We start from the raw sequence: 72,089 nt of genomic DNA on the forward strand, positions 1-72,089 counted from the left end.
AGGGGATGGGCAGCTTAAGGATGGTGTGCCTGCTTCAGAAAGGACAGATGCTGAAGGAAGGGAAAGAGGTAAAGTGGGGAAGGGGGATTGAAAACAAGATACATCATGTTTGCAAAGTGTAAAGAAGGCCAGCTTTTGAGATTGTAAATGCCTGTGAGATGACATTTATATTGCCAAATTCCTCCCGGTTACATTTAATCATTCCCTTCTCTGTGGTCCTGTCTCATTTTATGGCAGGTTCTATTCTGGTACTGATCACTGTCTATTTCATGATGTGATTATTTGTGAATATCCCTGTGTGCCCCTTTAGAATAGGAATTCCCGGAGAAAATAGTCACAGCCTTACTCAGCTGCGTAGCCCTTCCAGTGCCTGACCCTCTGTGCACTTAGCGGGCAATATTGTGGCATGGCTATAAATACAGGCTTTGGGTCAGTAAGGCTGTCTCTTGGCTTCAGTGATTGTGTGACCTTGGGTAAGTTACTTAACCTGAGCCTCGGTGACCTCATATGTGAGATGGGTGGAAATAATAGCTCCTGCCTTACCTCTTTGCAAGGATGAGAGCTGATCAGAGCGCTCGGTGCTTGGCATGTGATAACTGCTGAGATCTGGATTAGCCTCAAGAAATGCTTGTTGGGATTCTTCACAAGGAGTGGGTAGATGGATCCTGGACCACTGTTGGCACTGCACCAACTGCCAGCTGATAGTACTTTAGTTCGTTCATTCTCCAGCCTCATAGGAGTGAGACTAAACTTCCTAATTCTAGTAAAGTGGTTTAGGCAAATTTTGCAAACTTAATAGTATGTAGTTTTGCTGTTATGCTCCATATGCTTGAATTCATTCACCTGTCCCTCAATACAGGCTAACAGGTCAGGTTTCACCAGTGTATCACCTTGGCTGCTCTCTGGGGACGGGCAGGCAATCATCCTGAGTCATCCAGGAGCACAGGTTCCTTTCCAGGGTGCAAGTGGGGATCGCTATGTAGTTTGCCCCAGAGAAAATGGTGGACTTGTTATTGGTCATTATAATCACGATTGCTGTTATGGATCATTTCTTCACCAAATGTATACTTGTCTACTGTCTGCTAGGTGTTAGGGGTAGAGGGTTGAAACAGACAGTCCTGTTATGGACAAATGCACAGTGTAGTATAGGAGGCCAGGGAGTACAAGTTAGTGTTGTGAGTGTGGGGGAAGCACACAGGGTGTAATGGCAGATGGAGGTGGGACGACATTCTTTTCCTTGGGAATTTTCAGAAAGCTTCCTGGAGACCAAGCTCCCTGATTTGAGTTTTGAAAGAGAAGCCAAGTCATCAGACAAAACCAAGAAAGAGGGTTCAACCCCGAGACCCTAGCAGGTGCAAAGGCAAGGAGGTGGGTGTTAAGTTTACCCTTGGTCAGGAGGGCAGCACAATGAGCCAATAACAGCACTTACTGTGTGCTGGGCTCTGTGCTCACTATATAACTCATTTAAATGCTAAAACAAAGCTCATTATTTTAACAGCTAAAATGTAAATGAGCATGCCTTGTGCAGTAAACACTAGACTGGGTGGGTTTTGTGGGATATATAATTTGTGTGTGTGGTGCCTCCTGCATGCTAGGCAAGCACTCTATCACTGAGCTATTCCCCTAGTCCTATCTAATTTAATCTTCACTTATTATCTCCTATTATCAGATCAGGCAACTAACTGAGGTTCAGAGAGATTTAAGTCATTGGTCCCAGAGAATATAGACAGCAATTGACTCAGCTGGGATTTGAACCTCAAGACTGACTGATTGTTGATCACCAGGTTAGAGAGGCACCTGTTTCTTTTCAGTGCCTGCTGGGCAGACTACATCATGATGAAGAATGATCCCACATTAGGCAAGATTGCCTAGACAATAATTTGACCTCCTGGAATTCTTTTTGAAATAAAATGTTATAATAAAATAATGCATATCCAAATGGACCCTGAAGTCAGCATTGAGGTGAAAACTGGTTACTCACTGAGAAGAATCTATCTATGTGAGAGTTGAGAGAGTTCAGGAAATGATATCAAGCAGAAGCTTTCCATTCATGAAAAACTCCAGGGTCCTGCAATGCTTTTTTTTTAGAAAAACACTTAATTCCCATCTAGCTAAAGTAAACAGAGCATCACCAATGGGGTTCCAATGCCAGTGGCGAGCTCGTAGGACAAAAGAGCCCACTCTTCCTTCCAGGCCTTCAAAAGCCAATTTCCTCCCTGAAAAAGCTTGTGCTGCTTTACCTAGGTGGCAGCCACCTGTACTCCCTTGGGACTTGTGGGACCCCCCCTCTGTGACTCTGATTGTGGCTGGGGCATCAGCTCTATTTGCATGTGCACCTGGGCTCTGTCCCTGACACTGATTAGTCGTGTGAATGTGGGCAAGGCGCTTAACCTCTCTGAACTTACTGTCCTCATCTGTCGTGTGGCACTGTTACTCACCTTGCCTTCCTCACTGGGTCGTGGGGGTAAAATGAGACAATACGAGAGCTGGGGCTTTGAGAATGCAAAACCATGAAAGAAACACAAGGGCTGGTTATTATTATTCTCTGTCCTTTTGGCTTGTCTTGTGCAATGATGCTTTTCAATTCATTAAGGACAGGAGCACAACCTTCGTCTTACCTTTGGGGAACTTGAGAATAGAAATCTTTTAGCCCTGATGAGCATTTGCCAAGGGGCCATCTTTGTGCTTCCAGCGGCTTCTTTATTAGGCCTTAGCAGCTGCTTATTTCTTTCATATTATTATAATTTCATTTTGTAGACTTTCTGGAGAGTGCTTCACCTCCCTCCTCCTTTTGAAAACTGGCTCTTGGTTGTCGGCAGAGCTCTTAAGTAGTAGCAAAGGACCCAAGGAGGCTTGAGCAGACTCCTTTCACTTGTGTGTGTGAACGCACTAATGGCAGTAATTAATGGGGGACAGGCTTTGTAAACTGAGGACAAGTGAGTGAGTCATGGCACACAGGCTGACCCCCTCACCTGGGCAGCTTCTGAGGACACCTGCCTAGGATCATTAAGGCTCCTAGTCCAATTGACATCGTCTGACTGCTGCCGCTAGTGGGGCGAACAAAGCCGGGCATTCGCTAGTTGGAGTGCGGAGATGAATACCATTCAGCTCTTCGGCCAGGCCCAGCCCGGACAGCTGCTCAAGCAAAGGGGTTTCAAATGAACGTGTTTCTCTTTAGAACGTGTATGTTTTGATTGAATTTGAAGAAAAGCATGAGGTGGCTCCCCCTTTGGAAAACAAACTAATTACGTACTCTTGGGTTGTCTGGTGGTCGGAAGCTGGACATGTCTACAACAGCAATTCACGGGAAGAATTTTCTTTCCTGTTGAACGTGAGCTGCTTCTGTAGGACCACAGCTGGTGTTTTCTCAAAATCACATAGTGGTGGCCCAAGAGGACCCTTTAGGATTCTTTGAACAAGGTAAAAATTCTTTCTATGATGGGCATTACCACCCCCTTTTTTTCCTCTTGATTTGGATCAGCATGTTTGGGGTTTTCCCTGGAGTTTGGATACAGGCTCTAGTAAGGTGATTTGCCATTCTGTGTACAGCTAAAAAGGTTCCAGGGAGGCAAGAGCTGGTGGACCAAGTGACATCCCCAAGCAGTTATTGGACTGGACCATTTGCATTTCCATTCAGGTCAGGCTATCTCGGCCGAGCTGTTGACTTAGCGCTGTTGTGACTTGGGTGGCTTTGACTCTTCCATTCAGACTTTAGAAACATCATTGAGTTAACAGGCCACACACCAATTCACCCTTCTCCCTCCCTACTCTTCAACCCTTTGTGTTAGATAAGGAGGCCTTTCCCTGCTACAAAAAGGTAGCAGGCCTAAGGTTCCATGAGCTCTGTGCCCCTTATACCACCCCCAATTTAGTCTTTGTGCAAGGCTGCTTTTGTTTCCCTCCAAGAATTAAAAGTTAATTGATACCTCAAATGGACATTGGTTACAAAGCATTTCACCATCCAATGCAGTCCTGCATCCCATTAGATTAACCCTCTTCCACAGTTCATTGTAAATAAACATCCCACAACAAAAAAAGCTTACCTACCTGAAGCATTGTATTCATTTGGGTTCTGCAGTGGGGCTAAAATTCTATGACAATGTCACAGGGTTAATTAATTTAGATGAATGACTCTTGGAGCTCCGTTTTCCTTTGCCTTTCCTATTTGTCACAGACTGCTGAACAAGTATTTCCAAATGTCTGAATTATCAGGCTATCCAGAATTCTCCCACAGATGGCTAGTCGTTTCAACCCTAAGACCTTAATTGTAATACTGTCAATTCTCAGAAATGAATCAAACGTCAGACCCTGATGTGGTTATCTAGTATAGATGGACCGTATATTCTTGTTATTCTTATGGTAAGAGGTTTTTTTTCAGAGAAGAGAAACACAAGCATTTTTGTAAACATGGTAGAAAAAAATTTCCACGGGCTCCACCAGAAGCACAGTGAATTTCAGTTAAGTTGAGAAATAGATAAAGAACACACTCAAGTTAGACTATTGCTGTTATCCTGAGGTGCAGAGGGGACTTGCCAGTGATCAGACATATACTGCTAGAGTCAGGGTTTCAATAAGATGTTCTGGAACTTTGAAACTTAGAGACATGTAAGTTGTTCTTCATGCTAAAAAGTCTTTCCCAGTTAGCTAGTTTCTGTTAATCTTCAGTTAAGGACACAGATAGAATAACTTTTGTTGCCATTAGAAGAATCATTCTCTTTTTTCTGTAAGTCAAGCTAATTAGTTCAGTAACATGGTGGGAGGGCTTGAGGAGGTTTATGATATACTTTATCAGACTTCCTATTTCCATTCCTCGCTGAAGAAGATATACAAATGGCTAATATGCACAGGAAAATATGCTCAACATCATAAGAGAAATGCAAATCAACCACAATGAGAGGTTACTGCACATTTACTGGGTGAACTAGTATCAAAAAGTCAGATAATAGGAAGTGTTGGCCAGTACATGGAGAAATTGGGTCCCCCTTACCCAGCTAAGGTGGATGTAAAATGGTACAGCCACTTTGGAAATCTATCTGGCAGTTCTTCTAAGTGTTAAACATTGTGTTACCCTATGGCCCAGCATTTTCATTCCTGGGTTTATCCTCAAGAGAACTGAAAACATGCCTGGGTGTGGTGGCATACACGTGTAATCCCAGTGACTAGGGAGGCTTAGACAGGAGGATCACAAGTTCGAGGCCAGTCTCAGCAACTTAGTGAGACCCTGTGTCTTAAATTAAAAAATAAAAAGGGCTGGGGATGTTGCTCAGTGGTAGAATACCCCTGGGTTCAGTTCCATGTGTGTGTGTGTGTGTGTGTGTGTGTGTGTGTGTGCGTGACCACACAAAAACTTAAACACCCATGTTTATGCAACATTATTTATGATGGATAAAAGGGGAAAACAATTCAAATGAATGAAATACTGATACTTGTCACAACTTGGCTGAGCCCTCAAAATATCATGCTAAGTCCAAGTGGCTAGACACCAAAGGGCATGTGCATAGGAAATGCCTAGAATAGGTGAATCCATAGAGACATAGTAAATAAGCATTTGCCAGGAGCTGGGGGAAGGGGAAGGTAATGGTGGTGGCAGTGGTGAGTAATGGCTAAGGGAAGTGGAATTTCTTTCTCATGCTACTGAAAATGTTCTAAAGTTGATAGTGGTGATGGATGCACGACTGTGAATATACTAAAAGCCACTGAACTGTGCTTTAAATGGGCAAATTGTATGGTATGTGAATTATATATATCAAAAAAGCTGTTAAAAATCTAAACCATGACTTTGGATGCTGAGAAGCATTTATCTACCACATTCGAAACCTTAAGAAAGACTAAAATAAGCCAAAAGCAAGACAACTATATATGAGTTTCCTTGAAATAGGTACTCAAGGATTTAAGCATGTATGAGTGACTCAGTATCTTTGGTATTTTCATTTAGTCTGCATTCAGATGAAATTCAGATTAGCTTTCCATGGTATGCTTAAAATAAGATTTGTGATGCTGTTGAATTCTAGTTGTTTCTTGTATTTGTATATTATCTGGTTTATTGGATAAAGTATGGTGTAAGACCAAGTTGGTGGACTGAACTTCTCAGCTGTAACAACATTTTCATGGAATTGCAGTCAAGTTTGTCAAAGCTCTAAGCTTGACACTGAGACATGCTAATACTTGCATCCTCAGATATTTAACCAGCAAACAAATAGTATTTCCTTCTGAAGGGAGAATCATCACCTACACCTGTATGCCCATAGATTAAGCCATTGGACACCTCACACCCTTCCTTCTTAAGGCACCAGTCTCTCCTTGCTCTGAAAAATGAGCAGTCCTGTCATTCTGGCATAGAGCTGAAGGAGAAGTGTACCTTGCCATTGATTACTTCCCAATAATAACAGTGCCTATCATTTTTGAGATGTTGCCATATTTTATGTACTGTCCCAAATGATTTACACAAATCATCGTTTAATCTTTGTAGTCCTGTGAGGTAGATTTGATTAACGTCTCTGCTTTATAGATAGTGAAACTGAAGCACTTTATAGATAGTGAAACTGAAGCACATCTATCAAGTCTTACACCTCAGATTTGAACCCGAGTTTGTGTGATGCATGCTTCGTAGGCTTTCAGACTACTTAACTCTTTTATTTATTTATTTTGGTACCAGGGATTGAACTCAAGAGCACTCGACCACTGAGCCACATCCCCAGCCCTTTTTTGTATTTCATTTAGAGACAGGGTCCCACTGATTGCTTAGCACCTCGCTAGGTTGCTGAGGTTGACTTTGAACTTGTGATCCTCCTGCCTTAGCCTCCTGAGTTGATGGGGTTACACAGTGTGCATCACCATATAGGCGATAAATCCATGCTACCACTGAGCTACACCCCCAGCCCCTATCTGTTCATGTTATTTTTTCTGGGGAGGTCCTTAGTACTATATTCCTATAGCAGTAGTTCTTTTTTTTAAATTTATTTTTTTTGTAAACAAATGAGATACATGTTGTTTGTGTTTGTACATGGAGTAACAGCATACCATTTGCATATTCATACATTTACATAGAGTAATGATGTTTGATTCATTCCATTATTTTTTCCTTCCTTCCCCCCCACCCCTCCCACCTCTCTTTTCCCTCTATACAGTCCCTCCTTCCTCCATTCTTGCCCCCCTCCCACCCCCCATTGTGTGTAATCATCCGCTTATCAGTGAGATCATTTGCCTTTTGGATTTTTGAGATTGTCTTATCTCACTTAGCATGATATTCTCCAGCTCTATCCATTTACCTGCAAATGCCATAATTTTATCATTCTTTATAGCTGAGTAATATTCCATTGTATATATGCCACAGTTTCTTTATCCATTCATCAACTGAAGGGCATCTAGATTGGTTCCACAATCTGGCTATTGTGAATTGAGCAGCTATGAACATCGATGTGGCTGTATCACTGTAGTATGCTGATTTTAAGTCCTTTGGGTATAGGCTGAGGAGTGGGATAGCTGGGTCAAATGGTGGTTCCATTCCAAGTTTTCTAAGGAATCTCCACAGTTCTTTCCAGAGTGGCTGCACTAATTTGCAACCCCACCAGCAATGTATGAGTGTTCCTTTTTCCCCACATCCTCTCCAACACCTATTGTTGCTAGTATTCTTGATAATCGCCATTCTAATTAGGGTGAGATGGAATCTTAGTGTAGTTTTGATTTGCATTTCTCTAGCAGTAGTTCTTGACTGGTAGGGTGAAACCTCCCGCTCCCCAGCAGATGTTTGGAACTGTCCAGACTTATGTTTTGTGATCAGAATTGGGGTTGGGGCATGCTATTGGCATCTATCAAGTAGAGGTTAGGGATGCTGCTCACCAGGGCAGTGAGAGGATCAGAAAAAGTCATTTTGGAGTCTGATCCTGCCTTTATTTACAATTTTGTATTTGGTTCCTCATGGATTTTTTAGTATTCATTTTGATTTTTTAGAATACAAGATAGTATTTGTCTTGCTTACTGAGCTTTAAATTTTGTGCCCAGGTCAGTTGCCTCACACACCTCACTTGCCTCATACTAGTCTCAGTCCTGCTGCTAATCTTGATGCCTAGGACAGCTCCTGAAAGCAAAAATTATCCAGCCCCAAATGTTGAGAAACCCAGTTTTGAAATATTGGGGGGAGTTTGCCCATGGGAGAGCAAAGGGAGAATCAAAGGGAATCACAATAAAATGGCATAACAGTAGCCACTATGTACTGAATTATCACTGACCCCTGTGCATTATCTCACACAGGTGTTGATCTGTCTTTTGCTGAACCCACCCTGGGAGCCACTAGACTGCTCTGCCCTCCAGCATCAGAGCTGCACCAGCAGTTAATTAGACCACTGAACTGCACTTGCATAGGGTCACAGGAAATGGTGTACCATATTGCTCCAACTATTAAGTGTTGAATGCATTTTATTTCTTTTATTTACCCTGACAACAAAAACGTGTTTCAGATACTCTCCTTGAAAAAAGCAACCTAATAAACTTAGGAGCCATTTTGCTGAACATTGTCACTGATGTAACTTTTGGGGCTGCCAGAGGACACAGTGAGTTGTTGCAAATCAAGTGCTCCTGAGCATCTTTTCTAATGTCATAATTTGATTAAGAGTGTTAACTCGTTTTTAAGCCTCATAGATGTTCTTAGCAAATACTTTTGTAATTGCTTAATGCAGCTCTGAATAGAAAGCCATGTGGTATTGTGCAAAGCTAGGGGAATTGCAGGGACAGAGAGGCTGGAATTCAAACCCCTCCTTTACTGTTTACTAGATGTATGACTTTGGGCAAATTAGTTAGCATCCTCAAGCCACACTTGCCAGGGCTGGTGATAATAATATTAGCAGGCTGGGTGGGGCATTGGGTGAGAAGGAAATGCTATAGGATATATAGCATACTGGGTAGTCTGTGAATGTTGTGTCTCTTCTCTCTCCTTGAAAAATGTATTGGGACAAATCAAAACTTCTTTTTTGGAAACCAAAAACTTGCTTCTTTTTGGAGACAACAAACCAGATTTCATCACCATTAGCTGAAAATAACAGTAATAGTAAAGAGTAAAACATATGCACTTGTAAAGTTCTTTGACGTTTTCACTATGAAAATCCAGTAGAACATCTTCCCTCCCGTACCTCCCCATCACTTTAAGGCTAGCAAGCTGTTAATTCACTCCTCCAGTTTTCCCTGAAGTGGGGCTTCACCTTATTCCTAAAGCCATCTGTGCTGGTTTAGCTCAGTCAGAGCCCAGAGCTAATGAGGCCAAGGTCAGGGCTGCATCCCCATGGGGAGCAGTTAGCTTTGCTCCCTTCTTTGGCCCTCCTCTGCTTCCCTAACCCTACCAGCTGGCTTTCTACCATGTGTCTGTTCCAAGGGGGGTGAGAAGAAGGGAGTGTGGCCATGGACTCCCACTACTGGCGACACAGCTGAAAGCCTGAGTCTTTGTACGAAAAGGACAGCGCAGGAAAACCAATTCCCAATTCCACTGGGCCTTGAAGACAGATGATCAGTACATGATGGAGAGTCGACCATTCGTGTAATCACACATGTACATAGGGTAGCGATATCTGTCTCAGGCCCCCATCTTTCCTTCCCCTGCCCCCTCCCCTCCTCTCATTTCCCTCTATACAATCCAATGTTCCTCCATTTTAAATAGATTTGTAGAATGACAGAAAAATCCTGTGATGGGAGAAAACCTCATCCTGCTTATCTCTTGTCACATGTTTGAGTCACAGAAACTTTTAAAACCTGAACATTTGATAGGGAAGGCAAGAAGGGCATGGATGTTTGGGAGTCCTCAGAGCACTGTCACTAGATGAGGCAGAGGTACTGGTACCCAGGTGGATATCCCAGAGGAAGTTTGCCACCAAGCTACCCTGCAGCCTACAGCTGGGAAGGAATCAAAAAGAAGAGTTGGAGCAATAAGAGCAGCTCATCAGATGGAGTGTACTAAGTGAAATTTGAATATGTTCTTATTTTTTTAAGTTGTCCCCAAATCATCTTAATGGTCATTAACATTTATTGAATACTTACTATATACCATGTGTGGTTCATGGATTAGCTCCTATAATCCTTAAAATATTTGTGGTTTGTATTGTTATTACCCCCATTTTTTCTTTCATTTTGTTTTTATTATAGCATGTTTGCTTAATTTACAGCAAGCAGAAAATAAACTGGGTCTTGTTTTGATTCAAACATTGATGTTTTTAAATGTTATACATACTATTTGTTAAAAAGAACATAAAAATACCTTTTTAGAAGCTTCTATAAGAAAGAAAATACAAAGTTTAACCCCATAACTTTCCTCTTTGCCAGAACTGCAAACTACTGCTACAATTTTCAATAGATTTTTTTTGTTGTTTAAACTATACATCCAGGAAAATCTAAAAAAGTTAAAGAAACATGCATGTAAATGATTGTGTAGCAGACCACGAACATTAACTGCAAACAGTAAGGAAATGAAAGTTAGAAATACTATCAAATATACAAAGGTTGTAGAATCAATCCTTTAAACACATTCCGCAAACAGTATTTCAAAACAGTCTTTTTGTTCTTTACAGGCTGGGCCTAGATTTCTAAAACCAAAGTGGAAAAAAGTAATCCTCTAAAAGAATTGTTTCCCCATAATACTTCTTACATCTGCAAGCAAACAAGTAATCTGAGATTTTAAAAGATGCTAGCTTTTTACTCTGAAATGAGACTGGACATTTCAAGTCATTTTTTTGTCCCCCAAATGATCATTCAGAGAAATTATAAATAGTTAATGGTATTATTTCCCCATTTTTAGTCAGGTATGACACTGATAATCAAAAGCTCAAGAAGTGGCTCTTGTTTAAAATTGACCATCCCCTTTTCCAAAATGATTTTAAATTTCATGGCACCACAGAATCATTCACCTAGAATGGGAGTGTTCTCTTTCCACTTGCCTCACATTAAACAAGCTGAGGTGTGAAGAGCAAGCCTGCCTGGCGAGTGCTCTAAGCATCAAAATTCAGTTCTTTTACACTGTGCACACACACACACACACCCATAAACCTACTTTGAAACAATTTCCTTCCTCCTAACAGCAGTGAGAAAACTAAGCAACAATGCTCTTTAAATATGAATTAAGAATATTCTTTTCCCCTTTCAAATTGTTGGTCATTGTTGACCTGTTCAAATTTTAAGGGGAGCTTTTCTGATATTTTCATGTTCCAAACCTTCATAGAAACCAGAAAAAAGAAGCAGTAAAGACTCCTTGTTTCAGTTGAAAACTTAATCTCCCTGAAAATGCTCTTAACCCAGTTGGCATTATTCCCCAAGACAGTGGGGTAAAAAAAAGAACTATTCCACACTGTATCATAAATAAACTATTATCACAGGCCTAGACATCTTGACAAGACAGAAAGGTCCACCCTGAACCTAAATGTGTCTGAGCAGTCAGTGTTGTACTGTGGCTGCAACTTCACTTTTGTATCATTCCATCTTATTAGCAAGCTACATTTCTAGGTTAACAGTTCTACCAAATATGGATACAAAAGTTTATTTTTAATAAGAATGTTGCAAATTATGGTCAACCAACATCTTTTCACCAAATACTTCAAGCATAAAAAATGAGAATCTACAAAATATATAGAGAGACACCACAAATTGGTAGCTGCCCATAACATTAAACAAACTGGACTCTTGAGTGGCTTCTCAACAGCATATCATTTTAATTATAACCATTGCCTGGTACAGGGAAAACTAACAAGTGCTTTCTATGCATCATTGCAGCATTGTATTCCTGATAATTTAAGTATACCGAACTATGAGTAAATGAATGATACATGCCTAAAAATGATCATGGTTTATACTATCAGTGGCCACTGGACTTAGGACTAGTTCAATGCCTTGATCTAGATTTTGACCTAGACCTAGACTGTGATCTTGACTGAGATTTGGATCTAGGTGGTTCTTTCTTCCTTGATTCCTTTTCGTATCTTGAACCAGACTTATAATGTGTTTTGGGATTTGTTTTAGAGGTGCCTCTAGTTTTGGTGTGAGATGCAGACTTAGAACATGATTTAGCCTTCATTTCTTTCTTGGACTGGGACTTGGACTGTGATCTTGAATTGAATTTATATCCTGAAAAAGATCGATTTCAGTGTTTGAATCTATCATTGTTGAAATGACTTCTGCTGTGGGTCTTCCAGTCAGTCTACTATTTCTAGGGCTATACGATCTTCTATAGTTCTAATTGAAAGACTGACTTCTTGATCTTCTTCTTTCATTACTTTGGCTTCTGGAACATCTGTATCTGTCATAATCATCTTAGCATGAAGAACTGTACACATTCCTCCCTTCCTTGGCCTTCATTTGATTTGGAGGCTTTTTTATTATTTATTTTTTATTGTAAATAAATTGGGTACAACTTGTTTCTCTGTTTGTGCATGTGATTTTGGAGTCTTTTATCCCCTTGTGCAAACTTTATTTTGATTGACATCCACAAATCTATTTTCTGTCCAAATTATGTAAAGCATCTTCAGCATCATGAACATCCTCAAATGTGCTAAATGTTAAGGGACTTGGGAAATTTTGGTAACTTCGATAATGAATCAAAGTGCAGTTGGTAAATCTGGAACAATTCATAATGTCCTAATATTTGAATATTTAAGTAGTAAGAATTCTTCCTGTCCTCAAGTCTACAGACCAAACCTTTGTTTTTGCAGGGAGATGATCTCACTTTAATCTTGGCTATCATTCAACTTCATCTTGACCTTTAACTCTTTAAGTGCTTGTCGGAAGGACTTGTCATGAGATGCTTGGCCAAATATGACAGATGACTTTAACTTTGAAAAACAACCTTTTCCCCCTATATAGATAAAGCAAGACTTTGTCTCCCATTAGGTTTGTCCTTCTTCCAGCTTTTATTTTTTCTTTTCCCAAACTCTTCCTTCTCTTCAAGCCTGATCCTTAAGAGGTCTTTGGCTTGTCTACTTGCCTTAAGTGTTGAATTCTACTCTAAAGGTTCTTTCATGCTTTCTCTTTGGGGTTGCATAACTGTACAGCTTTACATTGTAAACCTGAATTTCAAACTTCAACACCCCTCACTAATCAGCATCTGAAGAAAGGATATTGAACATAAGCAAATCCTTTTGGCCGTTGAGTGTAGAAATCAAGTGGAACATATACATTGACTATAGGACCATAACGACCAAATTCACGCCGTAAATCTTTAGACCTGGTGTCATTGGCCGTGTTCCTGATGAACAGAGACATGTTGGGGGAGGGTGCGCAGGTAGCGGGACATGACGGTGGCGCTAGTCTTGGCTAGGGGCCTTAATGGACTCAGCAAACCATCCGTTGCTCTGGCGGCAGCTCCTTAGACAGACACACTATTACCCCCATTTTACAGATGAGAAAACTGAGGCCTTGAGAGATCTGAGTGTGGGGCCATGATTGGAATGCAGTTTGACTTCATTGCCATTGTTTCTAACCACTATGCAACCCTGCCTTTCAACCAACTTTAAAATAAGTGGGTTAATGGGAAAAAAGTTCTTAGATAGAAAATGTATAGTCATAAGCTCATGGGAACTAAATATTTTCTGAATCTCAGCTAAAGCGCAAGCCAGGTTATATGGAACACCTGCCTCTACTCATTCAAACAATCATTAGGTAAACATATGAGCATCTACCACTAAAGTATATGATAGATGCTACTGTATACTAGGATTCTTCCCACCTAGGTGGATCCTTAAGTGCAAACTTTTTTGTTTCAGAGTGAGTGTATCTCTTTGAAAAGCAAAGAATGTTAAAGTTTGTGAAGTCATATGGACTCTTTTGATTATAAGTAGGCAAAAAGGAATTTTCTCTATAGACTCTGGGGTTCCCAAGGAGCCTAGGGGTAAGGATGCAGCCAGATTTCAGGAATGACCTGGGACCTGATGCTGGGTTAGTGGTCAGGACTTTTCTATCTTTTACTTCTTGTCTCTGCCCTTTCTACGTGTCAGCTTGATTTTTCTTTCTCTGCTCTGCAGTCTCCATGACAACAAATGGCTGTTCCTAGTGCCTGCATTCAGAGTCTATAGGCCCAGCTCCCCAAAGTAAGACCAAGTTGCTCTTAGTCCCAATTCCAAATTCATGGGCAGCTGCCTACCCCTGGATCAGTCAACTGTGGTCAAGGAGCAGGGAGGGTCAGGTTGTACAAACATGGCTACCATTAGCCATACTTATAACCAGGAAGATAGAAGAGGGAGGAGCAATACCCAGGAAAGGAAGTGAAGGGGGAGACTAGGAAGAGTCCATAGGCATTAGTGAAGCAACTGGTAACTATAGAAGCACAATAAATGACATGCCTTCAAGTTTCTTAGTCTTTTCTGAGACAAAAATTAAGAGGCCAAATCAGTATTACTCCAAAACTGCCATTTGTCCACAGGTACAATTGTGGCAGTTGTATAACATACATATCATAGTTTTAATTGCCTTGTCTTGAGTCTAGATAGGAACACGTCTAAGATCAATGTCAATTGAATTACATCATCTAAAAAATGTCCTCTCTGCATACCTCCCATGACCATTTAGACCTTCTTTGCCTCTAATTTCAAGCACCTATAAGTATCTGAATAGGAAAAAAAAAAAAAAAACTTATAAACCTTCCACGTAACCAAGTTCTTGAGACTATAAAAGGAATTTTCTCAGACCAGGAGTGCAGTTTAGTGGTAGGACACTTGCCTAGCATGTGTAAGGCCCTGGGTTTTATCCCAAACACCATATTTAAAAAATGGAATTAGCTCTTTGCTTTCTACATCTAGGAATATACAATGAACGATAGACATGTTTAAGTCCCTTAGCACTGGTAATTCTACTTTAAAAATAACAAACTTCCAACTCTACATTATATTCAGGTTTAATCTGACAACCCCCTCCTAATATACACTACATTTTTGTACTGAGTGTCTTTGACCTTTTAGCATTGGTTATTAAGTTATTATACCTCACAAGCAATACCGCATAATGTATCCTCTATTTTGCCTATAACCCTGATGCTTAAACTCATTTCCTAGGTGTGTGTTAGTGATTTTCAGCTATTTCAATCACTTTTACATGGTTTATAACAATGTGTTTTTGAAATTGGCATGGCCCATCAATGGCCTCAAATATTTGGCCAGTGGGATCTGGTGGCAGTTAAGAAGATGTAGGCTACATGAAATTGAACAAGCTGCCTGTGTTTCCCAGTCCCCTCTTGGGAAAGATGCATCCTTTGTCAGAAGGGGGGAGGTTCAACTCCTCAGGAAGGAACTCTGTGCAAAAAGGAGCTGACTTTCTAGCTAGACTCATGAAAAGTCATTGAGGGGATGCATGTAAATAAGGGTTGCGGGGTCAGTCCTTCAGTTTTAAAGCCAGAATGATGCTTAACATTCCAGACCATGGCCTTCCGCACACCACAGGAGCCTCTTCAAAGGCCACCTTTGCCCTGTTCCCACCCTGTTAGCACAAGGTGGGAATTCCATTTTGAGTCTTATAATAAGAACAATCAATAACATTTTTATAATGCTTTACCATTTGCAAATCACTTCCACATTTCATTTTCTCATTGGATTTGAACAATCCATTTTGCCAGTAAGCCTGTTGAGTCTAAGAGAGAATAGTAACCTGTGATTAGAGAGTGAGTTAGTCATAAAACCAGGACAAAAATCTAGGGTTTTTTGGCTCCAAATTCTATTCATTTCCAAACATGCATGCATTGCTTCTCCCATGGGTGCATGTTGTTGGAAAATCTCCAAGCCAAAGGACACCATGGCTTCCATCTCAAGGGAACGGGACAAAATAGTTAGTTATGTACAGCAGGGATAAGAAGGTTGATACTTCACAGCCTAAATAATTTGGTAAACAGGTAACTGCAGTTAAGGGTATCTTCTGATTTCTCACAGCTACTTCAAAAAACACACTTTGGGACTTTAAGGAGTGCCGTGTAGGAAAAAAAAATAGAGCCTATTCAGATAAGATGTTTGAAGACCTTTATTAGTATTTACTTACCTAGCTCATCTTCCTGTCCTCCCTCCTTGACCAAAAAAGTGGGAAGGATGTTAGGAAGCTAAAATTCCTTTTCAGTACAGCATTTTAGTCAGATGTATCCAGACAACAGATCTCAGAATCTATGTTTGAGTAACTCCACAGCAATACTTTTAAAAAGTAGGCTCTGCTTCTTGATTTTAAAATGATTTGATTAACACACACCTATCTGTTTTCTCCAGGAGCACAGTGATCGTGGGAAGGGAGTCAGGCCTGTAGTTTGTGCTTACCTTTCATATGCTGCACCAAAGCTGTTGCTTGTCTGATTTTTAATGAAGAACAGGGTATATCAGAGGCTGATGCCCACTCGAATTCCTCCTTTGTGGGTTCTCAACTAGAGAGTTCATTAGGGACACAGGACATGCTGTTGAGTCTCCCTAGTTCTTATCAACATAAAATATAAATGGCAACTTCACTGTACCCCCTCCTCTGGACAGGGAAAAGCAATGGCACTGTGCAGTTGGAATTTTCCACATGTAAATCTGAATGATAGAGGACTGCGGTTTTAATGGGTGATAATAGTAGCATTATGACCACTTAGTGGCCTTTCTAGTGTGTAGCAGTGAACAGTTTGCCTGATACATTCCCACCTGAACCAAACACTGTTATCTTCTTATTTCTTATACCCTTCCCCACTCACCTGGAACCCAACACTTCCCTTTGTTGTATCTTATCTAGGAACAGGGAAATGCCACTAGCTACAGGTAAATATGACCTTTGTGAACTGGCAGAAGCCTTCCTCAATGGAATGGCTTGGAGCTCTCCTTTCCACCTTGAGATTCATTTCCAAGTGGCCTGCCCAGAGTTTATACTTAACCATACATTCCTTCTGTGATTTTTGGTGGTTTGTTGACACAATTCTGCCTCCTACTAGTAAAAGCCATATTACATGGGCTTATAGGAACCTGGTTAAAATTAATCATTAAGATAAGGAGTCAAATCTTACCACAAATTTTAAAAAGTAACTAGTTGACATTCGTGTGCTAAATTGTTATACTTTACTAAATGTCATCACATTTAGATATTTGGAATGTTGCAAGGTGAATATAGCAGTTGTATGAAAAATACAGTTGCCAGATAAAAGACAGGATGCTTATTTAAATTTGAATTTCAGATCAACAACAAATAACTTTTTAGCATAAGTTTGTCCCATGCAGTATTCGGGACCCACTTACACTTTTAAAAAAAGCATTTGCTGTTTATCAGGGATTCAGATTTAACTGGCACCCTGTATTTTAGTTTGCTAAATCTGGCCAAGCCTAGTGAAAAACTCCTATTTCCCTGAGACATGAAGCCATCAGATCAAATAGCAATCATTCTTAACATACAACTCAACTGAAATAAGTCTGTTAATAATGGGCAACTGACTGGAAAGGAGTGTGTTCCAGCAGAATCTCTATTAGTTTGTTTTCCAAATAATGTCAGAATGGTGCATAAAGAGGGTTATGCTTTTGTACATCCTTTGAGTTTGACGAGTCCATATTGTGATTAACCATACAGCAGCAGAGGGAATCTTGGAACAGTGTGTCTTCCAGCTGTGACAGAGAGTCAGACGCAATTAGGAAGAATCACAAGAGCTTACCAGGCATATGTTTGGATTTCTTTTGCTGCTATTAGGAAAAACTACAGGTCTGTGAAGGTGATTAGTCCAGAATACTCCACAGCTTCAACCAGGAACAAAACATTTATAAGTATTCCTTGAATTGCTTTTAATGTAAAGAGGATTTGGGGATTATTTTATGAAAGAAGTAATTAATAATGAGAGCAGCAGCAGCAGGTATTTGTTAAAGGTCTACTATGGGCCAGGCACTAAGGTTGGCTCTTGATTCCCTATTGCACTCCAGCCAATTCTAGTCTCTAACTCAAGTTTTAAGTTCTCAGCCAGTCTGCTGACCTCCTTCCATAAATGAGTAACTTCATATAGAAATATCTTAACTTAAATGGGTCATACTTTCACAGGTTACTTATAAGTATGTGGTTTGGGTTAATTGGGAAAGAGATACCTTGAGTTTCTAGAACTCACAGGGTACTATGAGTTTAGGGACCTTGCATTTTAAGAATCAAGAAACTAGCAAAGAAATTCATCTCATCAATTTTGTTATTTTGTTCTTTTTCATTCCAGAAAGGACTGAAGGCAACTTGTTAACTTTTATGCCATTTTTACATTCTGCTTAGGTCAGGTTTTAAACATTGTGTTGGAACTGTTCCACTCAGTCATTTATTTAGAAAGCATTTCTGTGTTACGCAAGGAACATGACTTGATCAGGGAGAGAGACAGGAAAAACAGAAATCACTACAGAGTCATTCCCTCAAAGCTTGGAAATAATTCAGAGATTCAGTCTCTTCCAACACAACCTGAAACAAGAAGGAAAACAATACAAAGGATTTCATTTCCACCCACCCCTGTTCCAGTTGGAAAAGATGGGGAGTTTGGTCTTTTGCAAAATGGGGGCAGTGATCTCTTCTTGGTTTTCCACTTTACCTCTGAGCTTAGCCTGTTAGCACCCTCTGGGCATTGCTCCCTTCAAGAAGCGACTGCACTTTCTCAGCTGCCCCCTTTGTCACCTGATCCAGGATAAAAAGGAATTGTGAACTTCTGATGACTGTTCCTGCAAGAGAGCAAATCTGCTGGCCTGCCCTCAGGTGGGAGGACGAGCCTCTTGATGGATAATCTCGTTGAACCAGATGGCCTTCCCCTTAGATTACTTCCAGGATGTGCTGGCTCCTGCCTTTCCTGTGATTTGAGTTTGAGAGGTGCCAGTTTTCTGGATGAGGATGTTGACCGAAGCTCAGAAAAGGAGTGAGACATAGCTGTTTAGTTGCAGAGGCAAGACTAGACCCCTGGCTTTCTGATTCCTAGGCTGGCAGTCTTGGTTTCACACTGTGCAGCTTTGTTTGTTTGTTTTTGGAGACAGGTTTTTGCTTTGGAGACAGGTGTTTGCCCAGGCTGGTCCTGAATCCCTGGGCTCAAGTGATCCTCCTTGCCTTGGCCTCCAGAGCAGCTTAGCACTCTCTTCTGATTTAGTTTGGGTGTTCATGGTCCCCTTTTTGGTCTAGAAACATAATCTGCAGAGTCTGTAATGGAGTGTAGCCATCATTTACCACAAACAGGTTAGAGAGCTTTTATATCCAATGGCACAATTTGAAGCATAAATTAGAATAACACTCCTTCCCCACCCGGACAGAACAGTTAGTTGTTAGTTATTATTCTCAGGGAGACCTCCTAAAGAAATGATTTTTGGAGACTTTTGAAGGAAAAAAAACTTGAAAACTGAGGATGGGTGGTCCAATAATGACCAGGTACAAGAAATGGCATTGCAGAAGGGAGGTTACAACTAGGAAACCATACCCCAGTCATTTCTGTTGCTTAAGAGGAAGCTACATTCCTCTTTAAATGCAATTGTATTCTTTAGATGTGTGATCTGAGTGATAATCATTGATTCCTGATTTTATCTGAACTTACTTTGAATCAATCCTGAAACTGTAATGGTTTGAAAACAGCCAGGCAGAGAAAAAGACAACCAGCACAGTTATTTGGTAATTCATAGACCAGACTGAATATGTGTGGTATTTTAGACCCTTTGGTCAGGCAAGCAAGGATCAATAATTAACATTTCCCAAATGCTTTAAAATTATTCATTGATCACAATAGCACATCTGTAAAGACATTTCCATATGAGAAGCATAAGGCTCTGATCTGTTTAGATCAGACCACCTGGTCCCCAATTGGCAGTCCCCAATTTACAAATGAATCATGTCATGTTGCAGACATTAGCATGTAAGTCAGTTGGATTCTGGAGCATGTTTTCCCATAGAAGCACTATTATTTATGATGGTTGGTTTCTTAGGCTAACTGGTGAACACTATTGCCTTTCAATTATACCATGAATTGGCTTACAAGTCTATTTAAATCACGTTGTAATTGAAGGATAATAGTGTCTACTTGTTAGCCTAAGAAACTAAATAGAGGAGTGAGACCCATATTTCTCAGAAGACACTGGCAGGGAATTGATGTGGATGCCATGATTTAGATTCTAGAACTCAGATCTACCTTGTAGCAAAACCTCCAAAGTCAGTTTGCCTCTGTTGTCCCTCATTTGTGTAGGGCTGAGCTAGAATGACTGGTGAGGTGCTGTCAATGAGGCCTGAGCAGCCAGACCAATTCTATGGCCAGGGCACTGTCACTCATATGGCTCTGGAATATTGGACAAATGACCTCCCTTTCTTGCATGGCACTCAGGAAAGGTGGGTAAGATTCATGATATGGGTCATTGTGCTACTGGTTTCTTTGGGTCCAGGTCCAGCCCCATCTACCTGGAGAAGGTGGATAAAGGAATGGAAGAGGACTCATGGAATAACCAGATATTCAAGGTCTTATTTTATAAAATTGAATAAACACAAAAATATGCACCTCTGTAACTTCAGGGGTTTAGGTTTTTTTCTTTCTTTCTTTCTTCTTTTTTTTTGGCAGTACTAGGAATTGATCCTAGGAGTGCTCTACCACTGAGTTATATCCCCAAGCTATATCCCCAGTTTTTTTTTTTTTTCTAAATTGAGATAGGTTCTCGCTGTTTCCAAGGCTGGCATTAAACTTGCGATCCTCCTGCCTCAACCTCCCAAATTGCAGGGATTACAGGTCCTGTTCTTTATATAAGATGGTGCAGTATTTGCATAGATCCTATGCATATCTGCCTGTATACTTTAAATCATTTCTTCATTACTTATAATATCTAACACAGTATAAATGTTGTGTAAATAGTTGTTAAATTGTATTTAGGGAGGAGTGACAAGAAAAAAGTTTGTATATACCCATTACAGATACAGTTTTTGTTCTAAAATATTTTCAACCTGCAGTTGGTTGGATCCATAGATGATTAATCCATGGATAATGAGAGATGATACATATATGTATCATACATACATATAGATACATATGTACAAATGTAGAAGTAATATGTGCCCATCATAAACAAATTGTGACCTTGTCGAGGTCTTAAGTCCCATTGCTCTTCTCGACCAGCGACAAGGGAAGGGGACACTCCCCAACAAGGTCAGACCGGGATAGGTAGGGCCAACTGACCACCCACACCCAGCCCTCCAGGCGGAGGACAATCAGATGCATCAGGGAGACCAGTCACAGCAGGAACTCATTTATTGAGGAAGTCACACAGCTTTTATGTAGGGTGGGGGCTAGGCGGGAACCAATCAGCTTAAAGGTCAGCAAGGCATGGGAGGTTCACGCAGGCAAGAGTCCCATAGGACTATATGGCAAGCACGAGCTGATCACATTCGCGGAACTGTTGTTAACCAATCCCTGACGGTGGTCTGATTCACCATCACCAACCCTTGAAACCGCCTTTGAGGCCCTGATCCTGCTCACCCACCAGGAAGTAAGGAGTCAGCCTAAGTTAGTTAACCTGTCATTAGTCCCAACATGACCTAGAAAAATTTTAAAAGGAAAAGTAGAATTTGCACAGAATTCTACAACCCACAGATAACTATTATTAGTAATTTGGTATATATGATTGAATACTTTTTTTCTATATTTGTGACTGTACACATACCTTTTAAAATATTACAATGAGACCATACCAATATTGATTGGGGACTTTACAGAAGTTTTGATAATAGTGTATTGAAGTTTTTTCCATGTTAATAAATATACATATATTTATTTCTAAAAACAGTATTTATAGATAAAGAAATATAGGTCCACATCAGCATGTTTAACAACTGCTCAGTAGCCTGTTATATGGATAAAGTGTCACTTGGTTAACCACTCCCCTGCTTTTTGTCTTTCCATTTCTATAACATTTATTAAGGTGTATTTATTCCCTCTATTATTATTGAACCATCTTAAAATAAAATCACAGGTATAATAAAGTAGTCACAGCACAAGATAATGCATGGTGTGTGATGTCAATCAAAGAACCACTCCTCTTTTCCATACACTGGGCGGTGATGTTGCTAGCGCTTGCTTGGCTTGTGCTGGCTCTTGACAACTATTGTTAGTATCTTTCCCATCTTCGAGTTCAGTGAGATCTCAGTAGCAGCTTGAAATTGGCCATGGTGGGTGTACTTACACCATGGAAATTGGCAAATGCTACAATTATATGCTTTTTCTTTTCTCCCAGAGAACCAGTGTACTAGTCTATCATGCAGAACCTTCAGCCTGTTCCTTGGCTTCACTTGGCCTAGCTCAGCTGGTCTGAGGTTGGATGGATGGGAGAAAATGAACCCACACCAAATAATAAGGAATGACCAGTCCTCAAACCTTGATAACATAGATCCATTTGTAGCTAATGCTCCTATCGCACAGTGCAGCCATTGTATCTTAACAATGACATGTAAATAAATAATAATAAGGTTTTGGAAGCCAAGTGTTTGAGCAAATAAATTAAAGGTGTGTTATCTGTTGACCTAGTAACAAGTTTCAGATTGAATAGATTACAGGTGGGTAGTGAAGCTAGCAATAAGCAGAGTTTAAAAGAACACAACTGGTGTTTTGACTTTCCAGGATTTTCGTTGTTTCTGTCACAGAAAGAATGCTGGCTAGGAGAATGGTCCCTGTGATCTCCACATGTTTGCTGTATTTACCGTAGGACTTTAAACCTGTGGGGGCAATACCAGGGATTAAGGACAGCACTCTATTCTTTTCTTGTCAGGATTTCTCCTTTTCTTTTCAGGTTTCAGGTTTTGCAAAGAGTAGGAGAGAGGGTCAAGGAAATCTGGCACTTACTTTTAGCCAAAAACATGTGACTTTACTACAACATATTTTGCTTTTTTGCCTTGACAAGGTAGCAAAGATATGAGGTTAAAGGTCACCTTGTTAATCTAAGGGTTGCCACCTGCATCAGTTAATGTCTCTGTCCCTAACACAACACAGCATCTTGAGCACCACAGAAACTCTGTTCCACAACATTCCTTTTTTTCCCACATTACTTTTAGCACCATGCTGATGAAGGGTGTAGGCTCTAGAGTGACAGATCTGGGTTCAAATCCCAGCTCTGCCATTTATAAACTATGTGACCCTGAGCATGTTATTTCCCCTTCACTTGGAACCTCAGGTTCTTCAACTTGAATGAGGATGATAATAGTGTCTGTCTTATAGTTGTGTTGTGAAACTCAATTGAGATGATTTATTTAAAAGGCTTGGTAGCTAGGCATGGTGGTGCACACATGTAATTCCAGCAGCTTGGGAGGCTGAGGCAGGAAGATCGAGAGTTCAAAGCCAGCCTCAGCAACTCAGTGAGGCCCTCAGCAACTTAGCAAGACCCTGTCTCAATATAAAATATAAAAAAAGGGCACGGATGTGACTCAGGGGTTAAATATCCCTGGATTCAATCTCCAGTAAAAATAAATAAATAAATAAAAAGGTTTGGTATAGTGCCCCACCTTTAGTATAAGTTCAGTATCATTATGATTTTCCTGTCATGGTCAAATACTCTCTATGTATTTTACAGAAATGCTATGAAAAGAACCCCCTGACTACTCTCATGTCCTTTTATAAATGATCTTTAAAATGATCAAACCCCTGCTCTTATAATACTCATCTCCTGCTGAGCCTGATATACAATTTCTAGTCCATGTTAGCTTCAATTTTTTTTCTCATGAAACAAATAGCTCTTGATTTTTTCCTCAAATTCTTCCTCCTTCAAAGCCTGTGTCCTTCAGGAAGTCTTCCCAGACTGATCCAGCCTATAAAACTTCATACGCTCTTATAACTGAGATCCTCCAGCAACTCCACACTTCTTCTTCAGCCTCAGGATTACTCACCTGAACCATGCCCTACCTTGCGACGGGTCCAGAGTTCTCAGTAGACTTGCCATCTAACTGCTGTGTCATTTGATTGCTGCTCTAGATTCCGAGATGGAGCAGTAAGAGCTACGTCAATTCAGGAAGGGAAATATATTTGTCAGACCTAGCAAATAAAAATACAGGATGCCCAGTACATTGAAATTTCAGCTAAGCAATAAATATTTTTTGAAAAGTTTTAAATTGTATTATTAACTGACAAATAACAATTGTGTATGTGTGGTACAACATGATGTTTTGATATATGGCTACATTGTAGAATGATTAAATCTAATTACTATATCTATCTTTTCATACTTATTTCATTGCATATATCTGTATGCAGTGAGAACATTTAAAATGTACTCTGTTAGCTATTTTGGGATGTATAATGAGCTTTTTTTTTTTTGAATGACTATATACCAAATATTGTGTGGGGCATTTTTATAGAAAAAATTATTTGTTGTTTATTGAAATTCCAATTAAAATGGATGTCATGTATTTTACATGGCCATCCTAGTTGGAACATGAGCAGAAAGGTCCTAAGAAGGCAAAAGACCTGTCCCAAATCCTGGGGGTGCTCTGGGGCAGTTTACCTACTTAACAAGTACTTCTTATTTGTAACAACTATTTTCTGGCACAGGACTGACTTTTTAGCACATCGTAACCATTTTTTGACACATGGAATTAAGCCTCTTGAGAAAGGGACACCATTTTCTAGTTCACCCCAATATGTCATGGCTAGTGGTGACCCTGTACCTATTATATATTCACCGTCAAATGTGTTGCAGGGTTTTCCAAACCAGAGTTATAACCCACTGGTGGGCTGGAAAATTGTTTTGTCATGACCAATGTTAGTAACAATAATGATGATGGTTATGGTGGTGACAATGGTGCTCATGGAGTAGAATAGAATATCAGAGAGTGTTTTATGTAATCCATGTATTGTTAGAAGTTTTCATCACATTTTGTGTGTATGTGTCTACTAGATGGTGATAAAATATGTTTCTGATTCTGTCTAACTGCCAAAAGGGCTTGAAGACACAGGTGTGATGGCAAAAAAGAACTTGAAATCTCAAGGCTGGCGGATCAAGGTTCAAATCCTAGTTATGCTACACACTTGCTGTGTAATATCAGGCAAATTACTTGACCCTTCTGGGCCTTGGTTACCTCATGTGCAATTTGGGGATAATAATTGTATCTGCCTCAAGGGTCGGTCTGAGGATTTAATTAATTAATCCATGCAAAGTACTTAGCACAGGGCCTGCCATGTTGCAGGGGATCAATGCAGGTTTTGCTGTTCTTATCAATGATTAGCCGAGCACCGAGAGGGTTGGAGGAGGCAGGCTCATTAACTGTGGGTGAGCTGTGACAGCTGACAGCCAGATGTGGAAAGAAAGAGAATTCAGAATAATGCAAAAGCAGACGAGGTACAATAAAGGATATTCATATTGATGACCCTGAGTCATCAGGAAAAGGTTAAATTATGCTCAGAATGTTCCATTGACTAAGATGAATTTATAATACATTTGGAAGATTTTCCAGTGAGAATAACCCAAATAAACAGGGTTCAAACATTAAACAGAAAATATCATACTTGGACAATTAATTTTTTTTTTTTTTACATTGAGAGCAGGCACTGTTTTATTAGCTGACTGGATTACAAAAATATGATGGTAGATACCTTAGTTCATCCTTTTAATAAGCCTATTGATCTGGTCTTCCCTGCTGCCAGCATCTCCACTTTCTACAAAATGGGTTGTCTTTTTCTTCATTCCACCTCTTGGAGAAGATAATTTGAAGGACCACAGGAAGTTATTTGCTTCTTTAAAACGTTTTCCAATAGTGTAGAGCTCACAAATCAGATCCTCCATGCAGATGACGCCATATTTACCAAGAGATCGTGCAATCAAAGTGTTATCTGTCAAGGCGATTCGTTTCTCATTGATTTTGCCATAGCCACGCTTGTAGATGAGTTCATTCACTGACTTCAGGTTTGGGTACCCCCATGCAATGTATGGTCCCATGATCCTCAGCATGTTCATCGATGCCTTGTTGAAGGAGATCTGGTGAAGGCGAAGAAGTTGTAACACCTTACGAACCTTTGGGCTCACACTACTGATACCCCTGACTTGATGACAAATGCCAGTTTGGGTTCTGCAGTTTCATAGATGTTGCCAGCTTTTCTTGCCATCCTAGCTATTCGAACCTCCCTTTTGTGCAGCTGCCTGTATTCCTTGTGGTAATGCTTGTTTTTTTTCATAGATAAGCTTCCTCTCTGCCTTTCGAAGCATCTTTTGGGCAAACTTCTTCCTCAGGCGCTTTACCTTCAGCTCTGCATAATTCCTTCGCTTTTTCTTAAGGGTTTCTGGCACAGCAGGAATCTTCTTTTTCTTCTCTTTGGCACCCTCCATGGTTCCAGCTGGAAAAAAAAAAAGGGACAATTGATTTATATGGAAGTTTTCTTTCCACTACAAGTCTAGTTAAATAAGGTACCCCAGTCCTAAAGTTTTCCTGCAAGCAGGTCCTGACTTCCAGCTGGGTTGTGGACTGTCCGAGGTCACCTACTATATGTGGCATTCCTTCTGGATCTCCTTAAAGTCAGTTTTGGACCAAACACATAGTTGTTAGTCCTAGGGTCCCTATTCCCCAGGCTGAAATGTGGGGGCAGCTTCTTCTCCCCCTTCTACAGTAGGACACTGCTGTCTATTGATCAGGCCAACACTGTGCATGGCGGGGAAGCGAGTGTCCCTTCATCTTGCTCCTAGCTGTCTTTGGGAGCTGAGAGATGGGAGCAGGGCAGTGAGCTTGCAGTCCTTAGAATATGAAAATGCATTATGGCTCCAGAGCTTTATTACACTAGTGGTTCAGAATTGTTTTGAGTATGAAGACTCCTTTTAAAATAAAAATCTTTTTTTTTTTTTTTTTGCTGCACAAGTCAAACATCTAATCTTGGGGAACCATTGATAAAGAAAAATGTAAAAACCTATTGACAATCACTTTCAAATCTATTTTGGGTGTGTGGCAGAGCAATCCAATATCACTTAGAAAGCCCAAGGTTTCTAAGTATGGACAAGGGTAGAAGACCCCCTTTTAATATTCTTCAGTTTCCACAAGGGACCCCTTCCTGTTCCACCCTCACACTTGCCACATTGTTCATAGTTGTGCTATTAGAAAATGGTGACTGGAAAAATATACATGGGCAAAAAGTAGCTGTGAATTCAGCAGCACTTTAAGTGAATTGATCATAGCTGCTTCCATCTACCTTCAAAAACATAGCACACATAAGAGCAAGACACATTAGTTTAATGTATTGTTGTGATAGCTCTCTGCACTATACCTTCTTGCAGCTGAGTAACTTGTAATTATTTTATTTATTATTTTTTTAGCTAATTTCATGCCTGTCTCTCCCACTATATTGTGAGCACCACAAGATCAGGGGTACCTCAATTTCTGCTTACCCTTACCTTATTTCTCCAAGGCTCAGCACAATGCCTGATACCTGATAGCTGTTTATTAAATATCTGCTAAACGAGGACATGAACGAGGACATAGTTGCTTCTGCAGCTTCTGGGCTTTCCTGTGGTTCTGATGGAACTGATCAGAATTGAACTAAGTCTTCTCAAACCCAAGTGGCAGTACCCCCACCCCCAGGGGGAAACTGCATGACACATGGTGTCAGGTTGAGTTTTGTCAGGTACATCAGGGGCTTTTGTTAATCATGAGTGTGAGAATACAATGTTTGGGCCAAGATCAGAAGAATATGTAACAGCTGATTGTGTGGAAGGGAGTTTTTCTGGGCAGAGGAGTCTGCCCAAGCTCAGGACTTGGAACCAGAAAGGAAGGAATGTTCTGGAAGTTGAGAGAAAGCTGGTGGACCCTACTGAGGAAACATGGTAAATCATTGACCTCTGAGAGAGTTTGTAGTTCTTGAGATACAATGCTTAAATTCAATTTTATTTCTTACTCTGGCGTGGTAACACATGCATATATGTGGGACAAAATTCAAAGGCCACCAATCATAGCTCCCAATGCAGTTTCCTTCCTTAAGAATACTGCTGTTACCAATTCTTCTTCTTCTTCTTCTTTTTTTTTTTGTACTGAGAATTGAACTCAGGGCCACTTAACCACTAAACCACCTCCCTAGATCTTTTTTTGTGTATTTTATTAGATACAGGGTCTCACTGAGTTGCTGTCCTTGCTAAATTGCTGAGGTTGGCTTTGAACTCCTGGTCCTCCTGCCTCAGCCTCCCAAACCACTGGGATTACAGGTGGGCACCACTGTGCCTAACTCATATGTATCTTTCCATACCTCCCTCCACGTCTGCATAATTATATAGAACATATGGATTACACAGACAAAAGGGATGTTTTGATTATTTGATTTTACAACAGGGCATCTGAGTATGTGTACTACCACTTCTTGCTTTTCTCACTGAACAATACACCATGGAAACCACCTCATTCCTTTAAATAGTGACATGAAAGGTCCTGGTTTGGATGTACGATCCACTCAGCCTTACTCGTCCTCACAAACATACTTTCCATTTCCAGTGCTTTTAGTTCTGTGAAATAGATTCCCCAGAGTGGCACTGCTGGGTTGAAGTGTATCTATATATTTAATTTTAGTAGATAATGCCAGATTCCACTGCAGACTGGTTGTAACAAGTCAAGTTCCTACCAGCAATATACCAGAGTGTATTTTCTCCAACATTGTAGCATTCACTTTTGTAAAAAACAAATTGAAGATAACCCTTCAATTTGTTTTCAGTGATTTGTTGACCCAAATTGTGAAATACTTTGAACGCTGAAAATATTTGAGTAGATTTACCTTTGAAGCCAGAACCCCAACAAGTAGGGAAATGCTTTAAATATATTCATTTGATTTGGGGGAGTGGGTACTGGGGATTGAACCCAGGGGCACTCAACCACTGAGCCACATCCCACCCTTTTTAAATATTTTATTTAGAGACTGGGTCTCACAAAGTTGCTTAGGGCCTCACTAAGTTGCTGAGGCTGGCTTTAAGCTCATGTTCCTCCTGCCTCAGCCTCCCCAGCTGTTGGGATTACAGATGTGCAGCACCATGCCTGGTTAACCGTTTGATCTTAATGCAACCTAATAATCACCACAATAGCTACCAGTTGCTGAGAGAGCTTCTGTGGCATTCAATATTTCCTAGCATTCTCCTATTTAAACTTCAGAGCTATGAAGAGGCACTCTTACTTCTTCCATTTTTACAAATGAAGGTGTTTGAGAACAGAGAAGTTGAGAGATTTACCAAGGTCACACAGCCAGGAAGTGGCAGAATGGGTCCGGGTTCAGCATAGATCTCTTAGCAACAATGCCACTAGACTTTGATTAGTGTGTGTGCCTCTAGGCTACTGCAGGTTGAGGCTAGGCCTGACCTTTGCCCTTTATAGAGACAGTGAAAAATGGACTGGGGATGCAGCCAACATCACAGGTATCTCCTGTTTGGACCTGGCCAATGGAATGTGGATGGCTCTGTCTTACGGGTAGACGGTCCCAGGAACAGAACCTGGAGGCAGCATGTACAGGGTGCCTTGAGAAGCTGGATTTTTATCTCCTGTCCTCAGGCAGCAGTTCTGTCATGCAGGAACTGGAAGGCTTTCCTTAAGTGCTGTTCCTCCAGGGCCACTTTGCTGCCAGAAGCTTTCTAGCCTATCTCAGCAAAATCAGGCAGGCAGAGAGCTTGTGGGGAAAAGGGCTGGGAGCAACTCATCAGACCTGCAGTGTCTTTCCACCCCTGCAGTTCTGTTTCCATGCAGACAGGACCAGATCACGATGCATTCCTTAATGTCACTGTGATAGCAGAAGTACTTATGCAAATCAATTCGCAGAGGCCATTAATTTCCTCAGCACAGAATTCCAGCCAAATCTTCCTCGTGAGAGAAAGTGAAGGACACATTACAATTCTACCCCAAGAGATACTTGTAAAGAGTTAATCAGATGCAGATTGGTTCATCAAATAAAAGGAATCACTGATATTAATGCTTTGGCTGGAAATTGTTTCACCTTGAGAGGGTAATCAAAATAACTGTCATTTATTGAGCACCCAGTAAATGACAGATGATTTGCATACATTATCTCATTTGATCTTCACCATAACCCTAATGAGGTAGGTACCATTAGTGTGCCCATTTTGCAGATGAGCTAGCTGAGGCTTGCGGAAGTTAGGCGGCTTTCTGTCAGAAATCATATGTGTGAGGCATTGGTGGGAAGTGGGATCTGAATTCAGGAGTGTCTCGGCCTTCCTTAGCATCCCTGCCCCCTCCTCCCTCACCCCTCAGCCCGCATTGTCAAACATAATGACGGTTTCCATTTTCCAAAGACCTACTGTGTGCTTGGCACATCACATCTATCTTATGTAGCCTGCATAGCTGGAAACTTGAGCTTTTTCTTCTTGATTCTCCACCACTCCATCTCTAGCAGTAAAATTTCCCTCTGCGGAACTCAAGTCTCTGCTTCCTCTTCTTTGCAAAGATAACTATTTTCATGTAGCCTGTCACAGACAGGCCTTGTATCTGAGTCTTGATAAGGGCAAAACAAACTTAGCTATTTGTTCTTTTTGTCTTCAGGCCTTAAAGAACATTGTAGAAATTAGGCTGACCTATCTATTGACCAGAGTCCTCAAGGGAGATTCTTCCTGTGCTGAAAACCAAAAACAATAATAGAAGAATTTAGTGTGGTATGGTAAAAGGTGGAGAAAAAAACCTGATTTTCAACACAGAATCCTCACGCTCCCATTTGTTAGTGAGGTGCCATTGCATAAAAAAGGTGCAGAAGCTCTGTGAGCTTGCACAGATATAAGAAGTGATTGGAACCGGAATGCATATGGCCTCAGCTAGCCTTTTTCATTTTGGAGCCAAGCACTGCATGCCCCAGAAACCTTTTCCTAAATCTCACCCTCTTTTGCCTACTAGACTCTAACTTTCCCTGCCAATTGTCCACCATGGTAATCAGTCCTGGCTGAATATTAGAATTATGAGGGATGTTATAGAAAAAACGATTGGTCATTGAGCACCCAGTAAATGACAGGTGGTTTACACACACCATCTCTTTTGATCTTATCACCACTCTTATGGGGTAGATACCATCACTGTGCCCATTCTACCAGTGAGCCAAATGAGGGCTGGCCTGTCCCCCAGAAAATTTGATCCGATTGATCTGGATTGGATCCTGGGCCTCAGGCTTTTCCAAAAGCTTCTCAGGTGATTTTAACGACATCCAGAGGTGAGAGACAGTAAGAGTTACTTCCTTAGTTTGGAATACTGAGTACCATTGGCTGTGCATTGGAATCATGTGGGAAGCTTCTGTAAAATCCACATTCCTAGGCCATACCCTAGGTATCGTGGGGACCATAGGGTGGGGTAACAGAAGAAACAATGTCTCCATGACACCCCTGATCACCTATGACTCAGAGGAAAGGGGAAGAGACCTGCCTCATTTCCAGGTCTCTAATTCATATGGCTAATGACCCCCATCTCTGCCTGATCTCCTAATCATGATTCTTGCTGTCCAGCAAGTTCTTTACTGTGACATTGTTACTCTTCTCAAAACCACTGAGGGAGACATCTGCTTCCAGGAAGGTGGAATGGGTGTACTTTTCTCTATTCTTCCTGCTGAGCTAAATCCCTGGAAATTGGTTATAAAACACACATAAAGTATAGAGCAGAAGGCACTCTGACCGGGGTCCTCGGGATCTAAGAAACTACATGGTGGTTAGTTCTCCGGATTTTCTTTTTCTTTTCTTATAACTTGATTTTATTTATTTATTTTTATGTGGTGCCGAGAATCAAACTCAGTGCCTCACACATGCGAAGCAAGCGCTCTACCACTGAGCCATAACCAGAGCCCATTGATTTTCTTTTTGACACATACACCCCAGACTTGGAGCAGAAGAAAAGAGCAAATCAAAAAAGTCAGTAGACTCAAACAAAAGTCCTGCTATCTCTGGCCCAAGGTCCAGGAAAGGGATAGCTGAGCAAGACAGAAAACTTTGAGACAATAACTCTTCTTCTTCAGTCAAATACCATAGAAAATACTGCAGCCTCAGCCCACCTTGTCAGCAGAGGCCAAGTGAGGAGCCTCAATGTCCATCCTCACTGTAACAAAGTACCCTAATCCCTATCTTCCTCCAGAGTGGTGTCAGAGAAGTGCGGACCTTCATCCCTTCCAGGAGGTATCAATACCCCATTCCCCTACAGCATTAATGGAGAGTGCGTGGGATGCTGGGACTTCCATCCCCACCCAACAGTAACGAGGTGTTTTCCTCTCTGCTAGTTGGTGTTAGAGGAGACCTAGTGGAAAGTCAGGAAATTTACCATCCAGCATCACAAGACCACTCTCCCACCTATATGGCAAGGGGAAGCTTCCGGGGTAGCAGTAAGGAGGCAGACCTGTTTCTCCCAGCCAGAATCCATGAAATGTGAAGCCATTAGCAAAAGCCTAGTGGGAACCTGAATCCCTATTCCTACCAGCAGTACTGAGGAAGGATCTCCCATTCAGGCCATCAATGGAGACTGAGTGGGGAGCATAAAATTCCACCTCTGCCTCATAGTGATGGACATGTGCTCCTTGACCCACTAGAGTGGTATTAGAGGAGGCTAAAACAGGATGAAAATAAGATATCGAGGCTGCCATGGTGTCTTGTGGGCAGGCAGTAGTGCTGCCTCTGTGGCTTATTGGAGGCCTGATTGGTGGTGCTGCTTCTCGACCTGCTTGGTCTTCAGGAAGCTCTGGGGATCAAAACCTGTGCTAGTCTTGGCCTAGGGCATCCTCCTAGACATCCAGGTGACAGGGTTTACGAGATTAATGGACAGAGTCAGCCTGACCCGTAAATCAGAACATGATCTTAACAAACTGGCCCACATATTCAGTTACTACAGGGGTGACATCTTAGCGCATGTGCTCTGTTTTGGAGAGGATATCCTAAATATCATAGGAAATGTGCTCCTGCCACTCTGGACAGTGGAACAGAATCAAATGAATGATATCATTACCCTGGTGGCAAAAGGTGATCTGGAGTTATAGAAGAAATTTGGGATCTACCACCCCAGAGAAGAACAGGACCTATAGCTAAAGATAGGTATTAGTTTCTGAAAGAGCGAGCTGACTGGAAAACTCCAACAAAACCAAAAACAAAAAGATAAGTGACAAACTGGGAAAACATACTTGCAACTCGTAGACAAAGGTGAATTTCTTTAATATACAAAGAACACCTAGAAATCAAGAAAAGACTAACATTACAAGAGAAAAATTGTGAAAAGGACAGGAATAAATGAAACACAGATAGATACATGCATTTTAACATGTAAAAAGATGTCAACTTCACTCATAATAAGAAAAATACCAATTTAAAGTACATTGAGAGAACTCTTTCCTACCTGTAGATAAGCAAAAATTCAGATGCTAGACCATAGCAGTTCTGTTGTTACGGCTGCCAGAAATGACCTTTCTTATACGGGTGGAGTGAACAATGGTCCAACTTGTATGGAGGGTGATTTGATAATCTTTTTTTTGTGTGTGTGGTGCTGGGGATTGAACCCAGGGCTTTGTGCATGCAAGGCAAGCACTCTACCAACTGAGCTATATCCCCAGCCCTGATTTGGTAATCTTTATCAAGATTATGAGGGGATCCAAGATGGTGGACTAGAGGGTGACTGCATCTCCCGTCACTCCAGAACTGAGGATTCAAGAAGGGGAGGCAATGAGAGACTCGGACTAACATAGAGCCCCAGGGTGAGTCTCTCCCACCAGGTGAAGCTCAGCCCGGGCGGCAGGCCCGGACAGGGGCAGCTTCTCGAAGCAGGACAGGGCAGTGAGAGTCTTCCCCAAGCAGCCCTGCTCCCTCTGGCGGCAGGCTCGATCCACAGCCAGCTTCTTGGAGCAGGCCTGCCTTGTGAGAGCCTTTCTGCACAGAGCCAGCTCCAAGCCCCGGACCCAGCAGTCGGCCCTGTCCCGCAGGCGGTTTCTGGGACCAGGGCAGGGCATCCAGACACTTCCCCAGGCAGCCTTGCTCCCTCCAGGGCAGATGCAATCTATAGCCAGCTCCTCGGAGCAGACTCGCCCAGTAAGAGCCTTTCCGCACAGAGCCAGCCCCCAGCCCTGGAACTAGTAGCAGGCTAGGAGCAGCTTTCTTTGGAAGCACTGCATTATCAAGTTCCTCCAAGACTTCAGGCTACTAAAGGCTGGGAGGTGATACACTGGAAATCTACAGGGACCCTATAAGCCAATAGAGGAAATCTGCAATATCTCAGGGTCCCACTGACAGCTGACCAATATGAGAAAACAAGGGAAGAAAATGTCCCAAACAAACCTAGATCCTACATCAATAAAACCCAATGACAGCACAGCAGAAGAAATGTCAGAAAGGGAGTTCAGAATGTACATAATTAAAACAATCAGGGAAACAAATGAGGAGATGAAAGAGCAAATGCAGGCATTGAAGGAGGAGATGAAAGAGCAAATGCAGGCATTAAATGATCACACCAATCAACAGTTAAAAGACCAAATACGGGAAGCAAGAGATCATTTCAATAAAGAGAGATACTGAAAAAAAAAAAAAAACAAACTGAAATACTTGAAATGAAGGAAACAATAAACCAAGTTAAAAACTCCATAGAAAGCATAACCAATAGGATAGAACACCTGGAAGACAGAACCTCAGACATTGAAGACAAATTATTTAATCTTGAAAACAAAGTTGGCCAAACAGAGAAGATGGTAAGAAATCATGAACAGAATCTACTAGAATTTTGGGATATCATGAAAAGGCCAAATTTAAGAATTATTGGGATTCAGGAAGGCTTAGAGAAACAAACCAAAGGAATGAACAATCTATTCAATGAAATAATATCAGAAAATTTCCCAAATCTGGAGAATGAAATGGAAAACCAGGTACAAGAGGCTTATAGGACTCCAAACATACAAAATTACAACAGACCCACACCAAGGCACATTATAATGAAAATATATAACATACAAAATAAAGACAGAATTTTAAAGGCCGCGAGAGAAAAGAATCAAATTACATTGAGGGGGAAACCAATAAGAATATCAGCAGATTTTTCAATCCAGACCCTAAAAGCTAGAAGGGCCTGGAACAACATTTACCAAGCCCTGAAAGAAAATGGATGCCAACCAAGAATCTTATACCCAGCAAAACTTACTTTCAGATTCAACGACGAAATAAAATCCTTCCATGATAAACAAAAGCTAAAAGAATTTACAAAAAGAAAGCCAGCACTACAGAACATTCTCAGCAAAATATTCCATGAGAAAGAGATGAAAAACAACAATGCAAATCAGCAACGGGAGGAACTAGCCTAAAGGAATAGCCAAATAAAGGAGAAACCAAATCATGTCAACAAACAAAAATGAGTCAAATGACTGGGAATACAAATCACATCACAATAATAACCCTGAATGTTAATGGCTTGAACTCATCAATCAAAAGACATAGACTGGCAGATTGGATTAAAAAGAAAAATCCAACAATATGCTGCCTGCAAGAGACTCATCTCATAGAAGGAGACACCCATAGACTAAAGGTGAAAGGATGGGAAAAAACATACCATGCACACGGACACAGCAAAAAAGCTGGAGTATCCATCCTCATTTCAGATAATGTGGCCTTCAAGCCAAAACTAGTCAGAAGGGATAAAGAAGGACATTACATGCTGCTTAAGGGAACCATAAATCAGCAAGACATAACAATCATAAATATCTATGCCCCAAACATTGGCTCATCCATGTACGTCAAACAACTCCTTCTTAATTCCAGAAATCAAATAGACCACAACACAATAATACTAGGTGATTTTAACACAGCTCTCTCACCACAAGATAGATCTTCCAAACAGAAATGAATAAAGAAACCATAGATCTCAATAACACAATCAACAATTTAGACTTAACCGACATATATAGAATATACCATCCAACAAAGAACGAATACACTTTCTTCTCAGCAGCACATGATCCTTCTCTAAAATAGACCATATTTTATGCCACAAAGCTACTGTTAGCAAATACAAGAAGATAGAGATACTACCTTGTATTCTATCAGATCATAATGGATTGAAATTAGAAATAAATGACAGAATAAAAAACAGAAACTTCTCCAATACCTGGAGATTAAATAATACGCTATTATATGATGAATGGATAACAGAAGACATCAGGAGGGAAATAAAAAAGTTCTTAGATGTAAATGAGAATAAGACACATCATATCAAAATCTCTGGGACATTATGAAAGCAGTACTTAGAGGAAGATTTATTTCATGGAGCGCATTCAACAAAAGAAGAAAAATCAACAAATAAATGACTTAACATTACAGCTCAAAGCCCTAGAAAAAGAAGAGCAGATCAACACCAAAAGTAGTAGAAGACAGGAAGTAGTTAAAATCAGAGCCGAAATCAACGAAATTGAAACAAAAGAAACAATTGGAAAAATTAACAAAATAAATAGTTGGTTCTTTGAAAAAATAAATAAAATTGATAAACCCTTAGCCACACTAACAAAGAAAAAGAGGGAGAAAACTCAAATTACTAAAATTCGGAATGAACAAGGAAATATCACAACAGACACGAGTGAAATAGAAAACATAATTAGAAGTTATTTTGAAAATCTATAGTCCAAAAATCAGAAAACCTCAAAGACATCAACAAGTTTCTAGAGACATATGAATTACCTAAACTGAATGAGGAGGATGTACACAACTTAAATAGATCAATTTCAAGCAATGAAATAGAAGAAGTCATCAAAAGCCTACCAACAAAGTAAAGTCCGGGACCAGATGGGTTTTCAGCTGAGTTCCCATGCCGATACTCCTCAAAGTATTCCATGAAATAGAAGAGGAGGGAACCCTCCCAAACTCGTTCTATGAAGCCAATATCACCCTGATACCTAAACCAGACAGAGACACATCGAGGAAAGAAAATTTCAGACCAATATCCTTAATGAACATCGACGCAAAAATTCTAAACAAAATTTTAGCAAATCACATACAAAAATATATTAAAAAGATAGTGCACCACGATCAAGTGGGTTTTATCCCAGGGATGCAAGGTTGGTTCAACATCCAGAAATCAATAAATGTCATTCACCATATCAACAGACTTAAAGTCAAGAATCACATGATTATTGCGATAGGTGCAGAAAAATCATTCAATAAAATACAGCATCCCTTCATGCTCAAAACATTAGAAAAAGTAGGGATAGTGGGAACATTCCTTAACATTGTAAAGGCCATCTACACTAAGCCCATGGCCAAGATCATTCTAAATGGTGAAAAACTGAAAGCATTCCCCCTAAAAACAGGAACAAGGCAGGGATGCCCTCTTTCACCACTTCTATTCAACATCATCCTTGAAACTCTAGCCAGAGCAATTAGACAAACCAAAGAAATTAAAGGGGTATGAATAGGAAAAGAAGAACTCAAACTATCCCTGTTCGCTGATGACATGATTATATATTTAGAGGAACCTGGAAATTCTACCAGAAAGCTTTTAGAACTCATAAGTGAATTCAATAAAGTAGCAGGTTACAAGATCAATGCTCATAAATCCAATGCATTTTTATACATAAGTGATGAATCTTCAGAAAGAGAAGTTAGGAAAACTACCCCATTCACAATAACCTCAAAAAAAATAAAATACTTGGGAATCATTCTCACAAAGGAGGTGAAAGACCTCTACAATGAGAACTGCAGAACACTAAAGAAAGAAATTAAAGAAAACCTCAGAAGATGGAAAGATCTCCCATGTTCTTGGATAGGCAGAATTAATATTGTCAAAATGGTCATACTACCAAAAGTGCTATAAAGATTCAATGCAATTCCAATTAAAATCCCAATGACTTACCTTACAGATATAGAGCAAGAAATTATGAAATTCATCTGGAAGAATAAGTATCCCAGAATACCTAAAGAAATCCTTAGCAGAAAGAGCGAAGCAGGGGATATCACAATACCAGATCTTCAACTCTACTACAAAGCAATAGTAACAAAAACGGCATGGTATTGGTACCAAAATAGACAGGTAGATCAATGGTACAGAATAGAGGACATGGACACAAACCCAAATAAATACAATTTTCTCATACTAGACAAAGGTTCCAAAAATATGCAATGGAGAAAAGATAGCCTCTTCAACAAATGGTGCTGGGAAAACTGGAAAACCATATGGAACAGAATGAAATTAAACCCCTATCTCTCACCCTGCACAAAACTCAACTCAAAATGGATCAAGAACCTCGGAATCATACCAGAGTCCCTGCAGATTATAGAAGAAAAAGTAGGTCCAAATCTTCAACTTGTTGGCTTAGGATGAGACTTCCTTAACAGGACTCCCATAGCACAAGAAATAAAAGCAAGAATCAACAACTGGGATAGATTCAAACTAAAAAGCTTTCTCTCAGCAAAGGAAATTATCAGTAATGTGAAGAGAGAGCCTACAGAGTGGGAGAAAATCTTTGCCACTCATACTTCAGATAGAGTGCTAATTTATATAAAGAACTCAAAAAACTCTACACCTAGAATACAAATAATCCAATCAACAAATGGGCTAAGGAAATGAACAGACACTTCAACAACAAGCAATGTACAATCAATCAACATATATATGAAAAAATGTTCAAGATCTCTAGTAATAAGAGAAATGCAAATCAAAACTACCCTAAGATTCCATCTCACCCTAATTAGAATGGCGATTATCAAGAACACAAGCAACAATAGGTGTTCGGGAGGATGTGGGGAAAAAGGCACACTCATACATTGCTGGTGGGGTTGCAAATTAGTGCAGCCACTCTGGAAAGCAGTATGGAGATTCCTCAGAAAGCTTGGAATGGAACCACCATTTGACCCAGCTATCCCACTCCTTGGCCTATACCGAAAGGACTTAAAATCAGCATACTACAGAGATACAGCCACATCAATGTTCATTGCTGCTCAATTCGTCTTATCCAGATTGTGGAACCAACCTAAGATGTCCTTCAATTGATGAATGGATAAAGAAACTGTGGCGTGTATATACAATGGAATATTACTCAGCCATAAAGAATGATAAAATTATGGCATTTGCAGGCAAATGGATGAAATTGGAGAATATCATGCTAAGTGAGATAAGCCAATCTCAATAAGCCAGAGGACGAATGATCTTGCTGATAAGTGGATGATGACATATAATGGTGGGTGGGAGGGGTTAGTGTTAGGGTTAGGGTTAGGGTTAGGGTTAGGGTTAGGTTTAGGGTTAGGGTTAAGGAGGGTGGCAAGAATGGAGGAAGGAAGGACTGTATAGAGGGAAAAGAGGGGTGGGAGGGGTGGGAGGAAGGGGGAAATATGGCAGAATGAATCAAACAACATTACCCTATGTAAATATATGATTACACAAATGGTATGCTTTAGTCCATGTACAAATAGAGAAACTACATGTATTCCATTTGTTTACAATAAAAAAAAAGTTTATGAATGCAGACCTAGGTGCGGAGGTACATACCTGTAATCCCAGCAGCTCTGAGGCTGAGGCAGGAGGATCCCAAGTTTAAAGCCAGCGTCAGCAAAAGTGAGGTGGTAAGCAACTCGGTGAGACACTGTCTCTAAATAAAATACAAAATAGTGCTGGGGATGTGGCTCAGGGGTTGAGTGGTTCTGAGTTCAATCTCCAGTACCCGTTCCCCTCAAAAATTATTACAAATGTATTTGTTCTTTAGCCCAGTCATTCTACTTTTGGAGATGTATCCTATAGGTATACTTGTGCACGTCTGAAATGTTGTATGTGCTAGATTATTATTGTTGTTGTTTTTGTGGTGCTGGAGATTGACCCTAGGGCCTCATGCATGCTAGGCAAGTGCTCTACCACTGAATCACATCCCATATTATTGATTGCAGTAAAGTTTATAATAAGATAAGAAATAATCTATAGGAGCTTGGTTAAATAAACAATGATATGTCTGCTCAATGAGATTTTCTGCGACTTTATGAAATATGATGTCCTAATATGTCAGTTTCTCCAAAATGTATGTAAGTGAAAAAGGAACAAAACACTATGTTTAGTGCAGTACATTTTGTATAAGAATGGAATATAAGAATTTTTCATCTTTGTTTATATTTGTACAAAGAAACATTAGATACATAAGAAACTAAGAAAATAACTTTTTGGAGGAAATGGTGTCAATGTTCATACAGGTAGAAGCAAGAATTTTTAGTGTATATTCTTTATATAGTTTCTTTTTTGAACTGTGTTACATGACAATCAAAATACTCACCACTCACCCCAAATGAACAACTGATCTCCTTACTGTCAGTAGATATCGTGTGTGCGTGTGTGTGTGTACTAGAGGTTGAACCCAGGGGCACTCAACCACTGAGCCGCATCTCCAGCCCTTTATTTGTATTTTATTTAGATACTGGGTCTCACTGATTTGCTTAGGACCTCACCAAGTTGCTGAGGCTGGCTTTGAACTTGTGATTCTCCTGCCTCAGCCTCCCAAGGCGCAGGGATCACAGGCATGTGCCACCATGTCTGGCAGTAGATACTATTTTTTAATGTTTAAAGTCATTTAATAACAGCTTTAATTTATATAGCATTTTGACATTTAGCAAAACACATTTAAGTAAGTTATTAATTTGATCCTCTCCAAAACCTGCTGAGATAAAACCTAGAATAACCCAAAGTTTGATCAAGATTTTTCTTTCTCTTTCATTATGAAGAAGTTTGCAAAATCAGATTACTGATATTAGGAAAGATTCACAGACTGAAGACTTTAATTTAAAATACAGACATAGAGATGTCATAATTAATTGTTTTTAATGAACTGTTTTCTAATGTAGGTCTGATGGCCTACCAGTGTTGAATTAGGAAGAGTTCCCCCGTAGATACTATTTTTAATTTTCAAAGAATGTTATATTAAGCAGAATCATACCATGTGTACTTATCTACTTTCATTCAACATAAATACTTAGAGATTAATCTATTTTGTAGTATGTATCAATAGCTTATTCCTTTTTATTGTTGAGTAATATCCTATTCTCTGGGTGTACTGTACTATAGTTTATTTATCCACTCACTTATTGATGGACATTGAAACTGGTGTCAATTTTTGGCTATTACAAATAAAGCTGTTATGAACAAAAATGAATGAATGGATAAATAAAATCTGGAATCCCATAATGTAGTCCCCCAAAATATGGTTTCAGTAGAAAATTACTCATTAAACCAAGACACAGAAAATTTCAACTTGAATGAGAAAAGAAAATCAATAGATACCAAAATTAATATACCACAAATGTTAGGGTTATTTTAAAGTAATCATCATAAGAATGCTTCAGTGAACAACTATGAACACTTGAAACAAAAGAAAAAAGAATTATTCAGGAAAAGCTAGAAAATCTCAGCAAAGAAAGAGAAATCTAAAGGACATGAGTGAAAATTTTACAACTGAAAATGCAATAATAGAATACAATACTCAGTGTGGATGGTCTCAACACCAAAATGAAGAGGACAGAAGAATTAATCAGAATAAGAGAGTCATAGAATAACAGAAATTTTCCAATCTGAAAAAAGAAACAAAAAAGCAGGAAATAGACTGATATCCCTACAAACCAATATTCCTGTTGAATTGAGATGCAAAAATCCTTAACAAAACGTTGGCAAATAAAATTCAGCAGTATATAAAAAGAACTACATACAATGATGAAGTTGGGTTCAGGGATGAAAGTCTAATTCAACATTCAAAAATCAATTAATATAATCTATCACATCAACAGGCTAAAGAAGAAAAACCGCATGATCATATCAATTGATGCAGAAAAGTTTTCTACAAAACTCAATCCATTCATGATAAAAACTTACAGCAAACAGGAAATAGGGGACAACTTCCCCAACTTGATAAAGAACATATGTAAAAAAGCTGCAGCTGACATCATATTTAATAGTGAAAGACAAAGTGTTTTCTCCCAGATTAGGAATAAGGCAAGGATGTCTGGTCTCACAACTTTATTCAGCATAAGACTGATAGACCTATCCAGGCCAATTATGCCAGAAAATAAAATATAAGCACAAGAATTAGAAAAGAAAAATACATTTTCTGTACTTGTAGTTGTTACGATGATTTGTGTAGGAAGTCCCAAGGGACCTACACAACAATCCCTGGAAGTAATCAGTAAGTTCAGAAAGGCACAGAATACAACAAAAACTTACAAAAATCACTTTTATTTCTTTATACTACCATTAAGATGTAGAAATTAAATTTTAACAATAAGTTACCGGAGTCTGGGGATGAATGGTAGAGCGCTTGGCTAGTATGGGCCAGGCCCTACGTTTGACCCTCCAGCACTGCAAAAACAAAACAATAAGACCATTTGCAAACACTAAAAATTGAAATTCTTATGTGTAAGTTGGAACATGTACAGAACTTGGATACTTCAGAATATAAAATAATAATGAAAGAAGTCTTAGAAGATCTAAATTAATAGGCATAATATGTTCTCTCCAAATTGATATGCTATTTTTCTCAATTTCTATTAAAATTGTTTGATATAGAAATAGAAATGAGGGCTGGGGTTGTGGCTGAATGGTAGAGTGCTTGCCTGGCATGTTTGAGGCCCTGGGTTTTATCACACACCACATAAAAATATATAAATAAAAAAGATCCACTGACAACAAAAAAATATTTTTAAAAAAGAAATAGAAAAGATTTTTCTAAAATTTTATGAAAAGGCAAAAAACAAGAATAGCTAAAACAATTTTCAAAAAGAATAAAGAGAGAAGGATCACTTTTCTTTCACAACTTATTATAAAGGTACAATGATCAACACTGTGGCATTGACAGAGTGTCACCGCCCACGGCAACAATCTCGCGGATATTTGTTACCGCCTGCAGCAACAATTGCGCAGGTATTTATCGGAGGCGGACTGGAAACTGAGCTACTTCTATTATCTTTCTCTTTAGTGTGCTGCTTTCTTGCTTGCTTGCTTATTCTCTAGCTTATAGAGGAAAAGAGTCTTCTTTGAGAGGAAGAGAGACTTTGCTTAGAGGAAGAGAGACTTTGCTTAAAGGTAGAGACACTGCTTTTAGAGGAAGTTTTTAGAGAAAGAGAGGCTTGCTACGCTTATCAGAGATCTATTTCTTCTTAGAGTTCTGCTGCTTCTTCTTAGAGGTGCGTCCTGCATCCTGTGAACTAGGTGCTATCTATCTATGATCTACGACCTAAAGGTGTGTTCTCAGTTCTCCACTCTACGATCTGCCTTCTGCCGCTTCCTGCTGCTTACTGCTTGCTGCTTCTTCTCTCTGCTAGCTGCTGCTTCTCTCTGCTAGCTGCTTCTTTTCTCTGCTAACTGCTTCTTCTCTCTGCTAGCTGCTGCTTCTTACTGCTGCTTCTTTCTGCTTCTTTCTACCTACTGCCCGCTTATATTCCCTCCAGGAGGTGGAGGGTGGGGCCACGCCAGTTGAGATTAGGCGAGGAGCCAGCTGCCCTATCACAGCAAAGGTTAAAATGAGCAGGCCCGAGCAGGAGCACACGGGAACACCTGTGCACACGTTGTGTGTGTGGACTCATTTGAACACGGCCAATGATAAATCACCTGAGTGTGTTTATGTTAATCAACCTCCTCACTGCTGATGTGATCAAAAGAATGTCCAGCTGGCCGCCAGGCACCATCCCAGCACAGCCCACGTGGCACAGCCCCCAACAACAGAGGAATAGACTCTGAACAATGGAAGAGAGTAGGGAACCTACATATAATACCACACAGTTTTAGTCAATTGATTTTAAATAGAAATAATGAATTATAATATGACTATTAATAATAAACTAATAATAATACAATTAAATAACCTAACACATTTTTAGATTTACCAAAAATTGAGGAAGACCTCCACATGCTATTTTATCATGTCATATCAATGATACAAGCTATCATTTGGACAGCACTGTTAATGTTGATCTTGAACCTCGCTAAGGGAGTGTTTGCCAGGTTTCTCTACTGTAAGGTTACTCCTTCTTCTCCCTTTCTATAGCATACTCAGAAGCAGGTCACCATATGTAGCCCACATATAAAGAGTGGGGAATCAGCCTCCACTCCATGAGGGTGGAATATCTGCATAAATTATTTGGAATGTTCTGCTTGGAATGCTTGTTTCTTCTCTATCCATTCATTCATTTATTCATCCATTCATTGATTAATAGCAATATGAACTCATGGATAATTTTTTTTGATTGTCAGATGATTCTTTATTAAAATATTTTCCCATGTACTTCTTAACTAACTGGGCACTCCACTGCACCACTGTTGATATCATCTATGATGTCATAAGGGTGGCAGCCATCAACATTACAGCTCACAGACTGGGCAGTCCCCAGAATCTCCTTAATGGTTCCACAAAGTTCTCTAGCTAAAGATCGATGATGACCAATTGTCAGGCAATGTTGACAATTTCATCGAAAGTGATGTTTCCACTTTGTTTAATGTTTTTCTGTTTCTTTCTGTCTCTTGGTGGCTCCTTGAGGGATTTTATGATCAGGGCAGAGGCAAAGGTACCACCTCAATCTGGGCTGTCTGGTCTGAATGGTCAGTTTCACTGTAATCCTCAGACCCTTCCAATCTCCAGTTGCTTTGGCAATGTCATCACCAACCTATTTTGGAGACAGAACCTGGGGGCCGATCTTGGGGGCCAGGGCAGATGTGGTGCCGACCTCACTGCTGGTGCACATCAGGTACACGACTTTGATGTCATTGGGGTCGAACTTGGGCGGCATGGCAGAGGTGTCTGGTGTAGGATGAACCCGGATTTGGGACGACTGAAGAGAGCTGCACCTTGACCTCCTCCAAACTGAAATGTCATGGATAATTTTTAAACTTTGGGATATAATTTGATTCAACCTTATTTTGTTGCTCTGACTATTCTAACTTTGGCCATTGGATCTCTTTCACTTGTCTCCTCTATCCCTTTAACACATCCCCATCACTATGCCCCACCCCTGTGGGCCCGCCCTCCCTCTCTCCCTCCCTCTCTCCCTCCCTCTCTCCCTCCCTCTCTCCCTCCTTCCCTCCCTCCCTCCCTTCCTTCCTTCCTTCCTTCCTTCCTTCCTTCCCTCCCTCCCTCTCAAGTAATTGCTTATTTTCTGGCTCTGTGTTCATCTGGATATTTCCTTCACAATCCTAGAAGCCATTATTTCTTCAAGAAGCCCGGTTCCTTTATTGGAGAAGGGCATTAAAATCCAGCTCTGCATGCAGGGTTATGTTCTTTGTTGTTAGAGTGTCCTTGCTTCCAGGTCCTGATAAAGCTAGAAAATCTGTGTTTATATACTAACATTTGTATATACACATATTCATAAATATTTCTATATGCAACTTGCTGCTTCTTGCTTCAGTTTTGCAGCCTAGCAACATCAAATCGCCCTAATCTCACCCTAACATTAGCCTGCTGGTTGTCACCTCAGGGCCTTTGTTTATGCTGTTGCTCTGCTTTGCTCCTCCAAGTAGTTTTTCCTGTCATCTCTGTCCCGTTATGTCATCTTCATCTGTGCTTCCATGGCACATGTGCATTCATTTTTTTTATTAATTTTAAATTTTTACAGACTGCATTTTGATTCATTGTACACAAGTGGGGTACAACTTTTCATTTCTATGGTTGTGCACAATGTAGAGTCACACCATTCATGTAATCATACATGTACATAGGGTAGTGATGTCTGTTTCATTCTACTTTCCTTTCCCCACCTCCTCCTGCCCCATTTTCCTCTACACCACCCAAAGTTCCTTCATTCTTCTCTTCCCCCACCCCTCATATCATCGTCCACTTACCAGAGAAAACATTTGGCCTTTGGTATTTGGGTACTGGCTTATCTCACTTAGCATGATATTCTCCAGTTCCATCCATTTACATGCAAATGCTACAATTTTATTCTTCTTTATGGTTGAATAATATTCCAATGTGTATATATACCACAGTTTCTTTATCCATTCATCTTTTGAAGGGCATCTAGGTTGGTTCCACAATCTGGCTATGGTGAATTGAGCTGCTACGAACATTGAAGTGACTGCATCGCTGTAGTATGCTTATTTTTAGTCCTTTGGGTATAGGCTGAGGAGTGGGATAGCTGGGTCAAATGGTGGGTCCATTCCAAGGTTTCTGAGGAATCTCCACACTGCTTTCCAGAGTGGCTGTACCAATTTGCAAATCCACCAGCACATGTTCACCATCTTTCACAAAGGAAAGTGAGCTTACACTGTGCGAGTACAAGTAGAATTTTGTTAATTTCTTCAAACAGGGAATTTTATTTAATTGAATATAATAGTTACTAGGTTTATGAATTAATTGATTGATTAATTGATTGATTTTTTTTTTTTTTTTGGTACCAGGGATTGAACCCAAGGGTGCTTAACCACTGAACCACACCCCTTGCCCTTTTTAAATTTTATTTTGAGGTGGAGTCTTACCAAGTTGCTTAGGACCTCACTAAATTGCTGAGGCTGGCTTTGAACTTGCAATCCTCCTGCCTCAGCTTCCTCAGCCACCGGGATTATAGACATGTGCCACCACACCCAGCTCACTTTGTGGGGGTGCCAGTACTGGGGATTGAATCCAGGGCTTCACACAAGCTAGGCCAGTGCCCTACTACTGGGATACAACTCTAACCCTTAGTTACTAGAGTCATATAACTGAGCTAAAGTGTTGTTTTGGCATTGCTTAACCGGAATTTAGTTGGAGAATCCTGACTTTCAATTTAAGTAGAGGAAACATGATATTAAATTAGTCTTGAAGGAAAGGTGCTCCAGTTTCTCTGCACAGCCTATTCTGCTATACACCTAGTGAGCAAGCAGAAACACCCTGAGCCCAGCAGTGAGCCCAGACATTACCCTCCCCTGTGCCAGGTCTTTGAGAGGCCTTGCCTGAATGCTATGAAAAAGACCCTGCTCCCTTCCCACAGGCCTCTGGGTTTGGCCCTGCAGACAGAGTTCCACTTCACCTTTTTTTTTTCTTCCATCTTCATGGAAACAGCTTGGTGTCTTTCTCTTTAACTTTCAATCAGTCCTATAAAAATTCATTCCAATTAATGCAGCAATATTCTCTCCTCTGTCATTCTGAATGCTGACTAAACAAAATAGGGGCTGCTTCCACCAGTCATTTTTGGTAGGAAGGATTCTGTCCTGAGCCCCCATCATCAAGGTGAACCTGGCCATGCAATTACCTGCGTTGATGACAAGCCTCGGCTGAGCTGGGCAGTAATCCTCTCTAGCCTGGCTGGCATGGATTTCCCCTCAAGTTGACTTGGCATAATTACATTTTTTCAAACCATAACGCATTGGAGCTATTTAAACTCTGGTGCTTATATAAACTGGATGAAATAAAATCCTATTAATATTGAGGACAGTATTTGAAACCCTGTTTTTTAAGAGAGTTTTATCTCTTGCTTTATTCATTGCAATTAATTTAAATATAAAAGACCTCAGACATTCGGACAATACTAATGGATTTTGCTCCGACAGTTTTCGCATAGACCTTCCTTTGTGAGAACTGGTGAACAGTAAGTAGATCACTTTGTAGACATCATGAGTATCAATGAGCAGCAACTACTTTCTTCTTATTTTTAGTGGAACCAAAAGAAAATTCTTCCCAAGAATTTACAGATTTGAAAGTTTTACACCAAAATCAGCAAAATTGTTCATTAGTTGTCAATGATTGATGCTCATCAGCTCTGCCAAAGAAGGACCTAAAACAGGATAGGCATATCCACCACAGGATTTTGCCTTCAAAAATTGCATTCTGCTGTGCGTGGTGGTGCACACCTGTGATCCCAGCAGCTCAGGAGGCTGAGGCAGGAAAAGGATTGCAAGTTCAAGGCCAATCTCAGCAACTTAGGAGGCCCTCAGCAACTTATCGAGACCCTGTCTCAAAATAAAAAATAAAAAGGGCTGGGGATAACTGCTCCTGGATTCAATCCCCAGTACCAAAAAAAGGGGGAGGGTGGCTGGGAATGTGGTTCAGTGGCAAAGCACCCTTGGGTGCAAACCCTAGTACTAAAAAAAAAATAATAATAATGCATTTTAACTCCTACTTGAATAACTCCACCTGAGGAACTTGTAACCTTGAAATAGATAAACAAAAACTTACTGATATATAGGGAGAGCTTAACAAATCCATTGTTCTATTGTTATAGTGGGAGATTTTAACAAAGCTTTCTTTAAAATGGAAAGATCAGGAGAGGATCCAAAATAGCTCAGCATATTAAGAACCAGAAAATTTTCCTACACCCATGGAAAAATGATGAACAGATTCCAAATGCCAAGATAATGTGGTTGTTGAACTTATCTGACAAAGACATTAAAGTAGCTATAAAATGCTATAAGCCAGGCACAGTAGCAAATGCTTGTAATGCCAGCAGCTTGGGAGGCTAATGAAGGAGGATTGAAGTTCGAGACCAGCCTCTGCAACTTAGGGTGATACTCCATCTCAAATTAATAATAAAGAAGGCTGGGAATGTAGCTCAGTGGCAGAGTGCCCCTGGGTTCAATCCCGAGTGTGCCCGCCCCCACAAAAAAAAGCTATAGCAAATAAAGGGCAAATATTTTTGAAGTGGAAAGACAAATTCATCAAAGAAATAAAAGATATAAAGAAGAAACAAACAAATTTTAGATCTGAACAATATAACTTAAATAAGAACTTACTGCATGGTTCCAAAAATAGAACAGAAATGACAGGAAAGAATCAGTGATTAAAAGTAGATAGGAATAATCCAATCTGAGCAAAAGAGAATATGTTTTTTAAAAATGAGCAGGGCTTTAGGAACTTGTGGAACAATGCCACGATTCTAGCATTTATATAATTGGATTTCCAGGAAAGGAGAAAGAATACAGGGCAGAAAATACTAAAGAAACAGTGACTGGGGCTGGGTTGTGACTCAGTGGTAGAGCGCTCACCTAGCACATGTGAGGCCCTGGGTTTGATCCTCAGCACTACATAAAAATAAATAAAGGTATTGTGTCCACCTACAACTAAACAATAAATACTTAAAAAAAAGAAACTGTAACTGAAAACTTTTTAAATTTGGTTAAAGATATAAATTTAGAGATTATGGAAGTTCAAACCTTTAGAACTATCCATAAAATTAAAATGATAAATTAGAATTTATTAAAAGTGTTGGTTATGAATAAGACATTGTTAAGAAAATAAAAAGTTTGATGCAGTGTTGCACATCTGTAATCCCAGTTACTTTGGAAGTGAAGGCCAGAAGATCACAAGTCTGAGGCCAGCTTCAGCAGCTTAGTGAGACCCTGTTGCAAAATAAAAAGAGAGCTTGGGATGTAGCTCAGTAGTATAGTGCCCTAGGGTTCAATCCCCAGTATCAAAAATAAGAAGTAAAACTAAAAAGACAAACTACAGCTTAGAAAATATTTGCATGTTTTGTGTCCAATAAAGAAATTGTAGCCACAATACATAAAAAACTCTCAAAACTAAATAACAAAGAAGCAAACCAATTTAATAAAAAGGACAAAGGATTGGACAGAAGCTTCACAAAAGAAGATATATGTATGGCAAAATAAACACATGAAAATGTGATCATCATTAGCCATTACAGAAATGTTAATTAAACTCACAGTGGGATGCTGTGACATATACATTAAAATACATGGTTTAAAATTTTAAAAAGATTGATCATACAAAGTATTAGAATGTAGAGGAACTAGGACTATCATATACTATCAGTGGAACAAGCACTTTGGAAAAAAGTTTCATGATCTTGAAAAGTTAAACGTACCTATGTTGCTCTAGCTATTCCACTCCTAGAAAAGAAAACCTAAGTCCATACAAAGACTTGTATATGAATGTTTATGGCAATTTTCTTTGTACTACCTAAACTCTCAAAGCACCCAAATATCTATCAGCAGATGACTGAACAAATAGTTGTGTATGGATAAAAAATTGTGGAATATTACTCAGCAATAAAAAGGAGTGAATTGAATGAACTGTTGATAAACACAACAGCATGGATTATTCTCAAAATAATTATGCTCAGTGCAAGAGGGTAGACACAAAAGAGTACTTTCTTACTGTAGAATTCCATTTATATAAAAATCTCAAAAATGTAGTCTGTGCAGAGAGAAGATCAACTGTTTCTTGGAAATGGGGGTGCAGAGGGTAGGGGAATGGAGGGATTGTCTAGAGGAATGAGAAAATTTTAGAGCATTATGAATGAATATGTTCACTATTTTAATTGAGGTGATGGTTTCCGATGTATATGTATGTTGAGTCTTATCAAATTCCTTCCTTTAGCATGCCAGGTTTAGGACTGGGGACATAGCTCAGTGGTAGAGTGCTTGCCTAGCTTGCACAAGGCCCTGGGTTCAACCACCAGCACTACAAAAAAAATGTGGTTTATTGAATGTCAATTATACCTCAATAAAGCTGTTTTAAAAAAGAAAGAAAATAGAAAACCAAACCTCCTAAGACTAGGACCAAATCATGAAGGATTTTAAAGAATAACTTGTCTCCCTCTGTGGCATAATTAGTATAGTTGTCACTTGGAGATCTGTGTGTGTTACCAGTTTTATTGAGATATAATCCACATGCCATACAATTCAACCATTTACCATATAGTAAACTTATTTAATATGCATAATTCAATGACTTAGTCTGTACATTGAGTTATGAGGTATATTTTTAATAACCTCTCCTTAATAGGCTATGTTTTTAATAATACACATGAATTAATTATAATCAGAAGGAAAACAGGGTAAATTTTCTTTTATAGTACATTTTATATGTATATTAACAAAAAAGTAAGGAGTTTTTTTTTTTTTTTGGTACTGGGGAGTAAGCCCAGGGGCGCTTAACCACTGAGCTACATCCTCAGCCCTTTTTATATTTTATTTAGAGACAGGATCTCACTAAATTGCTAAAGGCCTCGCTCAGTTGCTGAGGCTGGCCTTGAGCTTGTGATCCTCCTGCCTCAGCCTCCCAAGTTGCTGGGATTACAGGCCTGTGCCACTGTGCCTGACAAAATAAGGAAATTTTAAGAAAATACACGTGTGAGAGGTACAACTTAGGCCACTAGTAAATCATACAACTGATAAAACATTTTATTTTGATTTTTAATGTAGTATTAAAATAATAAATTTCATGTTTAAAAAAATATTGTTCAAATTCAGGAAGATATTTTGTTTTCATATGTACTGAAAATTTATTATTCCCCCAAAATATTACTCCCTGAATTCAACCCTTTGTTTCACTGCTTTGGACCTCAGTAAAAAGCAATTACATAGAATCACAGAATGGAAGTAGCTGCAGTTGTTGTTGGTCTTTGTAATCACTGTGCCATAATTTTTAATCTAGGGTCTACTTTTTATTCATTTTAGTCATTTTTTTTATTTACTCATTTGCAGTGCTGGGGATCCAACACAGGGCCTCATGCATGCTAGGCTTTAGTGCTGAACTCCACCTCCAACCCACAGAGTCAACTTTTAAAAATGTAGGCATGTGTATATTAGATGTTACCATGGGACCAAGTCTTGAAAAGAATTAACTTTCTTGTAGAATAAAGTGATTATTAAAGCACAAATGCTTTTAAAAATCAGCTAATTTGAACCTTGCATATATATTATTAAAACAATGTTAATCAGAGCATTTTTCCGATATTTAGACCAAAAGAAGATTTGGGGTGGAGGGGGCATTTGGAACTCTTTGGTTATTGTGTTAATGAAAATAAGATTGACTTTAATTGGGTTTTATTATTATTACTTTTAAATTCTCTATGGACATTGTTTTCCTTTATTGACTGCAGATGGGCAGACCACACCCCTGCTGCTGCTCCACCCCAAGTTTCTTAACAAGGAAGTAGTCTAATCAGTGTTGGGTTTGTGGCGTCCAAACTCAATTATTTTATCCTTGAGGACTGCTGCCAGTGACTCTTAATAGCGTGGCCTTTTTGGTCCTTCTGAGGCCCTTTAGTTGCTTACACCATGGAGTAACATACACTGCTATGACATGGGTGACCTGGAGGTGATTTCTTTTGCCTTTTGGAGGTGTAGTTGTCATATACTACAAATCAAACCCTCCTCCCATCTGGACTCTGGAAATCTTGACCTTGATGTTGCTCCCCACCCTAAATGCATGTAGAAATTTACCAAAGCCTTTTTTCTTCTTGTCCTTGGGACAAAATGTTGAGAAATTTGTCTTTCTCTTACTTCTCTCCCAGTCCTTATCCCCTAATGGCAAGCTGTCAGTCAGGTGGTCTGACCCCCAACCGTGAGGACCCACCTCTTCCCTTCCTTTCCTGCCCCCCACCACAGACACAAACACATCTCCGTTTCTGCTTCTTTCGGATTTTATTTCAGTGGCCAACCTGCATGATCCGTTGGCTTTAGACTTGGTCCCTATGTGACTGCCCATTTCTCCACAGTTACCTCTGAAGATGCTGCAGCTAACTCTAAGTCTCTGGCCCAGGCTCTGCATTTACTGGCTGCACAGGTTGTGACATGGAATGGTTGGATTCTCCAGTGTCTTTTGTTCCTGATCTGCTGGTTATTGTTTTGCATCTTATTCATCTTGTGGAAACAGATGAATATTGTTGGTCTTACTGCTCCCTTAGGCTTTCTTGAACAGGAAGGAGATGATGGAGATATTTTTCTGGGATTCCTTTGAAGGGTTTTTTTCACCTTGACTGGTTTCTCCTGCATCTGTAAAAGCAACAAAGTGAGTCCGAAGGGTACTGGTTTGGAGGAAGAGAAGGGGATTGTATAGGAAGGGGTGCTTTGTGACAGGGGGTGCAGGCTAAGAGGTGTTTGTGCTGGGCAAGGACAGGACAGAGGTCTTACGGGGATCTGTGGGGAAGAAGAGGAGGAATGTGGGTAGAGCATCCTGACCTTGCCACTGTCCTTGTTCTTTAGTTGAGAGGGGATCTTCTTTTCCTTCTTCCCTGTTGTTTTTGGATGTGGCTGCTCTGTGCTCATGGTTGATTGTTCCATATTAGGCTTCTCTGATATGCAGGTTTCCTTAGCCATATTTAAGTCTCCCAATGATCTACCCCTGGTCCCAAACTTGTTATATACACCCTCCCCTTGGTAATGAGGGGCTCCACCCTTCAGCTCTGTTTGGTCAGCAAGGAATTCTCCCAGCCAATGGTAGGCCTGGAGTGGCTAGGACATCACAAAGCACTGCTCCTGACTCCTCTGTGGGGTTGGGAGTGGGATGTTGGGGAGGCAGGGATGCTGTGCTTAGAAAAAGGGATGTTTACTCAATACTATTTAAAGACCCATTCCCAAATGACTTGCTACTTCCCTCTCTTTTCCCCATGTTCAGTTCTGGTGGGTCACATGGCAAAATGAAAGTGATTGCTCTAAGACATTCCACATGGCCACCCCCATTCATTGGTTCATTCTGTTCTCTCCACCCTTTAGCATGACCCACCATTTTGTAGGTCTTACCAAAAAAATCCCTGCAATGTGGCCCTATTTAATTTTTAGTAGACATGTGAATCATACCATTTATGTGCAACAGATTCCTATTTTGGCCCTGTTTTGGTATGTTCCATGAACTATGACAGTTATTTTCACCTTTTTAAATGGTTGAGAAAAAAATTGAGAGTATTTCATGATATGAAAATTATGTCAAATTGAAATTTTAGTGCTGTATAAGTGCAGTTGGACTAGAGTTAAAAGATTCACCCATTTATTTTCTGTTTTCACACTATGACAGAATTGAGTAGTTATGACAGAGACTACATGACCTGAAACACATAAAATATTCACAATCTGTACATTTGCAGAAAGTTTGCCAAATCCTGCTCTATTCAGTTCCATTGACCTAGTTGCCTATCCCTTCGCCAATACCACACTGCTTGTTTTAATTTTATAATATGTAAAAATCGGGTAGTACATACCATCCAACTTTGCTCTTCTTTTGCAAGAACATTCTAGCTTTCTAAACCCTTTACATATACATATATAAATTTTAGAATCAGTTTTTTTATTAATGTTAAAACCTGATATTATTTCATTGTGATGGTATTGCATTTATAAATCAATATAGGATGAATTGAAATCTTAATATCTTGACTCAATCTATAAACATGTCTTCATTTACTTGGGTCTAATTTATCTCTTCATTGTTTTTAATGTTCAGTTTGTTTAAGATTAGAATTATTTCTCCATTAAGTATTTGGTAGTATTAACCAGTGAAGCCATCCACTCCTGAAACTTCCTTTGTAAGAAAGTTCTACATTTTAAATTAATTTTGGTATTTCACCATTCAAAAATTCTGGTGTGATAGTTTTGGTAAATTGTTTTTTGAAGACTTTTTGAATTTCATCTATACTATCTACTTTGTTGGTATGAAATTATACACAATATTCCATTCATGTAATATATAATATATATAGCACATATATATATATATAGCATATATGTGATGCCACCTCTATAATTTCTGAAATTAGTAACTTGTGTTTTGTGTCTTTTTTCTTAATTAATTTTAGCTAGACTTTTATGAATTTTATTAATCTTTTGAAAAAATTGGGGCTTTCTTGATCTTTCTGTATTGTTTTGTCTTTTTCTCTTTCATCGATTTATGCTCTTTATTATTTTTTTCCTACATAATATGGAATTAACTTGCTCTTAATTGTATAACTCTTTAAAGTGGAATCTCATTCACTTTAAACTTTGGTATTTTCTAATGTAAAAATAAAGCTATTAATTTCCCACTCAGAACTGCTTTAGCTGCATCTCACAAATTTGATAATTTTTTACTGTACTTTGATTTATCTTTTAATTTCAATTGTGATTTCTTTTTTAACCATGAACTATTTAGAAAATTGTTTCTAACTTTCTTGGGGGAACTATTGGGGGGTCTTCTAGGTACACTTTTGTTTTTGATTTCTAATTTAATTCTTTGTGGTCAGATAATATATTTTATGCTTTAAATATTTTAAAATATATTGAAACTTGTTTTATTGTCCAGAATTTGGTTTATCATGATCCAGGTCAAAATGGCTTGATGGTAATTTTCACATATTATACATCCTTACTTATTTTTTAACTATCTGATTTATCAAATATTAGTAGACAATAATTGGGATCTCCAGCTATGATTTATAGATGTCTGTTTTTCTTTTTCTTTTGTAAAGTTTTGCTTAATGTATTTTGTTGCTGTGTTATTAACTTGAATACTTATTTAGGATTGTTTTATATTTTCATTGTATTAACTAACCTTTGATCATTATGAAATGATTCATTCCTTATTTTGAAGTAAGGAATTTGATATTAGCATAGCCACAACAGCTTTATTGTCTATCTTCTCCCATTCTTTCACTTTGAACCCAGCTGAGTTTTTGTATTTCAAGTGCACTTCTTATTAAGAACATATAAGTGGATATTGATTTTTTTTATCAAGTTCATCAACCTCTTGTGTTGGAGTGTTTAATGCATTTATATTTAATGAATTTATTGATATGGCTGTTTGAGTCTACCCTGTTTCTGTTTGTTCCCTCTGTTATTTGTTATATTATTTCTTCTTTTCTGTCTTCCTCTGGATTGAGTATTTTTTGTATTTCATCCAATTTTTCTATTGGTGTTTTAGTAACAGCTTATTATATTACCACTGATCAGTTGTAGGGACTATACTATACCTCTTTAAATTATTACATTATACACAGAAATAATAGTATGCTATTCATATAATAACATTACAATAATGCCATTACATATATAGCCCTCTTGTCCTCAGCACCATCATTTTTACATAGTTTACTTTTATTGAAAATATAACACCCACAATACATTGTTGTCATTTCATGCTTTCGGCACACAAATGCCTTTAAAAATTTTTAGTGAAAATTAGCATTTTATATTTACTACCTATTTAGCATTTCCGGTGCTTCTTATTTCTTACCTTAAGTTTGAATTTCCATTTGGTTGCAGCATGCTTCAGTCTTAGCATTCTCCTGGCAGCACATTTTCTCAGTTTTCACCTTTCTGAAAATGTTTTGTTTCGTCTATACTTTTGCAAGATACAGTTATCAGACAGGGATTTCTATGTTTTTAAAATTTCAGCAATTTACCAGTGATATTCTTTGGTTTTCAGGTCTCCATGATGTCTGATATGATGTCAGAAATTCTTATTGTTGTTTCTCTAATGTGTCTTTTTTCTCTCCTTTTAAGGTTTTTTTTTTTCTTTTTTCATGTTGGTTTGTAGTGGTTTGTCTATAGTGGGCTTAGGTATGGTTTTCTTTTGAGATTTCACTAAGATTCCTAGATCTGTGGGCTGCTGATTTTGATCAAACTTCAGATTTTTTTTCTGACTTGTTCTCTTTGCTTCTTTTTCTGAGATTACAATTATGTGTACCTTGGAGTATTTAATTTTAGATTATTTAATTTTGTATCATGATAGTCAAGCTTCATTTTTTTCAATATTTTTTTCTCTGACCTTCAGTTAGGATGATTTTCACTGACCTGTTTTCAAGTTCACTGATCTTTATTTTTGTTGTGTTCCAATCTGCTATTAATACCTTCCAACAAATTTTTAAATCAAAAACTGCATTTTTAGTTTGAGAACTTCTATTTGGTTATTTTTATAGCTTCTGAATCTCTCCTGAACTTCCCCATTTTTTCAATAATTATGTACATAATTTAATGTATACATATATTTTATCAAGGTAAGATTCACAGAATGCACAATTTCCTATTTTAAAGTGTACAATTAGTGATATTTAGTACGTTCACAATATTTTGCAACCATCTCCTCTATTTAGTACCAAAATATTTTCATCAATAAATGGAAACCTTCTACACAGTCATTTCCTACTCCTTCCTCCCTGAGCACCAAGAAATCACTAATCTTACTTCTATCTCCATGGATTTGCTTATTCTAGGTATTTCATATAAACAGAATCATCTAATATATGATGTCCAGCTTCTTTCACTTAATATAATGTTTTCAAGGTGCATATATGTTATAGCATGTGTCAGGATTGTCTTCCTTTTTATGTCTTTATAATGTTCTATTATATTAATATACCACATGTCATTTAACCATTCATGAGTTGATAGAAATTTGGGTTCTTTCCAGCTTTTGTTTATGATATATAGTGTTGTTATGAATATTTGTGTGCAAGTTTTTTAATATGTCAAATTATTTTTGTATATGCATAGGAGTGAAATTGCTAGGCCACTTGGTGACTCTATGTTTAACTTTATGAGAACCTACCATAACAATTTTCCAGAGAAAATTGTACCATTTTACATTTCCACCAGCAATGTACAAAGGTTCCAATTTTTTCCCATCAATACTTGTTATTGTCTTTTTTTTTTAATTAAAGGCATCCTAGTGGATATGAAGGGATATCTTATGATTCTGATTTACATTTATGTAATGACTAATGACTGAATAGCTCACATACTTGTTGGTTATTTGTGTATCTTATTTGAAGAAATTATTATTAAGGTCTTTTGCCTATTTTTTAAATTGGGTAGTCTTTTTTCTTTTTTTTGCTGAGTTGTAAGTGTTCTTGAGGTATTCTGGTTACTAGACCTTTATCAGGCATATTCTTTGCAGATATTTTCTCCCATTTTTGGTTTGCCCTTTCACTTTGTTAGTAGCGTCCTTTGATGCACAAAATTTTAATTTTGATAAAGTCCAACTTATCTGTTTTTCTTTTGTTGCTCATGCTTTTAATATTATGTATAAATATCCATTGCAAATTCAGTGTTGTGAATATTTACTCATATATTCCCTTTATAGATGTTTTTGTTTTGCCCTTATAGGGTCATTGATCCACTTTGAGTTAGTTTTTCAAATATAATGTGAAGCAGGTTTTCAGCGTGGCATTAATTTACTTGCTCAAAGTAAGTTGGCAGCTGCTTGTGGTTTCCTAGGAGGGAGGAAGGAAGGGAAGAAGGAAGTCTTAGGGACTACCATAAGCTCTGTCTTCTACCTACTCATTACTTTCCTGGGTCTGTCCATCTGTCCTTCCTTCCTTCCGTCCTTTGGGCTAGGGATCCAACCCAGGTCCTTACTCAAGCTTAGCAAGCTTTCTAGCACTGAGTTACACCCCTGTCCCTTAATCACTATCGCAAATGCCTTAGCTTTACATTTGACATCATTAACCACGTGACATCAACCTACCTTTTCAAGTACAGCTCCTGCCTTTTCTTTGATTAGATCCTCCCAGCCAAGCAGATCTGCTCACTGTCCATCCCAACCTGAACCTCAGTACCCCATCAACTCTTTGATTTGTAAGTATGTTCTGTCTCATTTACCACTGTACCTGCAGCAACTAGCATGATGCCTGGCACACACAGTGAAGTCACTTTACATGTGGGGACAGACCCTAAAGTGAGGATAAAAAATATAAATCATGAGGTCAAAATTACTTTGGGGAATGTCATGGGAAGAAACCACATTGGAGAATGACATCCTTTGTTTGAAAAGTCTGGTTCTGCTGGCTTTTTCTCCAGTGTGAGAGCAGATGACCATGTTGTTCTTTTTGTTTGATCCCCAGAGTAAGTAATTGACTTGCGCTTGTAGTAGGCCACACTATATGAAATGTGTGTGTTTGTGTGTGTGTGTATAAATCTTTAAATAAAAGAATGTCATTCTGGGGCTGGGGTTGTGGGTCAGTGTAGATTGGCATTCTGCACAGTAAGGTGTTCATACTAGGAGACAGAAGTACAGATTTATGCCTCTCATCTCACACTCAATCCAGGGTCCATATTAACTGAGTGTAATGGTGGGAGGACTTGCCTGTACTATTTAAAACAGTTTTCTCCTACTGTATATAGCTGAATTCATGTAAGCGAAATATGCCTGTGAATGCCAATGTCATAGACACTGAAAAAGTTTCTTTGCATGAGTGACTTAATTAATGCTGTTCTCTCTACTTGAACATCTTCCTTTTGTCTCTGCCTATCAAAACCCTATACATTTTTCACAGCAGAGCTGATGACCCACTTATCCCCCCAGCAGGCTAATTATTTCATTTATTATGTGTCTACTTTGCAGCAGACAATGAAAAACACCTTATATGCATTCCCTTCTTTAATCCTCACAGCAACCCTATGAGATAGGAATACTAAATGTTTCTCCCGTTTTAAGGATCAGCACACTGAGATTTAGAGGTTAAATTATCTTGGCCTAGGTAGTTGTCATCTACCTTGTTCACTACTGTCTCCCTAGTGCCAAGAGTGTCTATGGCATATAATACATGCTCAACAAAAATTCATTGACTGGCTAGACTGGCTGTCGGATTCCAAGCCCTCTGTGCTTAGTCCCTCTGCTAGGGAGTCTTCACCTGTTTTAACTCGTGGTTGCAGAGATGCTTTCTTGCTCCATCATCTGCATATTAGCCCCAGCCAATCATATGTTATAGATCTTTATTTTCTTTATATTTTATAAAACTACAGATGTCTCAAGTGTTTCCTCAAAGTCCACCTGTTCCTAGAGAGTTTGATATGCTTCTCCACCCCTCTACTTCTCATTCCTCACATCTCCTGTAAGGCCTAGGGTCTGTGCCATCCATGTGTCACTTAAGATGTTGCTTCTTGTTGCAGTACTTGGATACATATCTCCCATCTTCTCTTAGGTGGTGATTCACCAGTATCAGTCTCTGAAGCATTTATTAATGGACCTTAGTCTTTTTTTAAAATGAATTTCACTTTTTTTAAATAACCTTCCTGTCTATAGCTTTATTTTATTTATTTATTTATTTATTTATTTATATATATGCGGTGCTGAGGATTGAACCCAGTGCCTCATGCTTGCTAAGCAAGTGCTCTGCCACTGAGCCCCAGCCTCACCCTAGTCTGCAGTTTTAAAATTTATTTATTTATTTTAAATGAACAAAGTTGTTTATATTTATAATGTACAGTGTGTTGTTTTGAAATATGTATATATGGTGGAATAGCTAAATCAATCTAATTAACGTGCATTACCTACTTTTCTATAGCAAGGATGCTTAAAATTCACTGTCTTAGCAATTTGCAGAACACCATATGTTGATATTAACTGTAAGTGTTATAGCCACCATATTGTATAATAAATCTCTTGAACTCATTCCTCCTATGTAACTGAAATTTTGGATTTCAATATGTGGATCCTAGTCTTGACAATCTAACTGAGTGGAGTTAATTGCCCTTCCATCAAGGTGGTCAGCACCTTTACAATCTGGATCAAAGTAAATGTCTAACCCTTGAAGCCTTCTTGGTTTTCCTCACGTTTGTGTCCTGTTGCCTATACTGACAGGAAATGGTCAAAGGGTAACCATTCCTGAGTCTGTGTACTCAGATGATATGATGGTTTGGATATGAGGTGTCTCCCCAAAGCTCCTGTGTTAATGCAGGAACGTTTGGAGGTGAAACAGTTAGACTGTGAGAGCTATAATCTAATCAGTCCATCCTAGTTTGAATGAATTGACTCTGGTAACTGTAGGCAGATGGGGTATGGCTAGAGGAGGTGGATCACTGGGGGCATGCCCTGGAAAGGTGCATCTTCCCTATGGACTCTTCCCCTTACCTTTCTCTACTTCCTGGTTGTCATGACCTGAGTAGCTTCCTCTGCCATGTGTGTCCACCTCATCTTAGGCCCAGAGCAATGGACTGGGCAGTCTATGGACTGAGAACTCTGAAAATGTGCACCCCAAATAAACTTTTCCTCCTGTAAGTTGTTCTTGTTGGATATTTTGGCCACAACATCAAAAAGCTGACTAGCCCAGGTAGGGCCATTTACTTTGGCAACTGATCATTTCTGAAACATCGGAGATTTACAAAATGTATTTTACTGCTAACTAAATATGCAAAACAGAAAATAGAAGGGTAACTTCCTAAATATGCTGTGATCTACTTAGATCTTCAGATTTATTAATAATGTAGGCATCTCTGCCACATGACTTCATGGAACCCATAGATCATTCTGAAGTTCTGGACTAGGAACGTGTTATAATAACTATTTGTTTACTGTGAACTATAAGAACAAAAGAATAGGAAATCCAGCCTTGTATTTTATAGATAATAGTTCTCATTTATTGAGTGCTAGGCATAATAATCACTGATGAAGATTTTAAAACATATATTCCTTGGCCTCATCCCTAACATCTGATTAATAGTCTTTTAAAGAAGTTTCCCAGGAGATTGGAATGCTCAAGGTCTGTGGACCAGCCTTTGAAAACAATGGCAACTGAGTATGGCAATAAGGTGAATGGTCACAGCCTCACTTATTAGTGTGCTCCTATAACTGTTTCATTCTCCTTTTTTAAATGAAAAAAACATTTACTGACACATGATTGTACATATTTATGAACTATAATATGCTACTTCAATGTAACTTTGTATTAGGCAATGTTCAAATTGGTAATTAGCAAATGAGATTATTTTCTTAATTTTCAGATTGTTCATTGTAATATATGGAAATACAATGACTTTATTGATGCTATAGTCTGTAATTTACTGAACTTACTAATTATGATAGTTTTTTAGTGGATTTCTTAATTTTTTAATATATACATCATGGCATTTTTCAATAGAGTTTTCCTTCTTCCTTCCCCATCTGGATGCTGTTTTGTTTCTTTTTATTACATAATAGAGGATCAACTAGACCCTCTATTCATGATGAATGGAAGCAATGAGACAGATATGCTTACCTTTTTATTGATCTTAAGGGAAAAATATTCAGTCTTTATTGTTGATTATGATGTTAGCTTTGAACTTTTTTGGTGTGTCCTCCATTAGACTGAATACATTTCCTTCTATTCCTAGAATACTAAGTATTTTTATTATAAAGCAGTGTTGGATTTTGGCAAATGTTTTCTATGTGTCCATTGAGAGGATCATGTAGATTTTTCCAAATATTCTATCAGTATGATGCATTACATTGATTTCATGTTAAACCACCTTTTTGTTCTTGGGATAAATCTCATAGTTATGGTATACAATTCTTTTTATATGTGACTACAGTTATTTTGCTACTATTTTGTTGAGGATATTGGTGTGTATTTTCTTAAGGATTTTTGGCTTATGGTTTTCTTTTATTGTGATGTCTTTGATGAATTTGTTTCTTTTCTATAACAGTTCTCTATCCGGGTAGTATTGGCCCCATAGTCTAAGTTGTGAGATGTTCCTTAGCTTGGTGGCCCAGCAGCCTTGTTGGTTGGCTCCTCCCATTATGGAATCCGCACAGTACCAGCAAATTGGAAAGAGGGTAGAACAGTACCCAATATCATTGGCCTGCTGTGTCTGGGTTAGAGCTTCTGCCCTACAAGTGCAGGCTGGGTAGAGAAGGAACCCCTGAACTCTCAGCTGTCTGAGTTGTCTAAAATAGTTTCTGTAACACAGAGATGGTGTCTGCCCCTACTAAGAAGAAACCAAACCCCTTACTGGGAGCTGAGGGGAGAGGAACCGCTGTCTTCCTGACTGTGCCTGCCTTGAGTGGAGCTCTCATTCAGTGTACTTTTCTCCCAAGATGGAGTTGTAGTTGGAGGGAAAAGGCAGAGCAGGTCATGCTCTGATGAACTTTCTTTAATGTTGTTCTGTAATGTTTCTTTAATGTCCTCCACTTGTTGTATGCCCTTAGGATAATTTTCAAAAACTTTAAATGATTCTTTTTACAGTTTTTCTAGGTAAACAGTTGTTTGTTAGAGTGAGTCAGCTGCATACTTCACTCAGCCTAAATCTTACATAAGATTTTAACCTCTGTCTTGCTAGCAGATTGCTGACTTTGATGAAGTAGCAACTGTGTTGTCAGTTGCCTATGTAAGAGCCCAGTGAGTCAAGGAACTGAGGATAGCTCTGACAGAAACAGAGTGACAAGAAACTGAGACCCACGGTGTAACAGGCAGCAAGAACTGAATTCTGCCAGCACCTGCTGAACTTGGAAATGAATCTTTCCCCAGTTGAGCCTCAAGATGAAACCCCAACCCCAGCCAATGCCTTGATGATAGCCCTTGTGAGGTCCAGAAGCAGAGGATCTAGCAAAGGTGGGCATACATTCCTGAACCACAGAACTGTGAAATAGTAAATGTGTGTTATTTTAAATCACTGAATTTGTGGTAATTTGCTATGCAGTGATAAATAACAAATATGATTGCATTAAATAAATTACATAGGATTACATATCATACTAAAATAGTCATCATAACATTTAAAAACAAAGTTTGTGATTTCATAATATGTATGCTTCTTAATGTATTAAATAACAGATCTAGCAATGACTCTACTATTTGCCATTATTTAAAAGTAGTGACAAAGCCAGATGGAATGATGCACAGCCTTATTCCCAGTAACTCAGGAGGCTGAGGCAGGAGAATCACAAATTGGAGACCAGCCTCAGCAATTTTCTGAGACCCTGTCTCAAAATAACAAATAAAAAGGGCTTGAGCTGTTGCTCAGTGGTAGAGCGCCCCTGGGTTCAATCCCCAGTACTGCAAAAATAAATGAATGAATGAATAAAAATTAAAAACTGAAAGTGGTGATGAGCCTTCTATATATTTCAAGGTATCTGCAGCAACAGTAATGTGAAATAAAAATATCAAATTGCTTTTGGTGACAAAATTGCAATTACTGTTAATATTACTATGGTTTGTTGTCTGTATTCATATGTGAAAAATGCCATTATTTTTAGAGGTTAATAGAAATAAAGATTTAGATTTTTCCTCTCTTAAATTACACAGGTTCCTGCATTCTGTCCATAAAACTCTCAAGGTCCCAAGGTTGGAACTGGAGATGTGACTTTAGCGCTAGAGCACATGCTTAGCATGCATGAGGCCCTGGATTCCATGCCTATCAACACACACACACACACACACACACACACACACACACACACAAGGTTAAAAACCCCTGATACCACCTTTTCCTAATATGCCAGCTGGAAGGTTTCTCTCTCTTACCTAAACTATTTTCTTGGGGGGAAAGGAGGATATACCAATTAATGGAAATAATTATAAAAAATTAATCTCAAAATTTAAATGTACATATATATTCCTTGCTCTGGAAATTGTTTTTAGATATTCATCCTGTGGGTACACAAAGATATATGTAGAAAGATATCCATTACAATACTGTTGGTAGTGCTGACAACTGAATATACATTAATAGAGTTCTCATTGCATAAATTTCTGTATGCTAGGCAATAATAAAAAGCAAGAGTTATATATACTGTTATGAAATGATCTCTAGAATATATTAAGCAGAAAAAGTGAGAATCAAAGCAGTATGTATGGCATGCTTCCATTTAATTATACATACACATTTTCTGGACTTTTACACAAGAGAATGCTAATACTGGGTAACACGTGGAATAGGAATGAAGATCTCAGGCTCTGAAGTTGGAGGGGCGTATAATGTTCATTGGAGAGCTATGGTTCCCAAACTGTGTGTCAAGGTACTTTGTGGCTCTGGGGAAATTTAAAATTTCAAGGCAAACTTGGTGATAGTAGAAATTCGTTGGCCAGTGGGAATTACTAGGTGGTTCATAGTTTCACCATGACATCATCATGATACATTTCTTCCAGTGATGTAGTATCTTTGCAAAGATGGACAGCAGTTACTATGATAAACTAACAAATGATCTTGTTGGGTCCTCTAAATGACACCCCATTACAAGTCAATTTGTCTCCACCCTGAGCCAACTAAAGAGATCCTGCCAGCTCAGGCAAAAGATCCAGGAGATATTTACATTACCAAACAGGGAAAAAAATACCCAAAAGACCAAGATAACACTGTTATAAAATTTATGTTTTAGAAAATCATGATTATAGTAGGCATCATTCATAGCAGGTTTTAAGTTCAAAAGATGCTCAGAGTTTGGTAACAGAACTTGAAGGTTGAGGGATAATAGTCAACCCAGTCTTTCTGGTTCAGCCCCTTTGAAAGTTCCATCATCAGACTGGCCAGGTTTCTTTTTTATTACTCTGTCCTTGGGCAGGGCACTTCCTCTGAGTGTACTAAAGCTATCTATAGAAACCATGGCTGGTGAATTAGCTCCTTTCTTCCCTTGAGAATTAGGTGAGAGTCTTGGTTCTGGGAACCTGATGGAGGTTTAAGTCTGTGACATAGACAGGACTTCAAAGTAGATCCTCTGGTCTATGGTCAGTGCACTGTCCACTCATCATGACCATCACTTTTCAGTGACACACAAAAGACTGAAGGTCCATGCTTTGGCTCACTTTAGACTTAGGAAGTGGAGCAGACCTGGTCTGAAGGGTCTAGTTGTGAGACTAGCGTGACCGTCAGTATCCTCTCTTGTCCACTGGGGATGGCAATGTTTACTCCCATCTGCAGGAGTTTGTAAAAATTGAGAAATTGTGGATAAAGCATGGCACCTGCTCAGTGTCGATTTTCAGAGCTTAATCTCTGCTCTAAGTCTAGTCCTGTTGCTCCCTCCGTGAGAGATTTTTGAACTGGTTAATTATGGCCTCTGAGCCTCAGTTTCCTCATCTATCTCACAGAAACAGATTGTAAAGAGACCAGACCCGTAAAGCTGTGAGTACAGTGCTTCACTTGGAGCAAATAATCCACTTTAGATTGTTCCCTGCCTGGAATAATCCTGTTTGTAAAATGGCAAAAATGTGCCATCCGTGTACCAGGTGCATGTAGCGTCCTCTTCTTCCCTCTCCTGCCATTTTCCTGATCCTGTTCACAGAGCTTCCTTCACAGTCACCTAGGTGTAAGTGACCAACAGCATAAAATATGACTGCTTTCTCTGGGACTTACATTTTCCAAGGGACCCAAACCCTAAAGTAGAAAGAAGAAACGCTAATGTTGAAAATCCCAGCTCTGATTTAGGGCAAGGTCTCTTGGCTTCAGTGCTCTTGACATTTTGGGGTTTGATAATTGTTGTAGGGGACTTTTCCTTTGTATTGTAGGATGTTTATCAGCCTCTCTGACTTCAGGTCACTAGATCCAACTCACCAGTAGTGCAACAACTCCCTCTCCAGTTAACACAAGAATAAATGTCTCTAAGCATCACCAAATACCCCTTGGGGAGAAAAGTCACCCACAGATAAAACAGTTAAGAACCACTAGTTTAGAAGATTTTGTGGGAAAGTGGGGAGTACTAGGATATCTTTTCCTTTTGGGGGGGTGCTGGGGATGGAACCTAGGAGTGCTCTACACCTGAGCTATACCCCCAGCCCTTTTTTTTTTTTAATTTTGAGACAGGGTGTCACTAAGTTACTGAGGCTGGCCTCGAATTTGCAATCCTCCTGCCTCAGCCTCCTGAGTCTGTGGTATTATAGGCATGTGCCACTGTACCTCACAGCCTTCTAGCATATCTTAAGTCACAACAGGTTGTAAGTGGGAATACCTTCAGGGTCCAGGCAGGGGTGGAAGAGTAGGAACCACAGAAGTGTGATACAATAAGGAGTGGTGAGGCTTGTGTCAAACTGAAGAGCATAACACCCTATGTAAAGGCATTCATGCTCAACATTTAACAAAAGCTTTGTGACTCAGACAACGCATTTCTGAGGACTGAAATGGGCTGCCACTTTGGAGTGCAGATGTAGGCTGTCCCATAGCATGGTTCGACTGTGGTACATGGTCTCCTCATTTGGGCCAGTGATTGCCAAGCCCCAATATCTGCTCCTTCCCACCCCTTCCTGTCCTACCTTCAAAATAAGGATGTGTCCAAAGAGTCAAAGCCTACTATTTCATCCTAAAATATAAAATTAATTTTAAATTCCACAAACTTTTCAAATATACATACGTTATTAAAATGAAAAAAAAACCACTCTGCAGCAATTTAAAACTGTATGTGGGACAATAACTTGTAAGAACAGCAAAAGCAGGGGGAAATCAACTAAAAGAGGATCAGAAAAACAGATCAAAATGCTAATGGGGCTGGACACTGTGGCACATGCCTGTAATCCCGGGGGGCTTTGGAGGCTGAGGCAGGAGGATTGCGAGTTCAAAGCCAGCCTCAGCAACTCAGTGAGGCCCTAAGCAACTTAGCAAGACCTTGTTTCTAAATAGAATATTTAAAAAGGGCTGGGTATGTGGCTCAGTGGTTAAACGCCTCTGGGTTAAATTCCTGGTACCAAAAAAAAAAAAAAAAAAAGCTAATTGGGATTGTGTTGGGATATTTTCCCTACTTTTGCTTTTCCCATATTAACGAAATAAGTTTATGTTGTGCTGTAGAAGTCCACCCTGGAAAGGGGAGCTCGATGCCATCCTGTACTTGTCCAGCTGGGGAAGGTGTCATAAAATCAAATGATAAAAACGCTCGGGCAAGCTGGCCCTCCCCATCCCTGCACTGTCGGAGGCTTCGTGTCTGATGAATAACAAGAGAACCTGGAGTTCCCCGCGTGTGGTTATTAACATTAATAATAATTGGAACACTAATCTCTGCCCACTGCGTTCTGTTCTCCGGTTGCTTTCTGCTGCTTTTTAATGACGCGCTTTTGCTTTTTCCCATGTACTCCACATTATACACATGCTGTACCGCTCTCCCTTCCCTCGATTTATGCATGTCTCTAGCAGATGGTTGGGCCAGTCCACCTCCGGTGCTTGTTTAGCATAACAGAGAGCTCAACAACTGGGGCCCGCTCACAAGGTTCAGCTTGCATTTCTGGATCCTGGTGGGGTAAACACCCGGGGTTAAGGCTGGAGCTTGCCATGTCTGACCTACCTTCCCAGCAGCTTGGGATGGGTTTTCCTATTTGCTTTTCAGGGGGTGTTTTTCCTTTTTTCCCTTAATTCCACCCTTCCCCCATTCCTTTGCCTTGGTCTTCCCTAGATTTCTATAAAGCTTTCCATGGTGGTGGTGGGCACAAGGGATTCTCAAGAAAAAGAAGGAAACAAAAGGCCACAGTGGAAATCCAAGATCGAGAGTCTCTGCCTAACCTGTTTTGTGGGGCTGCATGTTGGTGCGGGCTGGGGAAGAGGGTGAGCCATTCACCCATCGCTTCCTTTTACCCTCTCTGCAGAGAGGGGCCACACCAAGCCTGTCTCCTCCAGATGGTAGGAGTGGTAAGCACTTGAGAGATGAGCAATTAAAGAAATCCGAATGGACCTCAGATAACACGCTTGCAGTGTCTTGAAGCCCGTGGAGTCGTTCAAGTCACCTTCTGGGTGTCTGGCCTTCCGACCACCTCAATTCAGAGCTCCACAGTCTCCCGGCGCTCTCAGCACGTTGATTGCCAACTCCCGCGGTTCTAAGGAGTTCTTACAGATGCTCACTATGGCCCAACAAGCTGCATTTCCCCCGGTCTGATCTGGGTCCTCAGATCTTCTAGACTTTTAGGTATGAAGAAGAAAAAAATCTCATGATAAAGCCATCTAAGGAGCTGAAGGGTTGTTATTGTTCTAGGGTGCTCCAAGCTTTGCCTTAACAACTTAAGATGACACAGCTGGAGGTGAGAGAGCTGTAAGTGCCAGGCTGAAGTTTACTGTAATATGTTATTTCCATGTGGATGGAAAAAATTGATTTCTAATTCATAAAATATATCCCCCAATGCCAGTCATTACAGACTTTCTAGTTGCAGCCTGAAAGTACTCAGCGATGTATTCACAGAAGGCAGAAAAGGGGGGTGGCTTTCTTCCCACTCCAGGTGAAGAAGGAAAAAATGGAACTTTGTGGAGAGGAAGCCAAGAAAACAGTTGGGGTGGTGTGATTGGTGGGGGAGGAGCCTAGATAAATGGTGGTCTCCATATATTTTCAGGACGGCTCTTTTCTCTCCAGCGCTGGAGGAAAATCAATATCTTGTTTTCAGATGGGTAAATGGAGTCGTCTCTTTAAAGTGCCCCGGTCAGTTCACCACACGTCGGGCAGCTGCTGCTTTCCAGGCTGCCCCGCGATTCCCAGGCTAGGAGGATTGACAAGGCGATGATAAACTAACGTGCCCCCTCAGCTCTGGGTGTGCGCCATTGTTCCTGCAGCTGAGACCCTCTGCTGCTATTTGCTTTCTCCCACATACATTATTCAACAGCCCAGGAAAAGGCCAAGAACCTCTTTCATTCAGGAATTCTGTATTAAAATAATCAATTTCAAACTGAAGCCGGGAAGGCCAGCTTGCTACAGGGAGAGCCTATTAATAAGCCACCAGTCTTTTCCATTTGCATTGAACTCATGCTGTATTGTGGTAATATGGGATTATTTTTTTTTCAGTTTCCTCCAAGAAACTAAACATCACATCGGTTCTCCTGCCCTTTCATAAATAGCATGTAGAAGAGCTTCTTCGTTTGATCCCACCATTAATAGAACACTAGAGGCCATATTTGTGCCTGCTACTCTGCACTGACCAATTCGGATTTTGAAAGTACTCTAAAAAAGCCATTAACCCTCCATGAAATGTAGCAGGAAGAAAAGTTTTCAAGTGTTTTGTTTTCTATTCATTGGCATTACATTTCTTGTCTTGCCTCTCCTGCCCCCTGCCTCAACCATTCCCCCACGTGCACATGCACACATGCACGCATGCACGCACGCACACAGAGGTTGTGATATTTAAACTTTCAACTAAAAAATTACAAATCGTCCACATATGAAAAAGGATACGCTTAAGTGCCTCTCAGCAGCACCATGGAATGCTCGTTCACATGAGTGGCTTTTCCTACTTGGTTAGGAAAGGGTTAACCAGAAACGCCCTTTTTGTGGCTGCCTTATTGTCAGAATTCTTTCTGAGCCCACATCAGTCCATTTTCATGCCTTTAGACAATCAATGACCAAAAAATAACTATTAATAGTCACTCTTCTCTAATCAATTCAGCAAACATTTATTGAACACCAACTGTGTACACAGGAAATCTCCAGGGCTTTAAGTTGGGGCAGCACAGGGAATCAGTCATGATTCCACAAATGTCCCGTGAAACAGATTTTTAATAGAGTTGCCAGATTTAGCAGATAAATGTATAAGGCGCTCACTTCAATTTCCATTTTAGAGAAAAGAAATAATTGTTTAGTTTAAGTTGTTCCCTGCAATATTTGGGACATACTTACAATATTATCTGAAGTTCAAAATTAACAGGGAACCCTATAACATATCTAGAAAGCTTACTTTTAAAAGGAGATTATCCAAATTATATTGTTATATTGTGTGCATGTATGAATATGTAACAACAAATGCTATCATTACGTACAACTATAATGCACTAATTAAAATGTGGAAAGAAAGGGGTAAAAAGGAATTCTGGATGTGACCCTGAGGGTGTTGGTGGTGTTGTCTATTACTTTCAAGTCCCTCAAGCCAAAATATAGATCAGACAGAACGTGATTCATTGAAGGCTTAGTTAGTAGAGTTCAACTGAATAAAAAGTTTGCTTCTCCACAGAAGTGGAATATTTTTCAACCCATTTATAGGGAGGCCCTCTTCTTTTGAACTTGGTAGATGGTGTTGAATATTTTTGAAAGGTTAGGGATTTTGAAAAATTAGGAAAAGTACTTAACTATTTAAAAGTAATTCTGAAATTACTCACAAATTTAAATATTGCTAGACCATGATGGTAGATTGAGTTACTTAAAATGAAGTAAAAGTACCCACAAGAATTCGCTCTGTGTCCTATGTAATGCCACAGACTGCTAGGCATCAGGGAGTCAGAGTTGAGGTAAATGTATCCATGAAAGTACCCAGCGCAAGGCTGCTGCTAACTGTGACCGGGGCCTGACAGGAGAGACAGGCAGGGGCAGAACCTTGCAACCAGGGCTAAGGTTCGTCCCCAAGAATGGAGCATTCAAGCAGCATAGATGTAGGGAAGGTTATAACTGACAAAGCAGAGTTTCATCTTCAAGGATCAGTTCTGGTGCTAAGACACCGTGGTTGCCCTCCAGGGAGCTCACGGTGTGGTTACAAAAAGCTGACATAGTGCTTATAAGACAGAAGGGGTGTCAAGAGAGCCCACATAATAGCAGCTCCCCATGTGCCAGGCAGTGCTGAGTGCTTTATCTGCCTTGTTTCCTTTATCATCACAATGTCCCTTTGAAGATATCCCCTTTTCAGATGAGGAAACTGATCTTAAGTGAGATAATTTGACTTGCTTCATAATGCTAAGTGGTGGGACCTAGATTCAAACCTAAGTGTGAGACCTGGCCATTAAGCCACCATATTATTCTTTGGGGGCTCACAGGAAAGGGAAAAAGTCTGAAAATTGGACCTTTCAGCAAGGCCTATAAATGCAAATGCAGCTACTATGCAATTCTCTATTCATCTCACTGATCTGTTATCTAGCTCAGTGCTAAGGGTATTTTGACTTGATTAAGCTACATTGGCTTTATATTGTGTTCTGGTATCTGGTACTACAAAATGGTATTTTGATTTATTGGGGAAAAAATAGCCAATGTAATAAATGATAACACATCTCGCATCCTTTGAGAGGAAAGTAACTCTGCATGAGCACTGTCTTTCATCACATACTAAAATAAATTCCAGAAGAAAATTTAATATAAAGAAAATCACATGTATCCTGGGTACATGTACAAGACTGGATACTCAGAAGCTATAAAAGAGGGGCCTACTGACATTGTATGAATGTACAATTTTCGTATGACTGAAGAAACCCAAAACAAAGCCCACAAATAATAGATTTAGAAAGTTATTTGTAATGTAAAGGACAGAGTGGATACCTACAATATACAAAGAGTTCTTGTAAATAAGTAGAAGGAGACAAACAGCCTGCAAGAAAAACAATTCAACAGGCTAAGGAAACTTATGAAAAAATGCACAAATTCACTAATGGCCAGGGAAGTTCCAATTAAAGTCATAATATGATATATTCTATCAGGCATTTTTTTTTCTTTTGGCAGTGCTGAGGATTGAACCCAGGGTAAGCGGCTGCAACTGAGAATTCTGGGCTGGTGCTCTACCCGTGAGTTACACCTGTCCCAGGTCAAAAAAATAAATAAATAAAGATACTTTCTATTTCTTTCTTTTTTTTTTTTTTTTTTTTTTTGGTACCAGGGATTGAATTCAGGGGCACTCGACCACTGAGTCACATCCCTAGTCCTATTTTGTATTTTATTTAGAGACAGGTCTCACTGAGTTGCTTAGCGCCTCACTTTTGCTGAGGCTGGCCTTGAACTCACAATCCTCCTGCCTCTGACTCCCAAGCTACTGGGATTACAGGTGTTAACCACTGAAGTTGACTAAGATACTTCCTGTTTCTGAGGAGATGTTTTGAGATACTACAGTATGCTTTACCTCCTTAATTTCATTCCTGAGAATATGTCCCATGGAATTAAAAGCAGTAATGCACTCTCCTCCTCTCTCTCTTCCTCATTTTCTCTCTCTTACCCTGTGGGCAGACACTGCCTGTCTGCTTAATAAAATCTCTTGCGAGAG

General features: G+C 39.5%; 3 pseudogenes; all 3 read right to left on the reverse strand.

Moving 5' to 3' along the window:
• Positions 1-11,827: 11,827 nt before the first annotated feature.
• LOC124972496 (serine/arginine-rich splicing factor 10-like) lies at positions 11,828-13,261 on the reverse strand (annotated as a pseudogene).
• A 12,241-nt stretch (positions 13,262-25,502) lies between these two features.
• On the reverse strand, positions 25,503-44,569 carry LOC124972317 (60S ribosomal protein L7-like; annotated as a pseudogene).
• On the reverse strand, positions 44,100-44,612 carry LOC124972318 (60S ribosomal protein L12-like; annotated as a pseudogene).
• Between the last annotated feature and the right edge of the window lie 27,477 nt (positions 44,613-72,089).

The sequence above is a fragment of the Sciurus carolinensis genome, chromosome X (genome assembly GCF_902686445.1).
Source record: "Sciurus carolinensis chromosome X, mSciCar1.2, whole genome shotgun sequence".
NCBI lineage: Eukaryota > Metazoa > Chordata > Mammalia > Rodentia > Sciuridae > Sciurus > Sciurus carolinensis.